The sequence below is a fragment of the Miniopterus natalensis genome, chromosome 15 (genome assembly GCF_054644295.1).
Source record: "Miniopterus natalensis isolate mMinNat1 chromosome 15, mMinNat1.hap1, whole genome shotgun sequence".
In the NCBI taxonomy this organism is placed as follows: domain Eukaryota; kingdom Metazoa; phylum Chordata; class Mammalia; order Chiroptera; family Miniopteridae; genus Miniopterus; species Miniopterus natalensis.
In genome coordinates, this window is record NC_142095.1 from 11,165,770 (window position 1) to 11,229,294 (window position 63,525).

At 39.6% G+C, this 63,525-nt stretch overlaps 2 protein-coding genes and 1 pseudogene across 2 annotated transcripts; 2 read left to right on the plus strand and 1 right to left on the minus strand.

Moving 5' to 3' along the window:
- The first annotated feature begins 6,258 nt into the window (after nucleotides 1-6,258).
- DYNC1LI1 (dynein cytoplasmic 1 light intermediate chain 1) lies at nucleotides 6,259-34,642 on the plus strand. The gene is made up of 13 exons (XM_016198829.2): nucleotides 6,259-6,419; nucleotides 6,623-6,696; nucleotides 19,206-19,322; nucleotides 20,042-20,272; nucleotides 22,256-22,425; nucleotides 24,690-24,783; nucleotides 27,286-27,421; nucleotides 28,030-28,141; nucleotides 29,619-29,678; nucleotides 29,806-29,850; nucleotides 30,760-30,880; nucleotides 31,583-31,738; nucleotides 33,711-34,642. The coding sequence occupies exons 1-13, from the start codon at nucleotides 6,274-6,276 to the stop codon at nucleotides 33,821-33,823; spliced, it is 1,575 nt and encodes a 524-aa protein (XP_016054315.2). The 5' UTR covers nucleotides 6,259-6,273; the 3' UTR covers nucleotides 33,824-34,642.
- Nucleotides 34,643-40,392: 5,750 nt separating this feature from the next.
- LOC148091412 (large ribosomal subunit protein P1-like) lies at nucleotides 40,393-40,945 on the minus strand (annotated as a pseudogene).
- A 292-nt stretch (nucleotides 40,946-41,237) lies between these two features.
- On the plus strand, nucleotides 41,238-60,678 carry CMTM6 (CKLF like MARVEL transmembrane domain containing 6). The gene is made up of 4 exons (XM_087824895.1): nucleotides 41,238-41,403; nucleotides 51,408-51,584; nucleotides 55,164-55,262; nucleotides 58,026-60,678. The coding sequence occupies exons 1-4, from the start codon at nucleotides 41,266-41,268 to the stop codon at nucleotides 58,164-58,166; spliced, it is 555 nt and encodes a 184-aa protein (XP_087681021.1). The 5' UTR covers nucleotides 41,238-41,265; the 3' UTR covers nucleotides 58,167-60,678.
- Nucleotides 60,679-63,525: the final 2,847 nt, after the last annotated feature.

Sequence of the window (63,525 nt, forward strand, 5' to 3'; positions counted from 1 at the left end):
AAATGCATTTCTAATTATTATCTTATCCAGGATTTTAAAAAATATTTGAGGGGTGTTATTTTTCAACAATGTATATTTAAGCAAATCGTTTTTTCTTTGTAAAATTTAACCTTAAAGTATGCTTGCCCACAAACACACACATATGCATACATAGGCATTGATTTTTTTAAGAAGGAGGGGGATGGATTTCATTTTAGACCTACAAATAGATATTTTCTTTCTAGTGTTTTCTATGTAGGGAAAACACTCCTTGCTTTTTTCCTTTCCTTTTGCTTTTGGCTTTTCAGCTCGCATTTATATCAACCGTGACTGCCAGCATTTGGCACAGTGGGTGAAGCAAGTCTTATCTGCAGATCTGCTGGAGGCAGCCTGTGGGAGCTGGGACAATAGGAAGCAGCTCCAGGGGTGGCTGTCTCGTCCCAGTTCTCAAACAAAGAGGGAAGCATCCCCAACAGAAAGAGGAAGTCGTCTGTATCCCTCATCTGGGCCCTACAGAAGGTTCCCCTCCCAAACCAGTTTTCTGCAGAGCTCCTGTGCCTGCCAAATGATCACTTTCCTGAGAGAAAGAAATACCTAACTGTGGCCTTCAGGAAGCTGATGAGTAAGCAGAGATTGACGGTCGGTAGTCGACAGAGAGAGGAGAGATGTGTAACACCCAGCAGATAGAAAGCTGGAGAGAAGAGGAGCTGTCTTGCTTCTGGCTAGCATTCCATTCCCCACTTCCAGGCCCTGAGGCTCAGCTAAATCAGAAACAAAACTGAAAAAGACTTCGAGGGTACACCGCTGGGCACCCCAACAGGATCTAAGCACTTCCCTATAACAGCAGGGTACTATTACTGATGAATCTAAGGAAGCCCAGAGCCTCCAATTAAAAACCTGTATTCACATAACCTGTTAGGTAGCAAGAGAACGTGTAATATATTTTAGAAGGATTTATATTAAGAATGGTTAAAATATTGTAAATGAGTTTTCAGGTGTTGGAGTGAAAAATTTTTTTGTACCCACTTCTTTTAACACACACACACAAGCACACACACACACAAGCACATGCATCATCATCATCATCATTATCACAATGAAATTTTAGAACCCTGGTGACAAGATGGAAATCTGTTCATTCATTCATACCTGCAACAAAACATTACTGAATGTCTGCTATGTTCCAGGCACCAAAGTGCTTGGGGTATTTTGGTGAAGCCCTCACAGAGCTTAAGTTCTAATAAATAAGTAAATTCTATACCATGTTAGAAGGCAATAATAAGTAAATTTTATACAATGTTAGAAGGCAATAAATGTTACGGAAAACAAAAAGGCAAGCAAGAAAGATATGAAGTATCTGGAATTCCAGGGATGAAGGTTTGAGTTGCAATGTTAAGTGGGGTGGTCAGGGTAGCTGAGAACTGAGCAAAAACATTGCAAAAGGAGCCAGAGTTAGCCAAGTGGCCATCTGGGGAAAGGTATTGGCTTGGACAGCTCCTGATTTTTTCAAGGCACAGGGAATAGCTAAAGCAAAGGGAAACACAATACTGTATGTTTAAGGAACAACAGTGGGATCAATGTGGCTGGATGGGAGAAATCGAGGGAGCCCAAGCTGATTTGGCTCTGTGGTTAGAGCACTGGCCTGTGAACTGAAGGATCCTGGGATCGAACCCGGCCAAACGCATGTACCTAGGTTGTAGGCTCATGTTTCTCTCTCTCTCTCTCCCTTCCACTCTCTCTGAAAAAAGCAATGGAAAAAATATCCTCAGGTGAGGATTTTAAAAAAGAAAATGAAAGAAAGAAATAGAGGAGAGATGGATCAGAAAAAGTTCAGAGAGTCAATGGGTCCAGATCCTTAGAGCCTTATGGGTCATTGTAAATACTTTAGCTTTTATTCTGATTAAAATGAGGAACCACTGTAGGTTTGGGGTAGAGTTACATGATCTGGCTTATATTTTTTAAAGATTCCCCTAGCTGCCATGTTGAAGAGCCTTTTACAGTAGTAATATAGGCAGGAGATGATATAGCTCAGACCAAGGTGGTATCAGTGGATAAATGATAAGAAGTTGGATTGTGGTTATATTTTGAAGGTAGAGCCTACAGAAGTCCAAATGAATTCTATGTGGGGTGTGAGGGAAATAGAAAATTCAAGAAAGACTCATGCAACAAAGAGTTGCTACCTGGTAGGAAAGGCAGTGGGTAGAAGAGCTTCTGTGGGGAAAGGTCAAAAGCATGTTGAGTTTGAGATGTGCTATTAGACATCCAAGTGGAGATGTGGAATAAGCAGTTGGATGTATTAATCTGGAGTTCCCAGATGGAGCTCTGGGCTGGAGAGATAATTTTGGGAATTTTAGCACACAGATGAAATTTGAAGTAGTAAGACTAGATGACATCACCAAGAGAAGAGGAACAAAGGCTGAGCCCTGGAGTCCTATAACTTTAATTGGTCATGAAAAGGAAGAGATGGTGAAGGAGACTGAGAAGGAGCAGCTGGTGAGGCACCAAAAAAACTCCAAGAGAACACAGTGATCTGAAAGCCATATAAAGAATATCCAGAAGGGGTGACAAACTGTACCTTGTGCCACTGATAGGTTAAGAAAGACAAGGATGGAGAATTTAACATTGGATTTAGCAACAAGGCTGTCACTGATGACAAGAATAAGGGCAGTTTCTGTGGTGTCACAGGGGTAAAAGTCTAATTGAAGTAGGTTATAAGAGCAGGGGAAAGAGGAATTGAAGACAGACAATAAAAACAACTATTTTACAGAGATTTGCTTTTGGAGGGAGGAAAGAAATGTAGTAGTAGCTGGAGAAGGGTTAAGAGAATTTTTTTTTCTTAAAGATGGGATAATTAATAGCATGTTTGTATGCTAATGGAAATGGTCCATTGGAGATCAAGAAATGATTAGAGAAAGGGGAAAAGAATTGTTGTAGCAATGTCCTTGAGTTGAGGAGAGGAGATGGAATCTAGTGCAAAAGTGGAGAGATTGCTTTCAGTGTAAGAGAGTATGGGTTATTCTTCTACGATAATTGGCAGGATAGTTGGTATGAAAGTACAGATAGTGGAATGGGGATAAATGTGGTAAGTGAAAACCTATGGGAGTTCCAAAGGCCTCCAAGGAGAACAAAAAACCACACACACACACACACACACACACACACACAAAGGATTAGGAATCAGAATGGCTTTGGATTTTTTCAATGGCAACACTAGAATCTAGTAGACAAGGAGTGAAGGCCTTTAAAACACTATGGGAAGGTAATCTGCAACCTAAGAATTCTATACCCAGCCACACTACCACTAAGTAAGTATATATTAAACACATTTTCAAATGCACAAGGTGTGCTGGATATATTCTGTTTGCCCCTCCAGATTCACTCTCCACCTTTATCTATCATTTGTGCTCAAGGAGGTAGAACTACATGGACTCTTTTACTTGAGTTCTCTTGCCCTCTGGCTTCTAGTTGGGTGTGGTCAATGTAAGATACTGGCAGGATACCAGGGGGCAGAAAGAGAGAGATCAGTGCTGTGTTCCTTTATTGAAAGTCACAGATCTTATTGGGCAATCCTTTCTTATAGCTGCAGCTCTCTGGATTACATTAAACCCTTCTTCCTCTTTCCCCTTCAGGCCTAAATCTTCTAGTTGCTGTTAGCTCCATTTCTTACTAGTGTTCACACTTTTGTAAATAGTTCCTTTATTAAGCTTTCATCTAGCACCCCCTTAAGAATGCCATTTTTTCTTGGCTGGCCTTGGCTGGATACACAAGTCTCCATACACTTTTTCTCATAAAACTATTGGAGGAAGTTCTCCACTAAAATAAGAAGAAAGAAGGTGACACAGGAATGAGGCAAAGGAAATCCCCAGAACAAAAGGGAAAGGAGATCCCAGGATGACACCTGTGTATTCGATACACAGAACCACCAATTCAAGTAAGTGTAGGCTAGAAATTTCTTAACGATGTCTTTAAGATGAAATTGTCAGAATATTGAATGAGGAGTTTTATACAACTGGGATAAAAATTTGAGACTGAGTTAGAGTTAAGGACATAGACATCTAAGCAAATGAAAAGCAAGATGGTTGTTAATTTTAGTTGTAATGAAAAGTTGGGCAAGGAAGAAAAGCAATCATAATATAGGAAATAACTCAATTGTAAGCAGCATTTAGGTAACAAAAATTCCAAGGGACTGCTGAATTCTTGCCTTTTATAGACTCCCTTACAAAACATAGGTCCTCTGTTTTTGCTATGTAGAGATTGCCATAGAAGGTATTTACCATAAAAGCATCTAAAGTTGCCAGGACATTTATTCTAACATGATTTGACCTAGGCCATATGACACAGTGGAAAGTTAAAAATCTCAGTTTATCCACCTGTGTGACCTGGGGTAAGTCACCTAATTTCCGATACCCTACAAAGTATGAGGATTGTAAATAACAGCACATAGAGTTCTTGGGACATAGTAAGCACTCATAAATGACCACTCTTGTCTGCTATCTTAATGGAATAATGCTGGATAGGGATATTATAAAACCACAAGGGATACAACTTTGGCCTCAATATAAGTGGGTAGTTGGGCATCTAGAAGTCATGGGGCATTAGCAGCTTGACACCATTATATAATTAATACTTCCCAGACTAAGTAAATATGATGCAGAACTGGCAACTCTCAATATAAACAAAATTGAGGGGAAAATGCTTTGAGGGAAAAAGATGACTCAGGGAATAAAGTACAGAGAGTCAATCGACTCTGAGGGGCCAAGTACAGTATACAATTCTCCTTTACAGCGGTGACTTAAAAGTCCCAGATTCCCCTGGGAGTCTCCATCCTGCTTGTCACCATAGAAAGCCTGGGATCCCAAGACAGGGTTCTGGTTCCTTTCCTAATCATACAAACAAAAAAATGAAGAGTTTTAGCTGCAGGAGTTCATTAAGGCCTTTCAATTCCAGGGGTTGGTCAGATGTTAACGGTTTGAAAAGTAAAGGAAAACATCAGTCATTGGTAATAAACATGTTATGGAGCACTTAAAATTTGTCAGTCATTGTTCTAAGTCATTTTACATGAATCATTCCATTTAATCTTCATAACAATTCTAGGTCCTTTTATCCCCATTGTACAGCTAAAGAAACTGAGGCTCATGAGGTTAAGGCAATTGTCTATGGTTACATAACCAGTAACTGATTGAGCTAAGTCTGAATCTAGGTCTGCCAGCTTCCAAAGCCTTTTAAGCTAACTGCAGTGTTAATGTATATCAAGTAGTCTTTAGCTGTGGATTTTCTTATTAGTCTAACAGCACTGATGAAGTCATATATCATCAAGCGGTCTTCAAGTATGAGTTGACAGTAATAATGTACAAAGGCCAGATTATTTTAAACTGCTCTTATAAGTTGTACTAGGATAGAGCCTTAAAACCGACCACTCTTTCTGGATATGGGGCTCAGACATTCAACATTCAAAGGGGATTATTTTAGAGCTATTTTAGGCTACCCCTTTTCCATTTGTGTATTCCCAGTGCCAACTGCACCTGCCATTGTGTTGAATAAACGTCTGTTGACTGGATGAATGAACGACTCACCTCGTGGGGCTTTTAGAACCTCATCGGGAGCATCTCATACAAAAATCCTATCAACACAACCCCGTCAACACTTTTCTGTCACGCAGCTGTTTAGGAGCTGGGGGAACCTGCTCCTGATGGGGGACAAAGGTTTGAGGAACACGTCGCCACCTGAGAACGCAATGAAAGCCCAGAAATCGGGGACCACACTAACTCTGCCGACCGCGGCTGCACACCGGCCTCTTTGGCGGCGGAGCGGCCCGTTTCCACCTCGGCACCCCCGAAGCCCGAGCGCAGGCGGGGGACCGCCGCTCAGCCTGAAGGGTGGGACGGCAGCGACAGCGCAGGAATGCCACACCGGCTGCGGGGTTCGTGGGCCCGACTGAGGAAGGGGAGGGAGCACTGTTCACCTGACACACCCCAATTCAGGGCGGCGACCGGGCGTTGGGAAGCGGTTCAACACGCTGAGCTCAGCGTTGCCGGGGCTGCGGCAGACGGGCCCTCCCGGCGGTACGCGCACGCGCACGCGCATCCCTCGGCGCCCGCCAGCCTCCAGCGCACGCGCAGTCGGCGCTTGCACCCACCCTCAGTCCCCGCGGGGCCCGGAGCTCCGCCCCCACAGACCACGCCCCGCTCCCGTGAGCCGAACGCTCCATATCCGGGTTCCCGCCGCCGCCGCCGCAGCCGCCGCAGCCGCCTGGCTCATTCAGCTTTGCCGGGAGTGGTTTGATTCCCGACCAAAATGGCGGCTGTGGGGCGAGTCAGCTCCTTCGGCTCTTCTCCGCCGGGATTAGCCTCGACTTACACGGGCGGCTCCTTGGCCAACGAGCTAACATCGGGCAACGGCGGCGCCGCAGCGGGCGACGACGAGGACGGGCAGAACCTTTGGTAACGACCCCACCCCTCCCTGGGTCCCCGCTAGCGCTCCCGGTCCCTCGGACACCTCGGGATCCGCGCCCGCCGGAGCTCGGCGCCGGGCCCAGGCCACTGCGTTCTGGGCAGCGCCCTCGCAGGCGCGCCGAGGCCGTGTCCATCCCTCCCGCGCTGCGGCCGCGGCCCCCGGCCTCAGCGTGCGCCTTGCTCCCCGTTAGGTCCTGCATCCTCAGCGAGGTCTCCACCCGCTCGCGATCCAAGCTCCCCGCGGGGAAGAACGTACTGCTGCTGGGTAAGTGTCCCCCGCCTCGCTCCGCCCGGCTCCCACCCCGGCCAGGGTCCGGTGGCTCTGCCCGCTCGGCTTTGTGCGGACTGCGGACCCTGGCCCCGCCCCGCCGCGCGACCTGCCGCTGACAGCTGGGGGAGAAGGAGAACCCGGACCCCTGCCCGGGGACCGGCTGGGACCCGCCCTTTCCAGAGCCCTCCCTCCCCCTTGGGTGTGGGGAGGCCCTGACAACCGTCCCCGGCAAGGACAGAATGCGATAGCCCATCTGAGGGATTCTAGTGGCGTGGGGCTTACCTAGAAAATAAGGACGTTTTTTCTTTCATAACCAAAATCGGTAGCAGGAGGCTCTTTCTCAAGAGCTCCTGTGCAAATGGCATGCCATTAATATTTAATAGCTGACTCTTTGTATAATTGACGGAGAAGCTAGACATGAGCCCTGGTGATCGTGGTAAATGTTCTCGTTCGATTCGGCCTTTTGGCGTACAATGGTCTCGTGTTGCAGCTGCCTTTTTAACTGCCACTTATAATTCTGAAATTTACAAAGGGCAGTAGAACACCTTCATAGTTCAGTCCCTTGGGCCAAATGGATGTATTGAGGAGAATGGTCTACTGTCTCCATTCTCCTGGTCGTTCTGTATACCCACTGTTCTCGGGAAGTTATGTATTTTGTTTCTTTACTGAATCTGGGGGCGGGGTAGAGGACGGCGAGGGGCAACGATTCACAGGTTCGTATTTTTGCAGGCTTGGCTCCTGAGTCATTTACATGAGATATTTCTTCCCTTTTTAAATGGGAGATATCGCCGTTTAGCTTATAAGATGATGGTTACACTTAAAAACTTTGGTATTGATGTCTCAAGACTATTCTTGCTATGTACATCTAAAAATAAGAAGCAAGTCGAATATATTTTACAGGGTCTGCTTTTAATAGCTGTGTATAGATAGAAACAAATTTACTTATTTTCATGAACTGCTGCCAAGCTAGAATGCAATTCTTGATCTTCTTTAAAGTTACATGGAACTAGTTGAAAAATTAGTTTTTACCTTACCAGCTGGGTAATCTTAAGCAAGTTTCTTCTATAAAACTCAGTTTCTTCATCTTGAAAATGGATATTATAAAAATAAGAATGCCTACCTCCTAGCGTCAAGTGATAACAGCACCGTGACTTTTTATGGTGGACTTGTCTTAACTGGATTAGAAAATATCTTATCAGCTTTCTTTTTAAAAATTGAATTAGTGCCTGCATAGATTAGGATCCAAAAGCAAAAATAAAATCCAGAAAATGTTTGAAATTTACTAATTTAAACAAATTACTATTGATTAGTAAATTAGACTGGATTTAAGACAATGTGACTTCATTGCAGTGAATTACATTTTAATTATTTTAAGTTAAGACTTCTTTTCAAATATTGCCATTGTAAAGATAAGAATCCTGAATTTTGTTTTCATTTTATAAGTTCCAGTTATTCCTGTGCATTAGATATTATTTAGATGGTTCTGTTTGTAGTGAAACAAAAGTGACAGTTTTGTTCATTTCTTGATGTTCTAATTTGCCCTAAAGTTGCACCATGTTTTTTGTTTTTTTGGATTTTTTTACCATGCTTTTTAAAAAAACCTGCTTTTGACAGTGGGTCAATGCATGTGACTGAGTGTACTTAGAGGCCCCAGTCTCTTCCATTCCTCCATACTTAGAATAGATTAAATTTCCTTTTTTTATGAGCTTAACAGTTCATAAAGCTTCATTTAGTATCAAGTTATACGAGCTTGAAATTAAAATTTTTATTTGAGTACTATTGGGATTTTCATCAAAGTTCTTTTCAGTTTTGGAAGAAGCTAATAACAGATTTTTATACTAATTATATAATAGGATTAATTTCCTAAAATACCTGTAAAGATTTCTTAAAGACATTTTACCATCACATATTATGGCAGCATTCAGTCTATGCTGGTGAGGGAATAAATATATAAATAGGGATTGTGGTTTTCTTTGTTAGGAGTTTGAAGCTGCTAGGCAGGAGGATGGTGGGCGCTAATATGCCTTTCGTGAATTATGGTGATCTCTGGAGTCCCATTTTTCAAAAACCAAATCTGAGACTATAACAAGGTTTTATGTTTCCAGAAACAGCCTAGAATAGGAATGATGATCAAAGCTTAATGCAGCCCAGACACAACTGCAGTTTCACCTTAGCTTGCTGCTTACCCTACACTCCGATTGCCTGTAGAAGAAGAGGCAGGACTAGTAACGTGGGAGCCATTCGCAAAGCGTTTTCATGTAAATCATAGTTCACCTCCTCATCCTCCTTGCCCCACCCAGGTCTGGGAGGTAGGTGGTAGCACCAGTTTTTGGACGAGGTAGTGAGCTTTAGAGACCTTTCAAGTGAGTTTTCCAAGGTCACATAGCTATAAAGATCCTGTGTTCTGTGACTTTGGCATGGCTTTCCAGTTCAATGGAAGTTCCTACACGGGAGAGTGCTGTGTGCTCTTCCTACTGCACAACTTTTTAAAAGGCTATCTTTGAGTGAAATTGAAATCCAAATATTTGTGGAATTCTTGAATGTAGCTTATTAAGGGACACCACTCTTTCCGTGGCACTTGTTTTTAAGCACTTAACTACCTAGGCTTAACCCCCAAAACTATGACATTAGTGTTTAACCATTGAGAACGAGCTTCAGTAAACTTTGTTTTTCATATTAAAGGCAAAACTTCTTCTGCATGTTGTGTGTGTGTGCATGCATGTATTTTAAGTAGGATTTGACTCGTAAATTGTCCTTTTAGGAATTATTTTTTTATCTTTATATTTAATCAATTTCTACTACAGTGATTGTAATTATATTTTAATAGCTGCTTTTAAGGGCACTTTCTTCATATCTTGGTTACTTTCTCATGTTTTGATAAGAAAACTCCTTAAGGAAAATAATAATGACAATAATAAGAAGAATGACCAATATTTGTAGAACACTTACATGTACTAGCAACGTAAGATTGCTTACATACTCTGATTATTCCCTTAAACATCAGGAAGTGGACACAGAGCTGTTGAGTAAATTGCTGTAGGGTTACATGGCCAGAAAGAGGCAACGCAAGAATTCTAAATTGTGCGGCCTGGACCCAGAGTCAGTATTCTTAACCTATACACTGGACTGTCTCCCTAGAGGAAAATAGAGCTTTCTTTGTAGGAAACATAAGAAGGTGTTTAGCAGTTATTAAGGAATTTAATCTGATTCTTCAGATGTATCAGTTTCATTGTAAGAAATCTCATTGATTTAGATTAATTGAATTCTTTGTCTACTAAGATACTTATGGAGACTTGGGCTCCAGTACAGTGCCTGGCTTATAGATAGGACATCAGTATAACTTTCTGATTTGAGGTCAACATGAATTAATGCAAACTAGTTGGTCCTTTGGTAAATCATGTAAGTGTTGTCTTTCTCATCTGTAAATTAAGATATTTGGATTTAGTGATCTCTGAAGTCTTGTCTGATCTGCCAGTCTGTAATTTTTTTTAAATTCTAAAGCTTTTGAGGTATTAAATATTTTTAAAGAAATGTTTTGAAGATATAACTAGGTTTAAGTTAATCAAATATTTCCTTGGAGATGTGGGCTCTTCCTCCACCCGGGGGAGAAATCTAGAGCCTCTTTTTTTTCCCCTGAAGGCACTGGTCCAGGATAGTGTGTGGCCAGAAAAATCCCACATAATGCTGCGCATCATCAGGAAGTATGTTTGAAACAGTCTTTTCTTATTCAGGAATAAAAGTAGCTTCTAAAATGGCTTGAAGTATTGCAAGTAGGAAACCTCAAGATATACACAGTGGAACTAGACATCTGTTCAGAGAAGGAGCTTGGTGAGAAATGGATGGTTTTCTCTGTGAGGGCTCACTCTAAAGATAATGAGATTGTTCAGTCTGAAACTGTTAATCTTGTGAGAAGCTGGGATTAAAGGCCATCACCGTAGAGTGGTAATTCAGCTGTGTGAATTCCACACGAGAGAATGTCAGCAAAAGCGCTTTGAAAATGCAAAACCTAGAAGAGCCTTGAGTTAGGAAAGAGAAAGGACCCAAGTTCAGCATGGGACTCTGTTATTAAGTGACCATGAACTAACCTTTTGGGCATTATTTTATTTGTAAAACCAGGGCAGTGGCTGTTAGAAAGACCTCACGGTTACCTCTTTATTCATTTATTCATCAGACATTTATCAGAACGTGCTGTGCATAAAATACTTCGCTGAGTCATACGGGGAAAACAGGGCTAAGACTCTGTCCCTGCCTCCAGGACCTTATAAACTGGGGGGAAAGGACTCGAAAGTGGTAAAAGTCAAATATGTCAGTATGATGTAATTGATAATAGGTCACATAAGATTTTGTTGAGAAGGTGGTATCTGAATATAATTTTGCCAAATAGAGTGGGGAGGAGAGAACACGGGGCCTGTGGTCAAGGGAACATGATGCAGTACTTAAAACCTGGTAAGAAGGACCAGGGCAGCTCAGGTTTGGTGGGGCCCTTACCTGAAGCTACCACACCTGGGAGTCAGCCCCTTCCTACCATTTGAACCTGGGGACTTGTGGGCAAATAACAACCTCCTGACATGCTCACTGAGATCTTTCATACTTCATGGGATTAAAAGAACTAAAAGAAATTATGTCTAAAACATCTTTATTTCAAAACTGAGACTCCTTATTTTAAATTATAAAAGTATTACATATTTTTTGCTAGAGAGAGAAAAAATTGACAAAGAAATGAAGATAATGTATGATCCCACCACCTAGAGATAATCACTGTTCATTTTTTCTATGTGTATATTTGTGTGTGTGTTTTTTAAACAAAATAGGCTCATACCTTATACACTGTTTTGAAATCAGAGGCGTTTTGTTTTTTTTAAAGTTCCTTTATTGTTGAAAATGTTACAGATGTCCCCTTTTCACCCCCATTGAACCCCTCCACTCCTCATCCACCTCACCCCTAGGCCTTCCCCAGGCCAATGTCTGTGTACATGGGTTATGCTTATAACGTTTAAGTTCTTTGCTTTATCTCTCAGAGGGTTTTTTTAATGGCAGTAGATAATGGATTTCTCCCTTTCAGTGACTGAATACCATCTATGGCTATACCATAATAATAATTGATTAGTAGATTATTATTGTTATACTTTACTTTCTACTTGTCCAGTATTATCTTAGGGATAAATTCCTATGAGTTGAGTTGCTAGATCAAAAGTATATATCTTTTAAGCCTTTCTGTACATTACCAAACAGTCTTCTAGGAACGTTGTACCACTTACCTTCCCACTATCAGTATGTGAGAGTACTTGTTTGTCTAGCACAATCACCAATACTGAGGATTATTCATTTTAATCTTTGCCTATCTGGTAGGTAGGTTAAAAATTGCCATCTTAATTTAAAGGCAATTTAATGTAGAATATATACCATATTTGTTGATTAAAAATTATTGCTTTAGTGCGACTTTGACCTTCTGGAGCATAGGGACTGTTGTTAACCATTGGGATTAGCATTTATTGGCCTTTGTAAATGTTTATTGAATTACACTCAATGGTTTTCAGTTCCTGTCTAGTCAGTCTGTTAGGGTGAGGGAAATGATAAAGGACAAGTTCTTATTTTTTAATGTAGTGTGGATTGCTGATTGATGATATTCAAAGGTAGGATCTTGGTCAGCCAGTGGGATGGTAACATGCATTATGCCTGTTACTTGGGTGTTCTGGTAGGTGTTTTATTATGTAGCATGTTCAGTGTTTTACAGAAGAGAATTTTGAGCCCCAGGTTACACAGCTGCTCTAGGATTCAAAATTGGGTTTGTCTAACTTTGCAATATATAGGTACTCCTTAACATATCGGAGGGATGTAATCTTGAACAACCATGCATAAATGTTCTTCTACAACCACTGGGTGCAGATGCTGCAACTGGTTAACAGTGGCCTCTCCCAGCCTTGCCAGCTGAGGCAAGGGAGGGGACCAAAGCCCCCACATTGCCTGAGTCATCCAGATAACCTATGGGAGGCCATGCAGAAGGTTTGAGCTCAAAAGGTCTGAGCTCAAAAGTTGTTCCAGTGAAGACCCCTCACAGCTCTTGTCATCAAGGCTTTCAGATAAAATCGGATGATTTATTTTACGTCATGAATGGCCAAATCAAAAATGTCAACTTTACAATGTTGATACCTCACTTGGATAAGGAAGGAATATGGCAGGCCAGAATTCTCTCTGTTCTGATTATCATGATGCTGTGAGTCACAGTGTTTCTAGCAGAGGTGTGGAAATGTGTATCAAAGCTCTCGGCATCAGGCACACAAACCTGTGCAAAGCAAGGAGAGTCCAATACTTGAGCCTTCAGGGCAACGGGAAAGGAAACTGGGAGAACTGGGAGGCAGAGTACTGCTTTATTGTCCCTTTTGTCATTCCTCTTCATCTTGAGCTGGCCAGGACTGGAGGCTGCTCCAGGAACAATGGAGCATCTATAGTGTTTAGAAGCGTTGCTGGATTCAGATCACAACCTTTCTTTAGCAGGTTGCTTAATCTTTCAGACTTATGTTTACTTTTTAGGATTATCGTGAGGATTATGTGAGATGGTTGTAAAACACTTCAAACAGTGGCATACGTTGAAGTGTTCAAGATAGCTATTATTCATGTATTGTGTACTCAAGTGTTTTGCTTTGACTGCTCATTTTCACATGGTTAATGTTTTTATGTGTTTTAGAACACCACTGAATTCTTACAAAGGAATTTTATTTCTAGTGTATCACTGATCAAGAAATAATGAATGATAAGTCATAGAACTTTAAATCCATCACCATAGATATTGGTTTTACCACCTCTATTTAGAAGGCAGGGAACAAATGGGAATACCTGACTTGCCCAGGTTCACTCAAATAATGGTGACAATGTTGCATTTAGAAATTATATCTTCTAAATCTTCTCATTTTTTATCTGTTAATCAAATTATCATTGTAAAGTTTATGGACATTACATCCTGTTGTTGAATTAGAGATCTGCTGGGTAGATAAAACAGTATTATGAGCACACCTTTTCTCCTACACTGTTTTGGTGACTTTGTTTAAGGTGATTTTCTTTTGGAATCAATTTGGTTTTCAAATTTGAGCTGAGAAGAAGTGAGAATTGATGGCTGTTACTGCTTTATGGTACAGCTGAAGTTCTTGGATCTTATACTTGGCTCACAGAGAGTGACTAATTTGGACTGGGTTCAGACAAATAATTTGGAATATAGGTTTATTTACTGTGGAAAATTTCACTGTAATCTGATTAACAAATCTTTCCTCCTTTGGTCCATCCACTGGGACAGGCTTTGGCCTGTAGACTGTTTTTGTGTGGCCAGCAAGCTAAGTATGGGGTTTGTTTATTCACATTTTTTAAGAGTCGGAAACCCCCCCACAAAGATAAATATGTAACAGAGGCCTTATGTAACCTTCAAAGCCTAAAATATTGGCGACCTAGTCCTTTACAGAAAAAGTTTCTCAACACCTGGATGAGGACATGAAAATGGTTTTGTTAGGAAAAAATTTAACTTAATGAAATGTTTTGATTTGTTTTAAAGATATGCCCTTATTACGAAAATTTAATATAAAAGTGCAAATTTAGATAAGATATTTGGAGAATAATTTTAGCACCATTACTATAAGGTTCTTCACTTTGTAGAAGGACTTTCATATTAGGTTGTTTAAGCAGGAACTCTCTACTTGTGGAAGTGTATGTTTACAGATCATTAACTATTTGGCTGGCACATGTAAAGCTGGTATGTCTGTTTCACTGCCAGCTGAAGGCCAAGGAACTAAAGATAAAGCTTTCTTACAGTTTATAGACAATCAAAGATGAATCCTTTCATCATTGTTTGAAGCCGCACAGGCTCCATTGCCCTACTTGCCACTCTTTTTTAAAATTTTTTAATTTTTTAAATATGTCGTTATTGATTTCAGAGAGAGGAAGGGAGAGAGAGAGAGGGAAACATCAGTGATGAGAGAGTCATTGATCAGCTGCCTCCTGCATGCCCTTCACTGGGGATCGAGCCCGCAACCCAGGCATGTGCCCTGACCAGGAATCGAACTGCGATCTCCTGGATCATAGGTTAATGCTCGACTGCTGAGCCAGGTGGGTCAGGCCCCACTTGCCACTTTAAAGGTATATTAATTGCATACAATGAAGTATGTATGTAATATATTTTTTTTATTTTATTCCTCAAACTGTTAGTCACTGTGTGTTGTTTTCTAAATATAATTTGGAATTTAGTGACTTTTGTTTTTTGAATTGTTTGGCCATTAAAGATGATTTAGTTCCAGGTACTCTTTGGGCACTGGAGCTGCAGCAGGAAACAAAACACAAAATGCCTGTTCTGGAGCTTTTGGGGGTAGGGAGTGACTAAGTAAAATATATATTATGTTTGTAAGTTCAATGGAAAAAAATAAAACAGGAAGGAATAGGAATGTTGGCAGTTGTGATTTTAAGTTAGGTGGTTAGGGGCAGCCTGCCTGAGGAAGTGATAGTTGGGAGAAGGTGGGAAGAAAGTTAAGCGACATGGATTTCTCAAGAGAGCATCTTCAAGGTAGAGGGAAAAGTGAATATAAAGGCCTTGAGGTTGGAGCCTTATATTAATAATCACATAAATGAGTGTGCTGGGGAAAGGTAGAAGATAATGATATGCTTTTGAGCATGTTGAAATTTGAGGTATTTATGGGACATCGAAGTAGTTATGACCAGTCCCCCGTTCAGGAGAGGCTGAGGCTGGAAGGAAAACTGGGTCAGCAAGTGTAGGTGGTATTGCAGTCATGCATGGAGATTCTCCTGGAGCTCCACATACAGTGAGAAGAGTAGAGGACTGAAGAAGGAACCCCGGGGAACACAGACGTGGGGTGAGAATGGAAGAGCAATGTACAGGGAAGGCTTAAGACCAACCTCATCTGAGGTAAGTGGTAGAATAGGAGAGGGCAGTGTTATTGAAGCTGTAACAGGGAGTCTTCTACCCATTATCTTCATGATAATGTCTATAACCATCTCAGCCTGGCATAACATGCCCTTCATGATCTGACATCCCCTGTTTGTTCTCACCTTCTGGCTTTTCCCCCCCTTACATTCTAAATGTCATGCATGCAAATTATTTGTCCCTTCTAGGACACTTCTTTACCTCCAGCATCTGTCAGTGCTTCCTGTGCTTCCTAGAATGACTAACTCTCCATGGCTTATTAACACTACAAGATTTGGCAAAATGTTACCTTCTCTTCAAAGCCCTTTCTCAGTTCCAAGCAAAACCAGAGTTTTCCCTTAGGGCTGGCTTCCTAGTTTGTCCCTTATCTCTAGTGTAGTCCTAATGATAGTATCTTGGCTTTGTCTCCTGTTTGTTTTCCCTCTCCAATTTATGAGCTCCTAGAGGACAGTAACTTTGACCTGTGGATACTTGTATTCCTACTGCTTTGCTTAGTGTAGTAAATGTCTAATGCACTGGTTCTCAGAGTGGTCCCAGGCCAGCAGCATCAGTAACACTGGGAAGTTGTTAGAAATGCAGATTCTCAGGCCCCACCCCAGCTTTACTGAATCAGAAACTCAGGAGGTGAGGCCCAGCAATGTGTGCTTTAACAGGCTCCCCAGGTGAGTCTGATACATTTTTGAGAACCATAACCTCTGGTCTCATGAGTATCTTGTATTCAGTCCTTAGAAAAAGGAAACATCTATGCTCTAGTGATAGTTGCAGAACTTAAAATATAGAGCATATGTGGCTAAGATTGACAATACTTTTGATGTCATGAATTTGGGCCCAGAATTGTTCTGAGCCTATTAAACCTTTAAAAATTAGAATTAGATAAACTCAAAGGAAGATGCAACTTAGTTAAAGAATCACTCATAATATGACCATCAGAGATAACCAAATTGTCAATGATTATTTCTACCTGATATTGTTGTGGTTTTATTCTTTTGCTTATACCTAAGATTATCTATGAGTTTATAAATTTTTATTCAGAAACCTTTATTTTGAGTTTTTTGAAATATTAAAAATAAGTTGAAATACACTGGTCTAGTTTTTGTTTTTGCCCCAGAAGTATATACTTATTCCCTTTCTTTTTTATTGAAGTACATTAGTTTCAGATGTACAGCATGGTGATGCGACATTTATATACCTTATTATCAGGATGATGCGTATAGTAACCCTTTGCCACTGTATAAAGTTATTACAATAGTATTGACTATTTTCCATACACTGTACATTATATCCCAGGTCTTATTTATTTTATAACTGGAAATTTGTATCTCTTAATCCCCTTCATCTTTTTTTGTCCATCCCTGACTCCCTCCTTCATCTGAAATTTTTTACTCTTTTTAAGGCATCTTTTTACTATCTAACAACCAAAATGAGAATTAAAGAAATAAGGTAAATCTTGTGTCATATTAAATGAAGTTTTATTTAATTACTGCCTAGTTTTATGGATCTGTATATACTTTAGGAAATTCTTGTTGAACACTGTATTGTTGATGTAAGCTTCTATCATAAGTCTGGGCACTAAGCTTTTGCTTATAATACATAACATGTTTTTTGGAATAATCATTTTTCAGTTAGAGGACTTTTAACTTCAAGGACTCCTTTTAGGAAAGCATCCTGCCATAAGAGAAATCTTTTTTAAAAATATGTTTTTAAAGTTAATAAACTATTTTTTAGAGCAGGTGTAGGTTCACAGCAAAATTGAGTGGGAAGTACAGAGTTTCTGAATATCCCCTGTCCCCACATTTGCAAAATCTCCCCCACTATCAACATCCCACAGGGTGCCACATTTATTACAATTATTGCAATCGATGAACCAACATTGACATGTTATCACCTAAAGTCCATAGTTTACAGGAGGGTTCATTCTTGGTGTTGTACATTATATGGGTTTTCACAAATGTGTAATGACATGTATCTAACATTATAGTATCATACAGAATAGTTTCACTGCCATAAAAATCCTCTACTCTGCCTATTCAGACACTCTTTAAAAGGTTTTTATGATCTCCCTACATGGTGATTTAAATTATTTTTATGTCTAATGCTCATGCCTATTGAGGTGACTAGATATAAATTCTTTAAATTCTTTTTGTTTATAGTTCTTGAACAATTACAAAAGCAAAACATTATAAATTCAATGCCATCAAAACTATAGAACTCATAAAATTCAGGTTAGCACTCAGTATAACAAATGATGTTTTACTGAAATTAAATGCCATTTGGGTTTAATAGTAGACATAAGTACTTGTGTATTTTACATTTCACTGGTTAACTTTATTATTTCCATTTTAAGCATGATGGATTGTCATGGGAATCGTTGTCATTATCATACATATCACTGTTTTCAGCCCAAGCTGTTATTTTGATGGGCCATTTTAATAGGACACTGTAAAAGTAGTACTGAAAGATAAGTACTCATTTAATGACAAATTCTTTATTGCCTATTTAAGGCTACATTTATTGCTATGAAGCGTTGGAAAATGGTTCATAGAAAGAACCAGTCCGGCCAGTACGACTGACTCTGGAGCTGACTGCTCTGTGACCCTTGTTTTGAGTCTGGCATGCTTGTTCTGTCTTCATCACTTGGCCTTAGCTTGGCACCAGTAGGGTTATAAATAGCAGTGCAGAGGTGGTACTGCAGTCTTGTGGCAGCATTTAGATATAAAGATGGTCATGCACAAGATCTAAGACATATATAATTTTTTTAAAGCTTAACTGAAAATGAAAACAGTTTTTAAATTCTGAGAGAACTCATGAATCTCCAGGAATAAGCCCTTAGATCCAAGAAACTACTATTAACATAATATTGCTAATAACTAAATAAATTTATGAAACAGTAACATGTAGTATTTAAATAAAGTCACAATATGAAAAAAAATCCTCACCAAAACATTGACTAGCTAGCCTTCTTTTAAACTTGTGCCAAGTGTAAATCACAGGATTGTTTTGCTATTAATAGTTTTAAAATCTGTTTTGTTTTTTGTCTGTTCTATATTCCCTCTACCTTTGTTCTTACCCAACTTACTACACCCAACTGCCACCCCTTCCCTTGATGCACATTTCTTATAGCTACATGGTTTTGGTGAGGTCACAGTTCCCTGCCCTGGTCGGTTTTGATATACCATCTCTCCTCCACGAGTGACCCGCGTGTAGGCACATGACCCACACTGCACCAGTTAAGAGTGTTAGCCTGAGATTCTTCAGACTGAAAGCTGAAAGAGCTACAAGTCTTTTGTTCCTTGTAGATTAAACTGTGATGACATAAGGGTTGAACTTCCTGAAAAATATCCACAGAGGAAGCCATCTGTAATAGGATAGAACAGGAGACTTGACAAGAGGAACAGAGACCCAGGAGAGAAAATCCTGGAGGTGAAGTCTGCTTCTTCAACTCTGTAGTTTCCTGGTTATTTTCCATCTAACTACCCTTCTGGTTGAAGCTAGTTCCCGTTAGGTTTTTCACTTGGCACTAGAAAGCATCCGTGTGTGTGTGAGTGTCTGTGTTATAATTTAAAAGATTTGTTCTTTTTTCCAGGTGAAGATGGAGCTGGGAAAACAAGCTTAATAAGAAAAATTCAGGGAATAGAGGAGTACAAGAAAGGGAGAGGATTGGAGTATTTGTACTTAAATGTTCACGATGAAGACAGGGATGGTGAGTGTCATCTGTTTGTAACCTGTTTCCTGAAGTCTTTCCAGGGTGCCCTCTGCTCATAGTAGTCTTTGAGTATGCCATTCTTTACTAAGAGTCCTACTATGTCATGTCAACAGTAAATAGTTATGCTTAGGCATGTATTTATTGGTTTGGGGTTGGGATTCATATAGTGATACTTTTAAACATCTTAAGGTATTCTGGTATATAGACTTCAGCTTTCTTGCTGTCATTGAAGAATTTCAATTTTTCAGTTCATTTTCCCTCAGATAGTGAAATAATAGTATCCTATGATTGTTTGCTGACTCCCCTTATCTTCTTGTCATTTTTTGACATAAAAATGTCATCTCCCCAGCTTTTCTTATCTGATCAGCCTTTTTTTTTTTCCTGTAGATCACTTGCCTTCTCATTTTTATATATAATATCTTGAATATGCATAGCTCTTTCTGCTGATGGTAAGAATAGCAATATGTTATTCAGTCTGTGGTTTGGGATTGAGAAGTATGAAGTAGAGGATGCTGGTGTTCCGTGTTGGCAGTTAAATCATTTTCCTGAATATTTGATAGGCCTTTACTAGATTGGTAGATGTGACCTAAGTAGTTGAGCCTTGTCAAAAGAGACATTACCTGTGGAGATGCCCTAAAATACTTAGTAGTATTGTTAGTTGAATGATGAAGTAACTTAATCCTGTTGCCTTGGTAACTTTCCTTTGTCTGTTGTAGATCAAACAAGATGTAATATATGGATCTTAGATGGAGATCTGTATCACAAGGGCCTCCTTAAGTTTTCACTGGATGCCATTTCTCTGAAGGACACTCTAGTTCTGCTGGTGGTTGACATGTCAAAGCCTTGGACTGCTTTGGATTCTTTACAGAAATGGGCAAGTGTTGTTAGAGAACATATTGACAAATTGAAAATTCCTCCTGAAGAAATGAAAGAAATGGAACAAAAGTGTGAGTAGTCTAGAAATATTAATACAGATTTCGAATACAAATTTCCTAACTGGCAATCATAATTATTAGGAATTTTTGACTTTGAAATAAGGTTTAATGAAGGAAACATAATGTGAGAACTGTTTTTGACATTCAGTTTAAATGCTGTGCTAGGTTTTAATATAGTTTTAAGTTGGAAGCATATACATAATGGCAGACTTTTTCGCAGAGGTGCCTTTGCTCCTTTGCCAAAAGGCCATATGTGTTCATTTTGAAAAGTTGTTTTCAAGATAAAAAAAATGTGAGTCTTTCTTCAGCTGCTCATTTTCAGTAGTTTTATTTCTTGATAAGCAGAACAATCTTATCAACCTTGTCAAAATGAAATATGTCCAAAAAGATGTTAACAAGCTAAATATAGGGTGTCCCAAAAAATGTATACACACAATGTCTGTAGATTCTATTACATTTTGAAAATGAAATGTATTTTAATAAACACAGCCTTTATAGTTATTCATACTGTGTATACATTTTTTGGGACACCCTGTATAAAGATGTTAAGCTGGTTTTATGACTCACAAAGTACATAACATATTTTGTACATGCCCACGTAAATTGGAAGTTTTCATGGAAGGTATGAAAATGATATGGGTCATTTCTAACAGGTTGTAATCCAGTTGTCGTGGTTCTGAATTTCACCGAGAGTGCTTCATTTGTCCATGTTGCACTTTGCTTAAGAAAATATACAGTTGGAATGCTGCTTTTCTTTGTTATTGTTAGTTGATAATAGCTTTTGGGGGAGAATTGACAGCTTACTGGAATTTATATACAAGGAAACAGTAAAAACTTAAGAGAATATATGTCCTAAGTCATTGAAAAAGATGTCTAACTGCTCCTAATCTGTACCTTTTTTCCCCTGTTGGCCATTGCCTGTCCCCCCTCCCCCCCAAATTTATGCTATAGTAGCAGTACCAGGACTAGCAGCATCAGTAGCAGTACAGCTGGGGACTAGTCAGAAATACACGTTCTCAGGCCCCACCCCAGACGACTAAATCAGAAACTCGAGTGCATTCTAAAACTTGAGAACCACTGTTAGATTTCAGCCCCTGATTTGAAGGGTAGTAGCTACCAGAGCTGCTAAAGGTATATGCATGTCCTTCTGTACTTGGAGGAACTGCACTCAAGTGTTCAGGATTTCCTCTCCCTTGACCCCATGTAAGTTTTAGACACTTTCCTCCTTTATGTCTCTGTATAACATTCCCTCATGTACTGTTTTAACCCTATGCTGTGAATAATTTGTTTCCAGATTTGTTTTGCTTTTAAACATGAAAAGCAATCTTCATGGCAATCCCTGGTTGTTTCCTTGAGAATTCCTCAAAGAGTAATTACTGAGTCAAAGTATATTGTTAGGCTCTTGATACATTCACCTTAACTTGTTTTAAGTGAAGGTTTTGACAGCCTTGCAAATGAGTTCTGAAAATTTGTCAGCATTGGTAATATCTCTTAATTCTCACGAGGGTTATAGACTGAATATGGCCCAGGATCGCACCTATGTGAAGGGAGACCTGCTAAAGGGCTTAGAGAAGGAAGCTAATATGTAGGAAGTCATCTAGGACTGTCTTTTAAATTGTAGAATCCCCATACCTCCCCCCACACACATATTTTTCTTTTACCTTTTTCAGTGCCCTTTGTGAATTAGAGAAGGCGGGAGACAAAGCTAGATTGTGACTTGCCTGAAGTAATTTGCACAAACTGAACCAGGCCTACGTTGAACCCCACTCTTTGGAGGCATTCAGTGTTGTACTTGCCTCCTGATAATTAACATGGGTCCAGGGTTTCTGTACTGTCCTTGAAATAGATTTCATAAACCCTCTTTGTTTCTTCTTTTACACAATACCAAGTGTAAACACTAGTAAAATATGAATTTAGATTATGGCAGAAAAAGCTACCTGCTGAAAAGAAGCAATTTCTAAACTGTGTATTAAATTAATTTACTTTGATTTTCAGTGATTAGAGACTTTCAAGAATATGTAGAGCCAGGAGAAGATTTCCCAGCTTCTCCTCAGAGAAGAAATACCGTGTCGCAGGAAGACAAAGACGACAGTGTGGTTTTACCCCTGGGTGCGGATACACTTACACATAACTTGGGCATTCCAGTACTAGTAGTTTGCACAAAGGTTAGTTTGCTTCCTAGAGATCCTGTTACTGATGTTAACCAAGGATGAACAAGTGTTTTGTTTCCCAGACCCCTTTTGAAGTTGACATTCTTTTTCTAGATAATTTTTCTTAACAAATAGAAATAATAGTTTAAAATAATTGAATGATATTCACGTGTTGGTTTTAGGATCTTAATCCTAGTTTATTTGAAAGAAAATGTTATTTCAGATATTCTGTTTGTGATTGAGTATCATTTTCCAAATTCTAGTTAGACTTCATGATACAGTCAGTTTAGTAGAAATAATTACAGGTAAGATGATAAGTTAATTATTAATTTTTATAAGTTTTTCACATTAAGTTTTGGTATACTAATATCCTAATACAAGGAGAAGATTATGTACTTAGAATAAAATAGACCTTTAAACACCTACTTTTAGCATCTAAAATAAACTTTTAAGCACTCATTATATAAAAGTTGATATGCAGTTATCAGGGGCTTTTTACTTATTTACTAAAGAGTTTCTGATAGGATTGCTAAAATCAAAATTCTGTCCATTTAGTCTGTCACTTTATACACTTTAGAATAAATTCAAATTTCCTTTAAAAATAATTTATATTTCAAGTTTATCTTCTCCCCATTTGGTCCTAAGTAGTATGTCTTTATTGTTTGTAAGTTATGGAATAGTTAAGAAAATGACAAAACAAATAAACCCTTTTCAGATCTAAAATTATTAATATTTTTGGTAACAAAATTTGCACATATAATTGAAGGAGGGTATGGAATTTATTCATCTTTGGGATAAAAATGGTAAAAATTTTAAATTTAGCTTAAGTTTTACTTTAAACATTACAAAATTTACCAGTAACAATTGGGGAAGGGTAGCATTTAAGTCAAGTCTTATCTGCTTTTCAAGTGATGATTCTGGTTTAGTTAATTGTTACTTACACCTTTTCTTTTAAACTGTCTTTAAACTGTCACACTAGAATCCTTTTGTGTGTGATTTGTTTTGTTTGGCAAAGAGCTTTTTATTGGCAGATATTTTCCTATTTTCCATTACAACTTGCCTCATAAATTTCCAAATGAAAAATATTAAGCTTAAAGGGATCTGAATCATTAAATAATGAGTCATAGATTCATAAAAAATTTCAAGCCAGAAGAGATCATCTACTGTACTTCACAGAATCTAAAGCACCATCAGTTGTTTTTCAGTTTAAGAGCTTTTAAAATGTGTAGGGGGTGGGAGAATGTGTATGTCAGGGTGGATGAAGAATGGCAGTTCAACTCAGCTTAAAGACTGGACATCAAGGTTCAGAGAACGAAGCTTCTTGCCTTAGGTCCAGACCCTCTTATTTCAGTTAAAGATTTCTGTACTAAACTAGCATACTTCACCAAACATGTCACAAATCAACAGTACAGTAATTATAAGTGTCTTTAATCATTTGATATAATTACTCTCCATGTCCTATGAAATGGACAAACATGCGACATCACTGTTGTACAACGAGACTCTGTTCTATGATGTATATATGCAGAACAAAACTTAAATATCAGATTTGACCCCAAACTAATATTAGGTATAATGAACATTATTGAGGATTTATTTTTATATTTTATACCTTTAATTCAGAAAGGTTCTAAGGTGATGAAGTTATTTGGATATGATGTTTGAACATGCCTTTTTTTCCTGTAACATTTTTGTATAGCAAGTAGAATTTAGAATTTGTTTTATTGATTGTACAGGTGCCATTTTAAAAATAGCTTGTAATTAATTCCCCTTTTTTTGATATTGGTGAAATTGTAGTGAGAGTGAAAAAGCACCAGGAAAGAAATGAAGGTCAACAGAGTTATCAGATAAACAGGAACAAAGAGGAAATAGTGCGAGGTGCAGCCTCCCTGGATACAGTGTTTTATAGAACTAGAATAGATTTTAGATCCTAAAACCCTTGTTCTAGGATGTAGTAGTTGAATTAGCAAGTACTATAAGCTTGTCCTGTCCTTACTCCTTTCTGTGCTAAAACTTACTCTTTAGCGTTCTCACCACATTCAATATAACTTAGAATTCAATGCTTTAAAAAAAAAATTGTTTATTAGTCTTAAGATTCCAGCTAAATGTCTCTAGACAAATAGGAGTAATTGATATTCTAGGTCCTATTGTTCAGCCACCATATTAAAGTGGTAGCTTTGTGATAGTCCCGCACCCAGAATGGAACTGTTTGAAGCATTATATTTAATTTTGATTATTTTAAGTTAACATATTGTTTTTAAATTATTTTAATTCTACAGTGTGATGCCATTAGTGTGTTGGAGAAAGAGCATGACTACAAAGATGAACATTTTGATTTTATTCAGTCACATATCCGGAAGTTTTGTTTACAGTGTATCCTTTTAATACATTAATTGCTACAATGTCCCTTACCTGTTTTTTGTTGGTGTGTTTTTATTTTTTTAAAGAAAGGAATCAAACTGATGGACTTTAGAAATTCTATAAGCTTTGTTCCTTCTGCCTCTGGTTGGAAATTTCATATAGCTCTCAAATCATTTATATCTGGGTATTTTGAAATATAAAAGCAAGTTTTGAAATATATAAATTTGACTTGCTGTGTTTAAAGTACTATGCTGAAGAAAAATAATTATTAATCTTATTTAGAAAATTCTAATGAGTTAGCATTGTAAACATTCTGATTAGAAAGCCGAATTCATGCCACCAATATGTTTATGTCCTAAAATGCTGAGGTGAAATTGTTATCAAACCAGTATGTATTATCTTTTTTTAAAAGTCCAATTCCAAGTTACACGTAGAATAATTCAGTATTATTAGTATAATTAATAATCCTTTAGCTGGCCATTACGTGATTGACATTCTGTTATAGAGTCTGAATAAATGAAACCAGACTACCCCCCCAAAAAGTGGCATTCATTTATTGGGTGGGCGGTGGGGAAGATCAACATTTAGGTTTGTGTGTTCTCATTTTTAATGTTTAGTATGTTATCTCCACAAATAGTGTAAAGCAGTGGTTTCAAAATCTGGCCGTGCCCATCTAAGGCTTACTGAACGGGCGCGCCTAGGTTAGCTGGAGAATCTGTGCTTCTGAAAACTTTCTGGGTGACTTTGATAATCACCAGGTTGGAAAAGCTGTCCTGAGGAATCTTGTGCAGTGTGGGTGGCGAGGGTTAGGTGAGCCGGTGACTAAGGTACATCTGAAGGCAGGATAAGGGGCTGGGAGCGGGTGCCTCGGGGGATTGCCTGGAAGCCACCGCAACCTGAGTGCTCCGGGGCCTGCGGGCTTTCGGCTCTGGAAAGGGAGGACATGGTATTAGGAGTAGGCAGGAATCATAAGTAACATATGAGTGTCCGCAGCGTTAGTAGATTTTCGTTTTCATTAATGGCCATTTAAATCAGGGACCACTTAATAGGAAGCCGAGCGGAACAAGGGGGTAAGATCACTGGCGCTGGCCGCTCCCCTCCCTCCTTCCTTCAGCACTTTGTTCTCTGCACGGCCCCTTGTCCTCTCAAGTCACACAGTGGCCGAGTCAGGTTGAATTAAAGGGCGTTTGTCTACTTAAGGGCCTTCAGAAAGAAAAAAAGTGGAAGTGGTTGAAGTAGGTATATAAAGCCTTTTTCATCCTTGAAGATTACAAAATTGGAGAACAGTCTCTTTAACGTGTATTTAATGCTCCACTTGAAAATGTACATAGAGAAATGTAATCAGGAAGGAAGCTGTCCACTGAAATAATTACAGCCTTTTAGTAGAGCTAGTTGACTTTAAAAGAATACAGAATGTCACAAGTCACTTCAAGATAGTGAGGGGTGTGTGTGTGTATCAGTGAGTGAGGGTAACAGTGCAAAGTAATCTTTATTTTTTAAATTTTAATTGCAATGCAAATTTTTCAGCTGTAGAAATGTTTCAAATGATCATCCATTGGCTCTCAAGAGAAAGATCATTAATGAAAAATTTACACAATTAAGCTTTTATTTAAGATTATGATATTTGTTTCTACCAAGATTTATGATAAGTAGTATTTAGCAATACCGCTTTTAGGTTCATGTCCTAGAAAGTATGAATATCCCAGATCAGAAGTCATCCCATTCCCAGCATTTCTTTATGGCCTAAGTTACCATCTCTCTCAGGACACTATGGCCAGTGCTAGAAAGTGGTCCTTAGCAGTGGTCACAGAATTTCTCATAGCCTGTCTGATCGCATTATCTGTCAGTAGTCACATTGACCCTTTTCCCACAGGCCTCTTTTGATCTATCACGTTGGTTAGATAAAAGTTAGGATCAACTTTAATCTATCATCATGTGAGGTTGTCTTATCTCAAGTTTTGGTCATGAAATCTACTTTGGATCATTTCCGAAAGCTTCCTGGTAATACCTATTGGTTCATCTTCTCTCTTTTATGGGTCTCTTGGGCTTTGTCCCCAAAGTCCTCATTCCTGGACCTAGTAAAAACCATAAGAGATACTAGTGCAAACCATTTTTGTTGAAAAGGCAAGCAAAACAGTTGTTGATAAATAATACCCCTCCATGAAATTTAGAAAGCTTAAAAACAAAAAGAAATTGCCTCTTCATGTGCTTTAAATAGAGATGGTAGTGGTGTCAGCATTATTAAATTTACCTTTTCTTTCTTGATTTAATGAGACTTCTGGTGTTATTTTATTGTAGTTTATTATACAATGTTTTATCTGCATTTTAACCTGTATGTATTTTATACTTTTGAAATTTTCACTTACCATATAATATACCTTTAGAGATGATTTTTGAACTAATAAATCATGTAGCAGTGAATGTTAGGCTGAGAATGAGAACTTTATGGTACCTGATGGTACCTTTATGGTACCTGATGGAATTTGCCCAGAAATTTCTTTAACATCCGTTCAGATGGTGCAGCTCTTATTTACACTTCAGTAAAAGAAAACAAAAATATAGATTTAGTATATAAATACATCGTTCAGAAACTATATGGATTTCCGTATAAGATTCCTGCTGTTGTGGTGGAAAAAGATGCAGTATTTATGTAAGTATACACTTAAATATATTATTTTATCATGTATTGTTGCTATAATTTGATGGGGAGTCATCACTTTCATTTTTGAGGTAAGACCAGTAGACCTTTCCATAATAAGTAGGTGAGAATCTGTTCCTAGACTGTTTTATTTATAACCTGCCCTGACCTATTTATCATTGTCTTTTAGATTTATCTTTTAGAAAAGGGCCTGAGCCCTTTTCGAAAGGCCATTTTATTATAGCAATCCGTTGGGTGTATATACAAGTATATCTACTTACTCTTTAATTGGTTATGATTCCATAAAGCACCCAATGTATAATTTAGACATGCTTTTAAAAAGTTATCTGAATAAAATTAGGAGGTAGGAATAATTACCACCAATCACTACTGCCCCCCCAAAAAACTATAATGGCATTTTTAAATAAGGAAGATTGATAATCATTTTAAGTAGAAATTAGTAAACTATGACTTGAGCACTATAATTTAAAAAGCTGATTAGTTTTCCATAACTGGTCAAATTTATTTTCATAAAAATGTTCTCTTTAATGTGATGGTGGCTTGAATGAAAGAGTGACTGTGTAAATGCTTGAAAATTTCTAATGTGTGTTTCTTTCCAGTCCAGCAGGGTGGGATAATGATAAGAAAATAGGAATATTACATGAAAATTTTCAAACATTAAAAGCAGAAGATAATTTTGAAGACATTATAACTAAACCACCCGTTCGAAAGGTAACCGTTTTAGTATATAGTCTCAATACTTCGGCTTTTAAACTGAGGGGGGTCCATAATTTTAAGATTGTCAGGTAGAAAGGTAAAAGGGTTCTCTCAGAGGGGTTTCCAAGTGTAATTTGAGTGCGGGTAATGTGTCATTCAAAATAAAGATCTGTTTTATCACAATATAAATCAGCTGTTCAGTTACTGAGTCATGCCTTAGCCTTTGGCATACTTATATTAGAAAATATTAGTTCAGAGTCCATATTCTAAAGGAAATCATAGATTAGTATGAGTATGTGGATCTTGAACAGTTTGAATAGGTAGAAGCTGTGGACTTGCTAACCTAGAGTTTAGCCAAAAGCCAAGAAAACATTGGGGGAATAATTCCATTAGCTTCTAACCATTGAGGCAGATCTTGGACCTTCTCCACAGTCATGGATTACCTCTGCTACCCAGGAGCTTCCAGTTTCTTATATTGAGATTTAGCCTTCACTGTTACATGTCACTTACTTCTGTTCAATTGGGTTCTAGAAAACATGCTTTCTTCATATATCTTAATTTCATGTTAAGCAGTTTATGGTGTTCTCTAGTTAGGTATTACAGATGTTTCTGAAAAGTTGTATAAAGTGAGTGTTTGTGTATAGTACTTCTCACTGACTTTTAATTTGGATGTTTCGAGAAAAAGTAATTTTGCTCTAACATACAATAAGAGTCTTACTTAAGAATCCAAACATTTACATTCAGCAGCTGTCTTCTGTTTGTGGGTAATCAGAAATTAGAAAAGTAATGTCAAATGAAAAATCAGTTGGCATGGTATTTGGTTTGGATTTTTATTAAAAGAAATGCACACATCAAAAAGCAATGGTTTTCCCCCGTTTCTCTTTTACCAACAAATTATGCTTTGTTTTAGTTGTCTTTATTGAGCTATTGTTCAGGCACTAGGTGCTAAGTAGGGGGGTGTGATGTAACATAACATAAATCCATACAGGGGCCATCTCTCAAGTGGTCAGAAGCGTTAAGGAAGCGAAGCGGAGGGGAGAAAGGGAGGCCTGGGCCGCTGTTGTTGGCGTGGTTCGGGAGGTCTGTGCTGAGGGGAGAATGGTGAAGGCTGAGGGAACTGGAAGTGCACGTGCCCTGAGGCAGGAATGTGCAGGGGTGCAGAGATGAAAGGCAGAGTTACGGTCTTGTGGGGCCTCACTGGGACTGCAGTTAGGACTTTGGATTTCCTTCTTAGAGGGATGGAAAGTGCTGAGAGGGGGAGTTTGAGCAGAGGAGTGATGTAATCTGACCTAACCTTTTAAAAGGATCACTCTGGCTACTGGGTGGAAAATAGACCAAGTGTGTGTGAAAAGCAACTTGCTCCTGGTTTCCCTGAGATAAGAATGGAATGGCTCTTCTCTCTGCTGAATAATTAGGAAAATGAGTTGCAAACGCCCCTGCTTCTACTGTTTCTAGACTTGCTCATTTATGCACTGCTCATTGTTCATTCCAGTTTGTGCATGAGAAGGAAATTATGGCAGAAGACGACCAAGTGTTTCTTATGAAGCTACAGGTACGAAATTACTTAAGAAGCAGACTTAGTATGGTTAATGGGTAAACTCTTATTGTACATAGTTACTTTAAAAATACAGCAATACATGTTATGAATATCTAACCTAGAATTCTTTTGTGTTTTTCAGACCCTTTTAGCAAAGCAACCACCAACTGCAGCTGGCAGGCCTGTGGTCAGTATTACAGATTTTGACAAAATTATTAAAATGCAGTGCAGCCCTAGCCGGTTTATCTTAGTGGTTAGAGTGTTCGCCCATGGACTGAAGGGTCCCTGGTTTGATTCCTGCCAAGGACACATACCCTCGGTTGCAGGCTCGATCCCCGCGCAGGTTGGGGCACATGCAGGAGGCAACCAATTGATGTGTCTCTCGCACATCAATGTTTCTCTCTCTCTCTCTTCCCTTCCACTCTCTGAAAAGCAATGGGAAAAAGATCCTCCGGTGAGGATTAAAAAAAAATGCAGTGCATACTGCTTTAGCTCTTTATTTCTTAACCAGATACATGTCTCATGTGGGTGCACTTTGATATAAACTTGAACTAAGAATTCTTCTGGAATTTGTGAGATTTTTAAAGATAAACTTTACTCCCTTTTAGATGACTTAAATGGTAAAGATCTATTTTGCAATATTTGCCGTGCCTCGGTTACTGTGCTGAACCTTTATGTGTGTTATTTTATAAATCCTCACAACAGGATATATTGTGGCAGGAACTATTATTAGCCCATCTTGCAGTAGGGGAAATGGAAGCTTTGAAGGACATTGGCATACCTGAGATCACACAGCTGGTAGGATGTCAGGCCACATAGAGACCCAGATCTGACTCTCAAACTTGTATTCATAGCCACCCTTCATTATTCAACACGTTCTTTTTCTGCTGAAGGGAAAATTAGTATTCTAAAATGTGATGGTCCTCTGGTATTTTCTAATAATGAGAACATGATTGCTAAACATTTTTGTCAGTGGTTTGCAGTGTGAAAGAACAGATGAGGTACAGTTGCAAAGTAATTTCTTTTTATAATAAGAAATGTTGTAAAGTTGAAAGTTTTCAGTTTCTATAATCGTGGCTTTCCTCTTCTTACATAGGATGCCTCACCAAGAGTCCCAGGAGGCTCCCCTCGAACACCAAACAGATCAGTGTCGTCCAATGTTGCTAGCGTGTCACCCATCCCTGCTGGCTCAAAAAAAATTGATCCAAACATGAAAGGTACATTTCTCTCTTTCTTGGAGAAAACAACACAATACAGTTTACAATAGAAAGAAATCTGCCTAGAATCCCCTTTTACCATAGCAATTTTTATTTTTGTGCAATAGCTTCTAATCTTTGTCTCTGTAGATGTAATCTCATCGTTAATCAGACTGAGAACCATTTTACAGTATAGTCTTAATATGTCATTTCTATGATGTAAGCTTTACGAAAGCTTTGTGTTTATTTAGTCATTCTCCTGTGGTAGGTTATTGAAGGAATTTATGTTTTTATAATAATAGGTTACCTGCTGTTAACAGGAAGAAAAAAACTATATGCATAATCATGTAGGAGGATTAGGTAACTTTTTGTAATGCTTGAGGCAGATATTTTTCAAGTTATATTTTTGAAGAACCCCTTTGAAAGCAGAGATACATTAGCAACTAGCATCTGTTTGTTTAAAATGTCTTTGGCCTTTAAAAAAATAATGTTCTAATTTCTAAATAATTATCTTACACTTAATTTTAAAGGTTATTTATATTTTATTTTGTATATGAATAGATTAGAGAAGTACCCAACCTCTAAAGATCAAACTAGACTTGAATTCGGGACATACAGCTCTTAAATTTCAAGCCTATTGTTCATTTTCTGTGTGCGATTATTAAAATAATTTGTAGAAAAACCTGATGTTTTGATTGAAAGTTTTTGTTTTTTGTTCTATAGCTGGAGCTACAAGTGAAGGTGTCCTGGCAAATTTCTTCAATAGTTTGCTGAGTAAAAAGACTGGTTCTCCAGGAGGCCCCAGTGTTGGTGGTGGCAGCCCTGGAGCTGGGGCTGGAGGTGGAAGTAGTGGCTTACCACCATCTGCCAAAAAGTCAGGTATAGTTACCTGGAGCTTTTTAAAAAAAATAGCTTTATTGAAATATAATTTACATACTGTGAAGTTCATTCATTTAAAGTGTACAGTTCAAGTGTGAGTATAGTTACAGAATTCTGCAAACCATCACCATAATCTAATTTTAGAATATTTTCATCTCTCCAAAAAGAAACCTCCAACCTATTAGCAGTTACTCCTTCCCTCCCCAGAAACCTCCAGCCCTAGGAAACACTAATCTGCTTCCTGTCTCTGTGGACTTGCTTATCTGGAGATTTCATATAAATGGAATCATACTCTCTATGGCTTCTTTAACATAATGTTTTCAAGATTCATCCATGTTTCAATATTCCAATATATATACATTTTTTACTGCTGAATGAAATTCCATTGTGTGGGTATGCCACATTTTCGTTACCCATTCATCAGCGGATGGACATTTACATTGTTTCCACTTCCTGGCTGTTGGGAATGTGCTGCTCTGAACTACATTCCCAGCAGCAGGGTCCTGGGGTCCCAGCTGCTCCACATCCTCCTCAGCATCTGTCACTGCCCATCTTTTTGGTTAGAGCGACCCCAGTGTCTGAAGATCCCCGTGTCCATCAAGGCCTCTCATTGTGATTTTGATTTGCGTTTCCCTGAGGGCTAATGCTGTTGAAAATCTTTTCGTGTGTTTATTGACCATTTGTATATCTTCTTCAGAGAAATGTCCGTTCAGATCCTCTGCCCATTTTTAAATTAGGTTATTTGACTTCTTACTGTTGAGTTTTAGTATTCTTTGAATATCTGTTTACTAGACCCTTACCAGATAAAGGACGTGCAAATGTTTTCCCCCATTGTTTTGGTTGTCCTTTTACTTTCTTGATGGTGCCCTTTGTAGCACACAAGTTTTGAATTTTGAACAAGTTTCGTTTATTTTTCTCTTGTTGCTCTTTAAACAGACTTTTTAACCCATTTTCCTTTTTTAATCCCACCTCCTTGCCACCCTTGTTGCAAATACCTGCAGCTACCATGTTTTTGAACCTTTTACAGGTTTCTGGGTATAAATTGAATTACTTTTTGGCTTTTCTTATGGACGGTGTAGAAGATTAAGTTTCTCAGTACTGCTAATTTATTTACTACTAATCCATCTTCTTTCCGGATTCCAAAATTTTGTTATTTTCTGTTTTACTGTTCTTATTGTCCTGCGTCTTTTCTGAAAATATCTTTATGAGATTAAATGATAGGTGCTCGTTCTATTTCCATTCAGACCCCACAATTTAAAATGAGGGAGTTTATTTTTAAATTAGGATGTTTATGTCACTTAGGGGTAACCTAAAAATAAAAGGCCAAATGAGAGGCAACAGCATTTATTTGAGATTCAAAAAAATAGCTATTTAGGAAGCACTGATTCAGGCAGAAACCTGAATAGCTTTAGGAGACAAAGGTCGGGGTATCAGGGCTATTTGTAAGAAAGGGAAGGAGAACAAAGCAACAGCATTTATTTGAGATCCAAAAAAATAGCTGTTGAGGAAGCACTGATGAAGTGAGAAACCTAAATAGTTTTAGGAGACAGAGGTTGGGGGTGTCAGGGCTATTTGTGAGAAAGGGAAGGGGAATAAATAGTAGAAGAAGGCATTTCTATAGGTGCAGATAAGCTAACATAGTGACGCTAATTCTAAAGAGTGTTTTTAATTGTCCATCCTGTAGTCATAGTAATCTGCTTTCTTGTCTTTGCAAACAGTTGTTTGGGATTTAATGCTGCTTTAGGTCCAGTCCAAGGTTATTTTCTCCTGTTTCAACATTCCAAATGTCGGAGGCATCCTCTGGGATGACAGCTCCAACTCCATTCTAAAGTCGCTTCGTTTGTATTATTTTTTTACATTAGTGTGCTAGAGAAAATTAATGAAAGCATTGGCAGTTTTTTTAATGAAGAGACATTGGTATAAAAGATACTTCAACTTATACCTAAATCTTGTTTCTTTTCCTTCAATGTAGGCCAGAAGCCTGTCCTATCAGATGTTCACGCGGAACTGGACAGAATTACACGAAAACCAGTTACAGTTTCTCCTACAACACCCACATCTCCTACGGAAGGAGAAGCTTCCTGAAGATACCAAATAAAGCCATTTATTCAGTTTTCTGGGATAATGTAAACTTGCCTCTGCCTTTTCCTTCAAGAGTGGAATTAGGGAGCTGGAGTGCTTTATCAGATGGACTAAACTTACGTCTTTTTTTTTTTTTTGTGGTTGCCCATTTTTATTAAAGGGAGCTATACAGAAGGAAAATTATTGTTCACTGTGTAGGATTGCTATTTGCATTGCCACTTTGCATAAGAAAATAATTTTGGATTTTGAAAACCTCAAAATTTATAGATCTGAAATACAACCATGTGATCGTATGCTAAAGGCTACTTAAAACATAGGAAGGTTTAGGGAAGGGCAGAAAAGAACATGCTTTGGGCATTTGACTGACTTGGAAGTCTAAGCTTATTTTAGTTAAGACTATTAAAATCAGTTTTTAAAATTATGTGTTAGTTTTACTGGGAAAGAGAAGATAATTATCGTATTTTCCACACAAACATAAATATACCACTACACATGGAATCCACTGAGAAAGCAATCAGATAGCATTTGATACACAAGTCATTGTCTAAATCCATGATCCTGTAACTTTTATCAATACACGATTTCAAAATACTTGCTGAGATTTGTTTTTTTAGCTGAGGAGAAAAGAAAGCACACTGCCTAATGTGTAAAAGAAAAATGCAGAGGTTATTGTGTAAAGCGGTAACAGTCTTTGGATTTGTCTATATATATATGTCATATATGTGTATGTCATATATATATATATGGCTCTGCCTTAATATACCCCTTTTTTTGTTTGTGACTTTCAATTGTAATCAGTTAATAAAGTATTTATTCTCTGCATTCAGGTTCAAATAACTTGTTGCATTCTCTTATATTTAAGGTTTTTTTAAAATCAGATAATATGAATAAGATTTGTTAGTATTTTGAAGTGTTTGACTTAATAGGATTATTAAGCGTTCTGATCTTTCTTCTTGTTTCTAAGAGACTGAGTACATGAGATTCACTATCCTGTAAGTTTCCTTAAGTTGGGAGTTTACCTTGATCAACACATCTTCCCCACGTCTCAAACTGTGGAGTCCTATGTCAGCATACACAGTAGATAAAAATACAGCCTTTTATCATCTTACGGGCAGAAGCTGTTTTTAAAAGCTTGGCAAATGCACTGACGCTTAGCTATCTCTCTAACAGGTGAGAACACCTGTTAGGAGTTGCACCTTTTCAAATACTTAGTTTTTAGTGCTTGTTTTAGAACAAGAACAATTTCATCTTATTGAAATTCAACTAAAGAACACTTGTACCTTTGACCTATTGAGTCTTTTCAGATAATTGGAAAATGTGGTTACTATACTTTAAGTTGGTCTTTGTTACTACTTTAAAGTACATATTCTAAAGAATTTTTTTCAACAAAATGTTTGGAGACATTATGTCTACATAATACTTTCATTAGAACCTTAAAATCTTTAGTTTTAGAATAGTATTTGGCTCCTAATAGTTGAGTATAAATGCTAAAAATATATGAGAGGGTAATAATTTGTTTCAATGTGGGAACAAACAGGGTGTTCATGGGCATGGAAAAATTAATTTGTAAAAACATTATGTTTGATAAACATGAGATGAAAAATGCCATTGATAAAATCTTTAGTCCAGAAAACGCTCTACAATTATAGTGTGTAAAGACCAATTTTTCTAAACAAGTACTTGATGAAGTAAGTGAAACTACTGAAGAAAAGAAAATTGTAGACTGTGCATGGTGTGCTACTTGGCTATGGCTGCTGTGTGTGCATGTTTAGACCAACCCATTTCTGCGTGACATGAGAGATATGTTAGGAAATCCTTGAAAGTGATTGAGTTGTTACCTGAAATGACTGTAATTATTCACTTTACATGGGATTCAGTTTTAACTGATCTAAAACCCTGTGTTTACCATCTTTAAACCTAAAACCTGTTTTTGTCCCAATTTTGCAAGCTATTTTTTTTGGTTTGTTTTTAAGCACTTTTTATTGACACTCAGTACCAGGTAAGGCTTTGTGGTAGGATTGCTTGGGGTTGGCAGGGTTCCCTGTCACCCAGACACCAAACTGGGCCCCACCCTCCCCCAGGAAATCAGACGATCCCACCTGTCTTCATCGCATCTCTTACGCAAGTAATCAAACTGTTCTGGACTAAAAGGACAACCAATGGATTATAGAAACAAGGAGGCTAAGTGATCCATAGTCTTACTCCCCCCTCTTACCCCCCCAAATACAATTCAGGACTGAACTTGCACCAGACGCAGAAACCCTGGAACAAAAGGCATCATGAACATTCCTTTGCCATTGAGCCCTCTGCTGGTGTAAATGAAATGTGGAGGTTGGCGATTTTGTTTGCTTATCCTCAAGACTAGTTCAGTCGGGAGGGCGAGGGGCGTTTCCATCATACCTAGAAAATCTCTGACCCGAACTTCTCTTTGTTTCTCTGGCACCCTTGTCTACTTCGAGTTGTTTGGAAACGTTGCCGAGGAAAACGTGAGACTTTCTTTCCTTCCATCACACATCCTGTGCTCTCCTTCAGCACCTGAGGTTATCAATGAGATTGAGGATGTGGGGGTGCTCTCTAAACTGTACAGTGTTACACAGATGTGAGTGTTTATAGCCACCAGGGAAGGGATTTTAATTTACATACAGGTAATTTAAATGCTAGTATGTAAATACTAGTCCCATGAGTAAATTATTCAGGCAAGCATGCTGTTGATATAAAAAACATCCAAACCTGTAGAAAATACTTGAGTTTATTTGAGCCACAGAGGCGGGCAGCAAGATCTCAACTGCCCTGGAGAGTAACAGTTTTGCAGCTGCTCTATGCAGTTGAAATTAAGGAAGGGATGCACAGAAGATTACGTGAAAGTGGGAGGAAATAAGGTAGAGATTGAATTTAAGGTGATCGGATATAAGACGATGTGCTCTTCCGAGGGTGAAATCAAAGGGGTGTTAACCTAGATGCACCAAAACAATGGACAGGGCTTGGGTAAGGCAAAGATAAACCTTTTATTAAAAAGCCCTATGCCTGGGGCATGACTCCCCACCATGACCTGCCCAGTTAGGAATTTATGATCAGATCACTCTGTGAGGTTACTTGCCATAGAACCTCGTTTTTTGGGTCCACAATACTCAGCTACCTCCTCTAAATATATTAGTGTAATTAGACCACTTCTGAAAAGCCCGTTGCCTTGTGTACTTCTTTCCAGCTCTCTGAACACTGTTCCTCTGGCCCCTCTTCACCTTCGCTCCCACTCCCACAAAGTTCTAGCCTCAATCTTCTTTCTGTAAGTTCAGCCCTTTCACACTTGCATGGCTCTGTCAGTTCTGTATCTCCCACATGCTGTATCTCCTCCAACGCTCCAGGTCCATATTTGAAATTATCTAAATTACCTACCAAGGACTCCACTTGGAGCCCTCTGGAGCTGCAGCCCCAGTTCCGATCTGAGCTCTCAGTCTTGCCTTTATTAGACAAAGGATTCAAAAGCTGGAAATAAGGCGAAAGGATCACAGTGCGATTTCGATGCCCGATGTCATAAGAGAGCAGTGGTTCTCAAAGCGCAGCCCTGGGCCTGCAGTACCAGCAGCACTTGGGAACTTGCTAGAAATGCAGCTTCTCAGGTTCTCCAGAGATCTACTGAATCAGAAACTCTGGGGGTGAGGTCCAGAAATATACGGTCGCACAAGCCCTCCATGTGATTCTGATGATCAAACCAGTCTCGAAATCTCACTAGTTTTACCCCCCTCCACAGCTTTGCTTGGAGCCACCCCCGCTGTTTCCATGATTAATGCCCCAGTTGAAGCCCTATTCCCGCTTTCCTGAATTTTTACAACAGCCCCAACCTGGCTCTTCGAAATCAATCCAGTTTACCCGAGGCTGCTGGAAAAATATCCCCAAGGAAGAACACAGGTCGTTTCACTTCCCTACCGGAACCCTCGCTGTTCAACAAAGGAAATCCCCAGATCCTTAGCCTGATTTGTCAGGCCTTCCACAACTTGACCCCAAGCTTATCTTTCCTATTTGTCCTTAATAATAACTTCCATAATCTGTGCCAATATGCACTCTGGTTACCTTCCTTCTTATTGCCCCTCTAGAGGCCTGTAACACCCCTTCCTGTGTCCACAAGTCCAAACCTAAGTAATTGTTAACCCCCAGCTTGAAGCTCCCCCCACCCATGCTGATCCTTTAATTCTAAGTTATTCCTCTCAGCTGTGCATTCCCAATAATTTAATTTCTCTCTTTTATGGCGCATACCACTTTCTATTCTGGGACATGGTCCTTTATGGACGCTTCTGTGGTCTTCTTGTAGGACAGCCTCTAAGACCCAACTTTGTATCCACACTGTTACCTATCTGTGCCTATATTGATAAGAGCTAGTGACATTTTTGAGCAGGAGCCGCTGAAAAATGTAAATCTCAACTGAAAAAGTAGTGCCAAATTAGTTTTTGAATGTATAAAATCTCACCATAGTATATTTTCCTAAACTATCTTTTTGTGACTATTTTCTTTCCCTCATTTAAAAATATTAACTATTTAACATTAAAGGAGGAAAATGAATATTTTTCAAATTTAAATGACTCTTCCTTCTATTTGGTGTATCTTCATAAATAAGATTTCTCATTTCAGTGCGGCAAGCCCCAGCATTTCACTGTTCAGTGTTATTTATTCATTAATGAAGATGACAGTTTTCTGTGTGGATACATTCATCAAAAGGGCTCCCTAAAATCTTTATTTGGTCTTTTAATTTATTAAGAAAACATAAGTGACAAATACTTTTTTTTTTTTTTTTAACTGGGAGCCCAAACAATCAAGGCAAAGGAAGTATGGCACATCTGCTGTATCCTACCCAATGGCCTTCATTCCCATCACATTATAATACAATGTTCCTCCATATGAATGGCTTTCTCATCAGTAACACCTGGAGAGCTTGTTACAAAAAGTATGTTCCCGAGCCCTACCCAAATTCAGACCCTTTGGAGCTGGATTCTAAGAATCTCTGTTTTTTAGTCGAACTCACAGTTGATTCTTATGCGCCCTGAAGTTTGTGACTCACAGGTTAAAATCTTTTTTTTTTTTTTTAAATATCTTTATTGATTTCAGAGAGAGGAAGGGAGAGGGAGAGAGAGATAGAAACACCAATGATGAGAGAGTCATTGATGGGCTGCCTCCTGCACGCCCCCTACTGGGGATCGAGCCCCCAACCAGGGAATGTGCCCTGACCGGGAATCGAACCCTGGTCGCCTGGAGCCTAGGTCGACGCTCAACTGCTGAGCCACGCCAGCCGGGCTCACTGGCTGAATTCTTATCCTGTTCTAAAGTCAAACAAAAGCAGACACCCTATAGAACTGCCCAAGTGCACCTTAAACAAGCCAAGAGGGTTGAGAGACCTTTGTTCACCTTCTCTCCTTTCTCAAAGTGTCCCTTTTCTTTATAATTTTCCCTCAGCGTTTTAGTTTGAAATTGTTCAAACACATGGAAAAGTTGAAACAATTGTACAGTGGACACTTATAAACTACACCATGAACAGGTTACTACAGTCTATCCTTTTATCCGTCTCTCTATTGGATGAATCTGAAAGTAAATTTCAGATACCAGTAGCGTCTCATTTGGGATGGTGGTGACTTGAAGAACAACAGGACAGTGAGTCCTTGTAGCCCTGGTGAAAACACAGTGGCCTCATTCTATTGGACAGAATCGGTGGCTGCTTGGCCTCGGCAGCACATTTAGAATGCGTTTAATCAAAGACAGAAGGATAGTTTTGGCTGGCTATAGGCAGCTCCCACAAAGTAATATCTTACTTGTCTCTATTCATTTGAGTGAGAGCTTTTGTTTGGTTTCTGGAAGAAGAAAGGGGGGTTTGGGAGAGAAGATAAACGTGGAAGCAGGTGCCAGCAGTTACCCCTCCCCTCTTCCATGGATTTTGAGTCTCTAATGGAGAGATGGGTTAGAAGCCGAGGTTTGCTAGCTTAGCAGTTAGCAGCAAGATTTCAAGTCAGACGCCTAGGCCTGCATTCCCGCTGCCCCTGGCTGTCTGACCTGGGATGTGATCTTCAGCCTCTGGGCCTGTTTTCTCATCTGAAAAATGGAAGTAATCACAGTGCCTGCGTTATATTGTTGTGGAGAAAATATGTGTGCCTGACATGTAATGCAATCAATTTCAGGTGCTAAAATATAACTACCTTCCTTGATGAGTTTCCATAATTTCATACACAATTAATATACACGATTGTAGCAGCTGACCAAGAAAGAGACAAGTAAACGAAATGATGTTGATAAGTAAACCTAAGCGAAGTTAAAGAGGTGCCGAAGGTAGCAAGCCTCAAAGTCCTTCCAGACAACCCACTCCACTTAAAATGAAACCCAATTTCTTCCCTTGCCCTGTGAGGCCCATACATTATCGGGCCTCTGCCCACATCTCCAATTTCATCTCCTCTTCTCCCTTGGGCAGCCCCAGTCACACCAGTCTTTGGTTTCAGAATGAGCCAAGCTCCTTTGGTTCTCAGGACCTGTGCACCTCCTGTTCCTTTCTGTGAAAGTCTCTCCCCACATCTTTTTTATTTTTTCTCTCCCGATACTTAAAGACCAAAGCCCATGCTGTCGTCAGACCCCTCAGGTTCTTCTATCTTTGCCCCCACTTTGGGGCAGCAGGGGTGGAGGGGCAGGACCCCCCGCGGGTGCAGCACCAGCTGCTGGGGCAGGCCCACCAGCCCCCACAGTGCAGAGGCGGCTCCCAATGCTGACCTTGGCCGGAGCCTTTGCACACAAACCTGGCCAGAAGGGCTCAACACTGACCCCAGCTGCTTTAATGATCTTACCCTCGGTCACCGTCACCTCGTGGTCGTGCAGGGTCAGGGCCGAGTAGACCCACGCGAGCACCGAGACGGAGGCTGTGGTGCGGGCGAGCCGCGGGCGAGCGCTGTCCCGAGCGGTGCCAGCGGCCGGATGAACCCCAACGCGGCCTTAGCTTCCTCGGGAGGACCAAGCACCTTACCAGCAGCTGGGGAAAAGGGGGCGATCCTTTTTTAATTTTTATTTTGTTATTGATTTTAGAGAGAGAGAGAGAGAGGGAGAGAAACACTGACTTGCTGTTCCGCTTATTTATGCATTCATTGGTTGCTTCTTATACATGCCCTGGCCCGGATCGAACCTACAACCTTGGCCAAGGGGGGATGCTCGAATCAACTGAGCGACCAGGGATTCCCCAGAGCTCTTCGCGGCGCCCCAGGGGGTGGGTGAGGCCTGCGGGCGCCAGGAGGCGTGGCCAGGACAGGGCGTGGCCAGGACAGGGCGTGGCCAGGACAGGGGCGGGGCCGGGCGGGGCGGGGCGGAGTTGGCCGGATGTCCAGGAGGAGGCTCCGGAAGTGACGGCTCAGCCCGGGGACTTCTGCAGTCGGTGAAGTCCGCCCTGCCAGGCTCCTTGGCGGTCGCCGTGTTCCCGGGCCGAGGCGATGGAGAACGGAGCCGTGTACAGACCCACCACGGAGGAGGATCCGGTCCCCGGCAGGGGCGCCAGGAGCGGCCTCGCCGCCTGGTTCATCCCGGGCCGGCTCAGGTTTCCTCGGCTGCTGTGCAAAGTCTCGCAGCTGGTAAGCCCCTGGCCGCGGCGGGCGGGCGGGCGGGCGGGCGGGCGGGGGGGGCGTCTGGTTCCCGGCCGTCGGCCTGCGGGCCTGCGAGGCCGCCCAGCCTCCTCTCCTCAACGTGGTCGTTCAGGAAGCGGCCGTTTCCACACCCCGGGTTCCTTCCCTCTCCGCTCGGGGAGGGGACGTTACCCTCGGGCCCCCGCCCCTCCCGCTGGGCGGCCCCGCATCCTCGGGCCTCTCTCCGGGTGGGTCCCCGATGGCGACTGAGGGCCACCGAGCAAGGTCGGCGGATCCGGGAAATGCGGCCGGGCGGACCCGAGCGGGACGCTAGGCTGCAGCCCCCGCCGTCCCTTCTCCCCGCGTTGTTGTTGCTCTGCGTTATCTCCCGAGGAGCCTGAATTTAGACGACCGAGAGCGTTTTATCTTTCCCTGGCTCTTGCGGTTTTCCTGGTGCGAGCCCGTGGGGCCGGCTAACTGGGGTGGACGAAGTCTTCCCATACCACGCACTTGGCGTTATGTGTGTGTTCAACAGACTGTCTCCCAAAAGTTTTATCTTGATTGGAAAATAGCTCTTTCTGAGTGGACAACACGAGTGTACGAAGTACAAAGTCAAAAGGACAGGTTTTTGATGTTTTGAGTGCAGGTAGCAGAACTAGGGCACGGCATTTTCAGTTTCATTGAATTTTAGTTTGCTGCAGGCAGTGAAGGTGCCGTGAACGTGTTAGTGAAAATATCAAAACATCTTTGCGATTTAAGTTTTAATTCCGTTTACACACGGATTGCTCCAGTAATAAGCAGCATTTTCTGCAAGATGGAAAATCAGACTGTTAAGAATGTTTAGAGGTTGGTTTGTTTTTTTAAACCACCCCAAGTAAAAGGAGCCAATTAGTTTCTTTTGGGAAGAATTTAAATTCTTAGAACTCAGGTAACCGGAGCTTATGTTCTTAGAACTCAGATGACCTACTTTTATTGAATAGAAAAATGGCAGTTAGGAAACTGCCATTACTTTTAAGCCACCAAAACCACATCTGGGAATAACTGGGAAGTCACTTGGAGGCAAGTAACAATATGGGCAATGGACCCCAAGAGGGCCTGGCTCTGTCTGTGTCTCCAGCCTCCTTTTAGGTAGCCCCACACTGCCAACCTCCAGGCTCTTGCCAAGCAGCAGGGGCTCCCTGTTTCTTTGCATCACCTATTCATTCCTTCTACCCAGAAGCGCTTCCTTCTGCTCTTCCTCTTGTCAGCTCTCACATGATTTGGATTTCAGCTGTTTCTCTGCAGTAGAGTTAAAATGTTTCTACTTGAGTAGAACTCTTTAGAACAAAATGAATTGATACTAATCTGAAGCATTCTTATTGCTTAAAAGACATCATCAATATTCGCCTGTTGCCCATTAAATTTATTTTCAGTTGCCTTTATATTTTTCTTCCTAATCAGAAATAGCAAAGCGAAAGTAAAACTTTTTATGACCTTGTTTTTATGATTTAATAAACTCTAGCTGTGTATCTTCAGAACAGAATGCAACTAGAAATTTTGGTGGTAGAATTTGCTTGGACTTAAAGAAGCCGGGAAGGTGAATTTGCCGTGCGAGTTTGGTAGACTCTTCCGGCTTGTTTTCCATCATCCATAAGGAGAAAGAGGGAAAGGATAGAAACCATCTCTTTTGAAATCTCTTTATTTGTTTATGGGGAATATTGTAAGAATATTGTAATATTATAAGAATGCTTTCTTTAATATAGATTTTTAAAAATATTTCTTAATTATTGCCTTTCATTTTGATGGTTGTTTTTTTGTTCCTGTTTTGTTTGTTTTAATAATATTTTATCTCTTCCCAACAGTATATTATAGGAGTTACCCAGAAAGTTCCAAGTAAATGAAAACTGTCGTCCAGCCTGGGGCAACAGGCAAAGTCTTGTTTGCCTTAACTCAAATTCTGCCTTTAGGTTGTTTTACTTTAGATGATTTATTTATTTTATTTTTTTTAATTTTAATTTTTTAAAAAATATATCTTTATTGATTTCAGAGAGAGGAAAGGAGAGGGAGAGAGAGAGAGAGAGAAACATCAATGATAAGAGTCATTGATCGGCTGCCTAGGCCGCAACCAGGGCATGTGCCCTGACCAGGAATCGAACCCCGATCGCCTGGATCCTAGGTCGATGCTCAACTGCTGAGCCACGCCTGACCAGGCAGATGATTTATTTTTAAAAATTAAATAGAATTTCAGAGCTCCAACAACGTAACACTATCATGGAAAAACTCATAATCAGAAGAGGAGGTACTTTAACAAGGGACCTACAAGCCCTATGACATTTTATTTAAAATGTAGTGCATTTCTGTGTTTGGGTATGCGATTCTAAATCCATACATCTTACCAGATTCTTAAAGACCTCAAAGAGAAAGGAACTTTAGTCTAAAACTTCAAAGCCAGAGACTGTTTACTTAGGAAATTCTTAGAGTCCTAGGAGGTTGAAATGGATTTCCTCTGAGATCCTTTCCACTCTTGAAGATTTTTACAGATCTTTGAGGCTCTGTGGGTCGTGCTGGTACAGAACTGAACACCAAAGGGGTAGAGAATGGAGCCTACAAACACAGGAGGGAAGGGTAGAGATAGAAGAGTGTAACTAAGCACTTGAGTTATATGCTTGTAACTCTTGAGTTGGAGATGTAGAGCTGTGTCTTCTGTTCAGGTATGACCTTAATTTTGTCAAAGGCTCATTCAAAACATAAGCAGCCTCTAACTACCACCTACCCTTCCAGAGCCGAAGAAGACATAAAGGTTCAGGTAGGAATTCAATGTAAGGAGTCACTACAGTCCTAAACTTACACATTCAGTTTATCATTTTATTCTATCCTTAGATTGATCCTTATGCCCATGCATTTTATTTTGTGAAGTTTTTTTTGTTACTTTTGAGAGAGTTTGTGTTTAAGGGGTGAATTGGCCTTTGGCAACCTAATTCCTGGCTAGTAAGCTGGTGTAGTGATCTAAATATGTGTAATATTCTCTCTGCAACAGCTGACATTGTGTTTATTGTGCCAGTTGGATGTCCCGAGGGCTGCACAGTACTGTGATTATATTGACCAAGCAAGCAGTTTGATTTGGAATTCATCAGTGATTTAAATTTTTTAAATGATAAATAATGTTCCTCTGTAAGTGCCAAGAAACAAATCACTTAGAAGCAACTTATATTGGTGCTCTTTTCATTATTTAAATGTGAAGATTGATATGTACTAAATTAAAAATGCTCTATTTTTACTTGAGGAAGATCCATAATGTCAGCAAATTTTATCTTTGAACCTTTGTGAGAGTAAATGTTTGCCCAAGGCAAGGGAAGCCTAGCCTAACTTCAGGAAGACAGATTTGTTTACTTGGAACTTACATATGACTACAAGTTCATTAATGCACAAATTAACATAATTTTGTAGATGGAGTTTTATAATTAATGGCAAACATTAAAAAGTTCTTTTTTATAAGAAATTTTTTCCATAACAGACTGTTAAAGACAAATGATGGAGAATTAGTATTTAATACAATGACTTAGTTTTAAGGAAGACTTGAAGTTTCAGAAAAGGTAGTGAAATTGAAATGGAGAGAGGCCCAGGGTAGTAATTATCTGAATGTGTAAATCACTAGAACTGTGAGTAAGACCAGCTTTTATTAGTCACTGAGACTTCCCCAATGTGTTGACTGTGGCAAATTAGTTTTAATGTGTGATTTATCAGCAAAAGGGGAAATACACAAAATTGTAGTTTTAACCTTAAAAACCCAGTTTTACAGGGGAGACCTACACAAGCATACATAGTCATAAAATGAACTTAATAGTGTTTTATGGGGGTCACAAATACATAGTGGGAGTCAGGAGACCTGGGTTCTTGTCTGTGCCTGGCTAATTTGGGACTTAGCCTGTCAGAGATTAATTCCATCACTTGTAAATATGAGGGTGGGAGACTATCTGCTCTCCGAAGGCCCTCCCAACTCCAAAAGTTGGGTAATTCCTTTAGTTGTATCTGGGTAAAATTTTGTCATTAGAAGGAGCCGCATTGGTGTTCTGTCGTTAGGGGGTTAGCTTCATATTTAGTAAGTAACACTTTGTATGGTGTCTTCGTGCTATCGAGGGCAAAACTGTTCACCAGATAATAGTAATTGAACCTTCTAACTTACGGGTTGCCTTCACCATTATTTCCTTATCCAATTCAGTGACTTTATCTCTTTTCTCTCCTTAATCACCTTTGTATTTAGTGTTGGCGACCTCCCATCTGAAATTTTTTCTTTCCTTAACTATCACATTTTTTCTTTTTTTAATTAAAAAAAAAGTCTGCTTATAAAAAAAATCAACTAAGAATATGATTAAAATAAGCTACACTATACCCCTCACACTCCCCAGCATCGATGTTTAACAGTTTGGAGGATATTTATTTGCTTCTCAAAGGAGTTTTCCTGGGCAGTGCAGAACATCCCATGACTTGCTTGTCTGGTGTCCCTTGCTTTCCCTGGGACTCTGGAACTGTGATATTCCTTCAGGCCCCACCCAGTCGTTGTTCCTTTTGTCTGCTATCCAGCTAAGCCCAGCAGGCAGTCCCTGCTGTCTTCATCTGGAAGTCCATCCTCCCTGGCAGGATCTTTACATAACCACACCCAGCACCTTAACCTTTTTTCTCATCACTCCCCATCCAGTTAGGTCAGTTGCCTTATTTTCCCTTTGGGGCTTACCATGCAAATTCTTGCCTTTGGGAGTGTGTTCTGGTTTGTTCATGCCCCTTCTGGAATGCCCTCTGCCTGTCCGGATCCTGTGAGTCTCTTGGCTCTGGTCTGCGTCTTGCCTTTCCACCCATCTTTCTCCAGCTACTCAGCCCAGGTGGGTCTGAAGTTTTCCTGAGATTTCCTGAACTTACAAAATATATTGTGTTCTTATTGTCTTTTGTACATTGGTCTTATTGCTCTGTCATTACATATGTTCCTTTGCATATTATAGTGCTGCATACTTAATACTCAAATACACTATTTTTTTATTGAGGTATAATTGAAATGTAACATTAGTTTCAGGTGTGCAACATAATGATTCATTATTTGTACATATTGTGAAATGATCACTTTATTTTGTACTACAAACTGTATAGTGCTATGGGAGATATAAAGGAAGCTTATTTAATAGCATCAGGGAGAAAATTTTATGCTGAATATAGCTTGTAGTGCTAATTTCTTGGCCTTTAACTGGGAATCAGAACTAGTAAATGCCCAAACTTGACATTGTACTCCTTCAGTCTCTTAGGATGCCCATGCAGAACCCGCCTTTTAATACGGCTCTGAGGCTTAAGGTTAGTAAGAATGATTCCTGTTAATAAGTTGGGAACAGGACTTGTAATGACATTGATTGCTCCTGGCCAAGCAGGATCCTGCCCTTTTCTTACTGAGACTAGATAAGCAGCCTGTATTTATACTACAGATAAGATTGTTTTGGTCATATAGCCTACACAGATGAGTGTTCCTAATAATCTAATTATTGTGATAAGAATGCTTCAGCTGTTCTCAAGCCCCAATTAGAGTTTTAGGCTGATATCTTCTCATAGTTAATTGACTTTTATACAACTGAGGTATATTTTGGCAAACTTCTCATAGAGAAACTCCTAAAACTCCTAAGATAGAGGCAACATAAAGGCAAGAATAAAGCAAATAGAGTAGTAGACAGTATTTTATTATACTCTAGTTCTATAAAGACTCCGCCTGTACCTATAATTACAGGAGACTAAGGAAGTACCTTTACTCAGTGACCTTCTGGCGGTTGTCTTGGTGTGCCCTTTATATCCTGTGGTTTAGTGATTGGGAATGCCTCACCTAACATCTTTCTGAAGGAAGTTGTTTGGGATATGCTGGATGGTTTTATGCTTCACTAACAGGAAATCTGTAGGATCTGTTTTTGTCCTTATATAGATTCTTTGCAGTTGTGGGGATATATGAATTTTGTATTGCTCAGTAGAAGGGGGAAAATCCCTTAGAGGCTTAGATACCAATTTAGATTTGACTTTTTTTTTTTTTAAATATGTTTTTATTGATTTCAGAGAGAGGAAGGGAGAGGGAGAGAGAGAAACGTCAATGATGAGAGTCATTGATCAGCTGCCTTCTGCACACCCCCTACTGGTGATGGAGCCTGCAACCTAGGCATGTGCCCTGACCAGGAATCGAACCAGTGACCTCTTGGTTCATAGGTTGATGCTCATCCACTGAGTCACACTGGCTGGGCATAGATTGGACTTTTTAAAAAAACTTTTTAATTTGAAGTAGTTATAGATTCACAGGAACTTGTTTAAAAAATGTACAGGGAGTTCCTGTATGCCCGCACCTGTGTGCATGTGTCTGTTACTCCTATGCAGTTTCATCACATGTGTAGCTTCCTATAGTCACTACCACAAGCAAGATGCAGAACTGTTCTATCACCACAGGGTTCCCTCATGCTTCCACATAAGCCACACCACTCCTCTGTCCATCTCTATAATCTTTGGGGTGTTTTTTGTTTTTTTGTTTTGAGGAATGCTATATAAAAAGAATCATACAGTCTATAACCTTTGGAGATTGGATTCTTTTCACTTTGCATAATTCTCTTGAGATTCATCTAGGTTGTTGGTATGTCAAGCTTGTTCCTTTTTATTGCTAAGTAGTGTTCCTTGGTATGGATGTACCTACCACAGTTTGCTTAACCATTAAAGGACATCTGGATTGTTTCCAGTTTGGGGCTATTATGAATAAAATCGTTATAAGCATTCATAACGATTTTATGTTTGTATCCATTTTTGCACAAACATAAGTTTTCATTTCTCTTGGTTGGGTGCAGAATGCAGAAATACAGTTGCTGGGTTTATGGGATTTGCATACTTAGTTTTTTAAGAAACTACTAAACTGCTTTTCAGAATGGCTATATCATTGACCTCTTTTGTATGGAAATACCTTGTAGGAAAATTTTTTTATTATGTACTATGAAATACATCTATTGCTTTTGGTAGCAATCTTGTTGCCCATAATATATCTGGTTGCTTCTACCAGCCTGACTTGGATGAGATAGTATTTCCTGATGGGCATCTACTTAGCTCATAGTTATTCTGATGGATTTAACTCTCAGGAGGAAACTCCCTCAGCTTCCACAAAATCCACACAAACTGCCCAAGTGAAACTCCCTTCACTTTCTTCCCTCTTATTTCTAGATAGGAGTTAGCCCCAAACCTGAGCTCTGAATCTTACCTTTAGAGAGCCTCCTTTCTTTCTGTCTTAGACACACCTGTCTTACTGGTTTCTGCCTGAGCAGTTGGACACGCCGACTCTCTCCCATCTTGAGATTCCCTTCCCTTTGACCTTGTCCCTTACTACCCTCTCTGGCCACTCTTTTGAAACCACACTTCTTGCCTCTGCTGTCTCTATTCCACTGCCTTGTCTTCCCCTTACTTCCCAGCATGCAGTGCTGTAATCTAAGCTTCCTTATGTCACTACCCTGAAATTGTGTTGCTGATGTCATCAGCAGCCTTCTTGCAGCTCAGTCTAATGCGTTTCAGTTTTGTTTTTAATCTGACTTCTAAGGAGCATTCAGCACTCTGGTTTCCTTTCTCTTTATAGAAATACTTTTTTCTTGGTCTACTATCCCTTGCTACTATCTACTGCTCCTAATTGTCTTTTGCTGGTCTCTCCTCCCCTCTCTCTCCTCCCCTGCATATCCCTTAAATCTTGGGGTTCTTCAGAGTTCTCCTTGTTCTGGGTAATCTCACTGGCTGACTCCCACATCTTTTTTTTTTTTTTTTTTAAGAAAGAGAAAGAGAAACATCGGTTTGTTGTTCCACTCATTTATGCATTCATTGGTTTATTCTTGTTTGTGCCCTGACTGGGGATAGAACCCTCAGCTTTGGTGTATCAGGATGACACTTTAACCAACTGAGCTAACCGGCCAGGACTGACTCACACATCTTGTCTCCACCTCAGACCTCTTCCCTGAGCTCCAGACCTATATATCCACTTACCTCCTAGACATCTCTGCTTAACTCTATCGCAGACCCCTCATGCACAGCATGATTAAAACTGAATTTATTCTCTTCCCAACACCCTAGCCCCTTAAAAAGAAAAAGAAAACAAAACTCTTCTTTCTGCAGTGAAGCAGCAGTATGTTAACACCACAAACACAACAGTGGGAACACTTCCACTTAATTGAATTGCCGAATCAACCAGAGTTAACCATTCTTCATTCAGTGCAAGACTCTTTCTAACCCATGCCTGTCTATCACAGACAGCCATGGCCAGCGAACACCTCTGGAGCACTTGTCACTCTCTTCTCTTCAAAAAAAATTATTATTATTTTAAAAATTTCTTTTTAGAGAGAGAGGAAGGGAGAGAGAAAAACATCAATTGGCTGCTTCAGGCATGTGCCCTGACTGGGAATCGAACCAATGACTTTCCGATGCACCGGCTGATGCCCAACCCACTGAACCACGCCAGCTGGGGCGCACTCTTTTACTCTTAACCTCTGCCAGCAGTTGACTTATGTTATCCCCATACTGGTTTATACTAACAATTTTTATGGTCAGACATTTAGTTAAATATTACGCAGGCTAAAATGGAGTGTGAAAAGGAGTTGTTTCTAGCATACTTTGGAAAGACGGAAAAATAAGTTACTAAAATATTTGCTATGCAGTTAAGTAAGAGCAAGGCAACTGAAAGACTAGTAAAACTAGTTCAGCTCTAGAAGGATTCTGTACCCTGATTATCAATGTCCAAGTTCTTGCTCCACTTAAAATAATATCAGTCTGGAAGTGGTAGTCATAAATGATGCAGGGATTAATGTAGGAAACGTGATGTGGAATTCCAATTTTGTAGACTCATACTCAGAGACAAGGCCCACTTCAAATGATTGGTGAATAAATATGCTGTTTTGTACTAAGTTAAAATGTTTCAGTACATGTGCATTATCTTGTTTCCTTCTCTGTTGGTATTTATCCTGTCTGGTGAGGGCTCTACTGCATTTTTTAGTGATTAGCCACTCTTGTCCGTTACTACTGCTAGCTATCCTGCTCGCTCTCTTTTCCCCAAAGTCATACATCAGCTTCCCGACTAGATGTCTGCCCCAAGCTTTGTCCTTCCTCCAGTCCCATCCCCATATTGTAGCTAGTGAGAACTACTAAGCGCATGAACCTGATCACGTTACCCTTTGCTTTAAAAACCCTTAAAATTCAGAGTCCTTAAACTAGTTAAAGAGGACATTTCGATCTGGCTTCTGCTAACCTCTGCCTCATTTAATCATTCTTGTGCTGCTGTCTCCTTCCTTCAAACTGGACACGTCAGCCATGGTGACTCAACTTGCTTTCACATTCAGTTGCGGGTGGTGGGATATGTGTGTGTGTGTTGGGGTAGGCGGGTGCCATGCTGTCTTCCCTCTTAAGTCTTCGTATGTACTGCTGCTCTGCCTGGAGCTTCTCTGTCTTTAACTCCTCAGATTGACTCTACTGCCCGTTCAGGTCTCAGCTTTTCTTCAGGAAGCCTTTCCTGACCTCCCAAGTTCAGTGGTTCTTCTGTGTGTTTTTTATTTTTTAAAAATCCTCACTGGACGACATGCTTAGAGAGAGGAAGGGGGAGAGAAAAAAACATTGATGTGAGAAACATCGATTGGTTGCCTTCCATAGGTGCCCCAACTGGGGCTCAAACCCACAACCCAGCTATGTGCCCTGACTAGGAATCGAACCAGCAACCTTTTGGCGCTCAGGATATGACGCTCAACCAACTGAGCCACTCCAGGGCTTCTGTGTGCTTTTATAACAACACCCTGTATTTCCCCTATTCTGTAGCACATGGTAGTTGATTAATTATTTGTGTACCTGTCTTCCCTTCAAAGTAACCAGACTGTAAGTTCTGTGTAGATCCGCCATTCAGTAAGCTTGTTTGCCATGGTCTCCACTTTATAAATATTTGAGTGAACAGATGGTGTTTTTGAGTACTGTAGGTTTCTCTGAAAACACTGAAGTAAAATGTTGTGTTTCTTTCTTAGTTGCTGTCTCTGGTGGCATTTATCTGTGAAGAAATTGTATCACAGTGCACTTTGTGTGGAGGACTTTACTTTTTCGAGTTTGTAAGCAGCAGTGCCTTTCTCCTTTGTCTCCTTATCCTGATAGTGTACTGCACTCCAGTGTATGACAGAGTTGAACCTGTAAAAGTCAAGACCTCGGTAAGCATGAAAAAATGTAATCCTTCTACTAAGAACATAGCTATTTTGGAATCTTGTATAGTTTTATTTTTCAAAATAGTAACGCTTTCAAAACTCAGTAACATGAGAAAAGTGGTTGCAGTTCTGCCCCTAAGCAACTTCGTCTTCCCTGCCAAATTGGATGATAGACGGGGAAAGTGAAATTAGAATGAAAGTGACAAACAATACCCGTAGTTTACAATGAGTGGTGGTTTAATCTAATTCACATTAGATATTTTTAAAAACTAAGAGTTTGTCACTTTCGATTTCTCGCATTTCAGAGTGTCACCCATTGGTTCTACAGTTATTCGTTGTGTACCTATTATATGGCAGGCATTATGCTAAACACTAGACATGGAGGAATGAACTGATGTGCTATGTACCTGGAGCTTATAAATAAAACAGCATGTAATTCTACCTATTTTGTTTTGATTTTATTATGGGGAAAATTTTTCTATAAGCAAATTAAGAAGCATTTATTAGAGATGCATAACTTTCTAAAAACTTATTCTGCTGACCCTGTGTTTTTATTTAGTGTAGTATGAGGATTTGTGAGATGACAGGCGAGCTTTTCTCATAGGTACTGCATTGAAGAAAGAAAGAACTGAGCAGTTTACTTCTTCAGTAGCAGGTGAATTACCAGTAGTGGTCTGTGAAGAATTAATCGTACATGTCAGGATTGACGTAGAGAATTCACATCTCTGAGAGAAACGACTAAAAATTAGGATAAATTTTTAACTATTAAAAACAAAAGATAATAGGATAAATACAAAGCAGTAAGATTATGTTTTAGTTTAAATTAATGAGAAGCAACCATTGGGTTATATATTGATTTTTACACCTAAGATACTTCCTTTTTTCTATATACCATTTTATACCTCTTAAATTTTGTATCGTAGGAATCTGTTACCTTCTTTTAAAAGAATTTAGATTTAAAATTTTTTTTAAAGTCGATACCAAACAGTTAAAAAAATAACTTTGGAAAACAGTCTGAATCAAATCCAGCAAGTCTTTGATGAGTTCCTGCACACAGTTCTTGGTATGGCCAGTGTATGATTGTTTTGTCATCTTATCTGATAGTAGCTGCTGTCAGTGAGTACTGTGTGCCAGGTACTTTATATGCTGTGGTTTTGAGTCCTCACACCTCAATGCTCCATTTACTTGATTTTTTTGAGAGAGAGAGGAAGGGGAAAGAGAGGGAGGGAACATCGATTTGCTGTTCCACTTACTTATGCACTCATTGGTTGCTTCCTGTATGTGCCCTGACCAGGAATCAGACCCGGGCGTATCGGGATGGTGCTCTAACCAACTGAGCTACCTGGCCAGAGAGGCCCTAGCAACTCTAGATGTATCATGGCAAATATCACCACAGGAATCTCTGTATAAGAGTGATAATAACACCCATGCATTTTATGAAATACATAGAAAAAGAGATGAGGAGAATACCTTGGAATTTTTGTTACAATAAGTATAATCCTTGAGAAGTCTTCCTTTTTACAGATTAGATGTGATAAGATTTGGACAGGGGAAAAGCTCACTAATATCTGAGCTGATATCTCACTAATATCTGAGCTGATTGATTTGTTGTTTGTATAAATCTATATTTTAAACATTAAAAATTAAAAACATTTTTTATTTCTTAACAAAACAGTATCATTATCCTAATAAGAATATTTTTAGAAATGTTAGTTTTTACTTTAGTGCCATATTAGTAGTGTTTAAGAACATTAATCTTTTTGACAAGAAATAATAGTGTAATATTTTCCATTTAGTGTAATGGTCTAACAACAGAAAACAAAATGTAAAACATTTATTACATCAAGCTTGATTTAAAAAATTATTTTTGAGTAAATAGTGATTTAAAAATACTGGGGAATAAAATAAGTAATTCGGTTATTTTATAAATATTAACAGCTTTTGTATATATTTTACTATATTTTGTAAGTATTTTACTATATTTCTTTTGGGTCTTTTGTTTCTATTAAGAGGTAATTTTAAAAATTTTAAATAGTTGTAATCATTGAGTGTATATATTCTGCTTTTTACCTAACTATGGAAAGATTTCATGTTAGTTTCAATGGTTTTAAAATCACTTTTACTGTGTACATATTAATGTATTTAAATTTTAAGTATACTTTCATATAAGGGAGGTTTTCTGTTTTAGAGAAAATGTTTTGAGTGTGTAGTGGTGGTGTCTAGGGTAGAAGGATAATCTTTTATAAGAAAGAATCTTTTCTGTTCCGTGCTATTGTGGGTCAGATTCTATCAAGAATAACAATAGCCAACATTTATGGGACATTTACTGTGTGCCTGGCACTGATCTAAGCACTTTCAGTGGATTAACACTAATTTTTAGACTCATCTAATGAAAAAGATACTGTTACTACCTCCATTTGCAGATGAAGAGACAAAGGCACACAGACGTTCAGTAACTAATTCAAAGCCATATAGCTGGGAAGTAGTGTAATTGGGATTTGAACTCAGATAGTCTGGCTCTAGAACCCATGCTTATTGAATAGTAAATTATTCCATCTCAAAACGACTGTCTTGTTTAAATACCTCCTTGAATGTAATCCAAATATTAGTGAGTAGAGTTTTATATATGCATGTAGCAGATTTGAAATAACATTCAAGTACTGCAGGAAAGCATCTCTTTTAGAAGCAAAGAGAAAACTTCTTAATTTTTTTACAAATGTTAAATGAACGATTGACAATAGTGTAGGAATTCTCTGTGGGATAGTTTTATCGATACTAGGTTTAGTGAAGATTGCATTTCAGAAAACTCAGAGCATCAGATGTAAAACACTTTGGAGTGGCTATCATTTACGTTTCTCCTCTGAATCAAGTATGTATGTCCAGCAGTTTTCAGTTGGCATATGAGAGAGAGCCTTATGAGGTGATGCCTGAGAGGGCACTTGGAAACCCATGAAGAACCCCATTGTTGTAAGCCACATTGTGATGAGATGTGGAAGCTTTTATGGTAGTAGGTAACCTGTCATACAAGCTCATTTGTATTACCTACCCACTTGGAACAATTGAAAATAACATGTTATCACAGAAAGTTTAAGTGGCTAAAAAACATACCGTTGACATGATTTTATTTAGTTAATTATGGGTGGTTCTTTTGATTCTCTCTTTTCCAAAGTGCTTTCAAAGCACCAAAGTCCTCTCAGAGAGGCCGTTCTAGCACAGAATATGCTGAAAGGAAAGAAAAATACTTTTTTTTTTTTTTTTGTGGAAGTAAGCTAGATTTAATAAATCCTTTGGCTTTGATCATTTTAATGTGTCCTAGAGAAATACACACACACACACACACACACACACACACGATCTTTTGGGGAACTGTTTCATGACAAGCTTATTTTGTAACGTAGTCTCTGACTATACCCTTTCCAAAGAGTGGATGGTATTTCTTTACAGGGTGTTTATGGAATGCCAGACTTATTGAAAACTGAAGGGAAAAAATATAAGTCACTAAAGCTTTTTAACAGTAAAAAACTAAGATATTTGTTTCCATCAACCTAACATACTGTATTCCTTATGTTTTATATGTACGTATAGGACTTTTATATTACTTTGGTGATAGCATGTGTGTTTACTTTGGCATCCATCATTTTCGTTTCCACGCATGACCACACCGCAGCTGAAATGGCTGCAATTGTAAGTACCTTGTATTTTTATCTTTGCTTATGTTCGTTACATTAGAAATATGGAGTCTGGAAAGTGCTTGGCAAGTTACCCAATATGGGAGAGTAGTTTGTCTTTTAACTTATTTTTTATTGTAATTGTGAGTAGCTTTAAATGTGATAGCTGAAAACTCTAGAACCTGCCTTTAGCATTTGAGTTTTGTTAACAGAAACCCACTTACTCCACATATGAACATGTTGCTAATGGAAGTGGTAGAATTGACTTTATTGCCTTACTCTCTGCTTTTTGGCTCAGCAAAAACTCATCTACTTGCCATGTGCTGTTTAGGTGTAGACACTACATGGAGAAATGATCCAAAAGCTGAGCCTAGTTAAGGAAATGATAAGTAAATGCTTTTATCTGAAATCCCTTGGAGGGGAGGGGCAGGTTTTTTTAAGAATTCGGAATATTTTGGATTTTAGAAAGTTTACGCTGAACATAAACTTCTTTACACAGTACCTTCGGAGGGCCTGGGTGCTATCCTGTAACCCAGCATAGTAGTATTTCTGAAGCATATGAATATTCACAGTAAAAGGGACAGGTAAAGACTTTAAATAGCAAGTCATGAAAACATTGAGCTTTTTAAAAATCACCCCAGGATATTTTTTCCATTGCTTTTTAGAGAGTGGGAAGGAGTGAGGGGAGGGGGGGAGAGAGAGAGAGAGAGAGAGAGATGGAAGAGTCATCAATATGAGAGAGTGACACCTCAACTGGTTGCCTCCCACATGTGCCCCGATAACCCAGGTATGTGCCCTTGATCAGGAATTGAACCTGAGACCCATTGGTGCCAACGCTCTGACCATTGAGGCACATGGGACAGGGCAAATGTTCAACTTTTTTGGGATTTCAGAATTGCAAGTCAAGGATCATAGACTGAATTAGTACCAGTATTCTGAATGTGAGCAGCTAACAACTGGATAACAAATCCTCTTATAAGTCAGCTGGTTTCCAATTAATACTTTGTTCATGACAAAAACTGAAGTAGTAATTGAGTGGTCAGCTAATAGATCATTAAAATTACTTTTTCTAGTAGTACAACTTAAAAGGAATTGCATGGCTATAACATACCTATTCACAGTTTCTTAGCACTTATGTATGTAAAAATAAAACATAGTAATAAAATTAATGCTGAACTGTGACTCACTCTGGCAATATGTAATATTTATCCATGGAGACATGAACCAGTTAAAGAGAAAACCGAAAGTTTTAGCAGAGCCTTATGGTTAACTCCAGTGTATGTACATATTTTTGTTGCAGAGGAAGATAGGTCAAGAAAATATTTTCAAGAATAGAAATATGTTACTATAAAATTTGGTGGAGGAAGTGAAGTGGAAATGGAGGAAATGTTGAGTTTCGGAGGGAAAAGCATGGCATAAAATTCCTCAGCTAAAAAAAAAATTTCTCAGCTATTAAAAAAGAGCTTATTTATGTGTTTTAATTAGATGATTGTTAGATTGTTACAGTATTTAGATTTCATTGGATATATTTAAGAGCAACTGGCAGTTTAAAAACATTTTTAATGTGCTGAAAATTACCTTTTGCAGCTATTTAGATTATGAAAAATTTTGTAGAATTAAATAAGTGGGGGAATCCATTAAAAATTTTTTTGTGAAGTATGTGAGCAAAAGAGCTGGACAGTCATCTATCTGGATGATATGCATGGAGGGCCCTGCATGGACTGGAGCTTTCTGGGGGTGACCAGAGATGGTGTCCCAGACAAGGTGACATCTGGTCTACCTTTAGTGCTGCTCCGTTAGCCAGTTCAGTAAGAGGGTAGGTGCCATTAGGGGAGAAGAGCCTTGGGTGTTGGGTGGGTTGGGGTGGATAATTAATTTTAGGTTGGATGTGTTGGGGACACCGAGGTGAATGAATGAGTTTGGAGCTGTTTGCTTTACAGTGAGATGAGGCAGAATGCATATTCTTCAGGGTGGAGAGGTTGAACATGAAGGGTAAAGAGACTGAAGCCGATGACAACAGAATGTTAAAAACCACGGAGACGGGTGGGGTGCCAGAGTTGGAAGGGACTTTAGCCATTACCTGCATCAATTTTCTCTCTCTGTAGAGCACTTTGGCTCCCACTTCCTTCATGGTTTTGCCAGTGGAGAGCTGTATTTGAACCAGGTCTTCTGTCTCTTGACAGAATTCTCGGAATGTGGATCAGATGTTCGAAGAGTACCTAATGAGGAAGTGATTTAAGGAAGGGGAAGTGGCGTCATGGTGCTGTGTCATTAGAGTGTGACAAATAACTGGAAAAAATTTTTTTTAGATAATTTAACCCGAAGGTATCTTCAAAATAGAATTTCTGTTTTTGATATTAATGACTTTTTCCATTTTCGCCTAGGCTTAGCTGCCTACTATCATATGTCCCTTATCTCATCTGTGGGTCAATCTAACCTTTGCTAATAATCCCATATTTGTATCATTTTAAATGATTTTTGTTCTTCATCTGTTAACCTTAGTTTCATAGATTGGCACCCCACATATGAACGTGCACTTTTAAAACAGGGCATTTGTTATTTGTGAGACTTTGACCAATAGCCATTATTCTGGAGTGGTTTTTTTTTTTTGGTAACTTCTTTCCATTTTTGGTGACCTTAAACATTTTTTTTACCACTGAATTTAAGATAAAATTGATGAGTCATCTTGCTTGTATGAAACACCCTCAAAGCCAAGTAGGAAACGTGAGATTATATTATAAAATTCCTCATATAACCATTTCCCCTTTTTTCTCCTCAGGTGTTTGGATTTCTAGCAAGTTCTATGTTCTTGTTTGACTTCTGCTATATGTGGTATGAAAAACGACAGGAATCCCAGCTGAGAAAACCACCTGAGGCTACCACTAGGCAGGAGGCCCTCACCGAACCACTGAATGCTTAAAGACTCTAGGGAGCAGGTGTTGTGAAATGTGGCGACTGCGTGGTACCTGAGCCCGGGCAGAAGCACTTGTACTATCTGTAGAATTGCGAAACCACTTCTTTTGAAGAGCAAGGGAAGGGCCGGAAGGCAGTTTTATCAATATTGGACAGTGTGTCGGTCACCAAAGTCAGGCGAGAGGGTTTTTTGTTTTTTTATAACATTTGAAATTTGTGTCAATGATGTTTCATTTTTGGAGGGGGGAGTTGTTTCTTTAAATCACAGCTCAACTGATGATAAATTATTTGTCTTTGTTACTAGGCTTAGCTTTCAGATTATTCTTTATAGCTATACGAACTGCATGATTAAGTTCATCCATTTAGACATTGTTTCATTTTTAAGTTAATTTGCTTAGCTCTGAGTTGTTTTTCGATGATTAGATAAAATTTAATGTATATTAAAATTTTTAAATTCAAAATGTAAAATGTTGGTCTAGGTTTCTTCCTTAAAATATAATACCCAGGTTTTACTGTATCTCCCACAGCCTTAAAATTCTATTGTAACATTTTAAGATGATTGTTATTAACTCTTTTATAGCCTAATAGGAAATGTATGGGGCATGTTGGTGTTTTATATGTATAAAAGCAACATACTGCACTTTGGTTATTGTTAATATTAAGTAAAAAGAAAAAGATTTGTATGTAACACATAGAAATTGGAAGAAGCTCATCTCACACCTAAGGACCAGAGATGATAAAGGTGTACTTTTCGTGCAATACAGTGAAGTAAGAGCAGGCCGCAGCCACTTACCGAGTGTCGGGAGAGGCGCTTCCATCTGGGAGTGAGAAAATAGTTCATCCTGTTGGCACGTGGTTGTTTCTGCCGAAATTGACACAGCTCTGCCGCTCCTCTTTCGTGTTTTCTTTGGAGCTAGTCTTCTTTTTAAAACCCCAGCCTTTGATTTTTATCCATGTGAGATGCTTGCTTTTGTGTTCTTACCAGAATGGTCCACACGCTGCTTCATCATCTGGCAGAGGCGGACCTCTCGCTCTTTCTTGTTGGCAGTTGTCTTCCAGTGGCCCAGGATCTTGGGCCCTTTTAATTGCACAGAGTGTTAGCAGGATCCTTAGGGTTTTTGTTCCCACAGAGGCATTGCTCTAATTTCTCTCTGGAGGAGACCTTAAGAAAGTGAATATCTAGAGAATCCTGTCCAGGTTAGTATTGTTGATGGTTGTAAGGGAGTAGTCAGACCATTCTCAAGAGACGTGTCATAACCAGTTCGGATAATTTGGAAGAATTGTCTGTTGTTGGCAGGCCGTGGCCCCCAGACTAGACCTTTCTTGTCCTCCTAGATTTTTGACTCAAGACATTGGTGTTAAGGAGATAAGCCCATGCGTCAGGTCCTTCAGGACTTCGGTGGTCTCCCAAGTTAAGTGTGCTAGGTTTTCTATCTGAAGAAGTGGAATCATGTTCCCAGCGAGGCAGTTTAATGACACCACCCTTTTTTAACTCGTCTGCCTTTTGTGCATTGTAGATGGGTTCTCAAAAATGGGTTCTTACGGCCAGAAACAGCTTCTGCTCTGTCTTAGTGACTCAGGACCTTACCTGTTTGTATCAGAGTTTGGATGTTCGTATTAGTGGTGATGTCACCGTTACCTGCTCGGGAGATGATGAAACCAATCATGGCCGCTGCTGTTGCTGGGCGGGTGATCTAAGAGAGGAGAAGTAGCTTGGATCTTGGGTTCAAGAGTAAAGATTGGTTCAGAAATTACCAGCTTATGGTCAGTAAGTTCTGGAATTTCACATCAAACTACTGTACCACTGCCATTGTAAATATCACCTAGACCCAGTTGGGGTTCACAGCCAGCCATCTGGACTACCTCAGGGTCCCACCCATGCATTGGGTTTAGTGGAGTTTGATGGCCATGTCCTCAGCTGGCCTCACACATGTAGCTGGTTGAATTTAAGCTCTGGTTGTTCTGAGGTTTCACTTCCATTTATTTCCTTGGCGTAGGGCCACTTAATCTTTGCCTTTGCAGAAAAATAATATATTTACTGGTATTTTTGTCATTAGAACTTCTCTTCACATTGATTTTTATGGGACCTATGACTGATTAGCCTCCCTCTTCTACTATAGAAGAAATTAGGAGTAAAAAGACCATTGTGGTAAATAAAAAGTTCAAGGAGAACTTGTGACCAAAACCACTATTATGTTCAGAAAAGGGCAGACTCAGTAAACTCAAATTTAAAATAATTTTTATTAACATCTATGATAAATTTAATTTGTTATCTTTTATACAAATAAACTGTTTAGAATGGTTTTTAAAACTTACAAGGGAAATGCACTTAAAATATAAAAGTTTTATAATTGCTGTACTTAATTATATTCAGTTTGGGGACTGGAAAATATATTTTTACATTGTTTATAGCCAATCATTTTTGTATTTATCAATTGAAATCCTGTGGGTCTTTTTTATCTCTCTCCATGTCAAATTTTGTAGCCTTCTTTTTAAATAAATCCACCTTACTGTCCATACTTTTGTAGTTGTTTAATTATTACAGGAGCATGGTACTTAAAAGAAAGCTTTCCCCAGAGTTCTAGGAGCTGGCTCCACGACCATGGTGAGCACCCATATAGAAGACTGGACTATGGCCTACCCAGGTGGGGGGCACAAGGAGAAACACACCCCCTTCCTACCCATGGGCTTTGCCTCTTGTTGGAAAGTTGGAATATGCATTCAATGAATGCATATTCATTGAATATGCCGGTGTGGCTCAGCGGTTGAGCATCGACCTAGGATCCAGGAGATCGAGGTTCAATTCCTGGTCAGGGCACATGCCTGGGTTGTGGGCTCGATCCCCGGCGGGGGAGCGGCGGGGGGGGGGGGGGCGGCGGAGTGCAGGAAGCAGCCGATCAGTGATCACTGATGCCTTTATCTCCCTCTCCCTTCCTCTCTCTGAAATCAATAAAAATATATTTTAAAACCACAACAAAACTAAGAAGAGTCTTAAGGAACTAACTGGGAGAAGAGTTGTAAAGGAATGTTATAGACTAAACGCCTTAAAGTAACTACCAAAGAAGGAAATCTGGAGTCTTCAGCATGTTTCTCGACGTGGCCAACAATGCTCAAGACCAAACGGGCACATTCTCTCTCAGACTGTCTGATGACAGGGAGAGCGCGAGCGGGACCAGGTGGCTCTGGTAGAGCTACAACTATCTGTGTAGTCTGCAAACTTGCCGCCTCCAGCCCGGATGACAATAGCGAGGTCTTTAAGTCACCAAGAGCTCACTGGGACTTGCTCATTCAGAGTTGCCTTGGGTTTCATTCAAGAGCAATCAAGTGGGTCGTAGACAGTAAGGAAATGGATGTCACAAGAAACCTGGGCAGGACAGTTCCGAGACTGGGGAATTCAGTGGCTCAGTGGTGGCAGCAGGAACCCAGGGTCTCTCCTGCCACGGTTTTCTGCCCATTCATCTGCTGTGAGTTTCGGTCCCCAGGACGGGCCCTTCATGGTGCAGCAAGACTGTCGCAGCATCTCCAGGCACCACCCACTGGCAGCAGTGTCGCAGGCCACAAGAGGAGATCGTGTGCTGCTCTGTGTCTCTCCGAGGCGTGCCTTTTCCGTACAGGCCCCTCGGTGGACTTCACCTGCTTGCTGACGACAGGACATGAAATGCCCGTTTCTGAATCACTTATTGACACACAGAATGGGATTACTGTAATTGGCTTAAAATAATCAAGATTCCTCCCCACAGGCCCTGAGTGCCCTTTGAAGAAGACAGCCCTCGGACACCTGAACGAAATTGGTTCTGTTAGCAAGAGAAAGGGCTGCTGGGTTGGGGATCGAGAGTGTCACAAGCATCTTAAGGATTGTGCCCCAGTTAGGAGAAATAAAATTCCCAGTTTAAGACACTTTGTGGGCCTGACTACCGCAAAGCAATTTAGCATAGAAAAACCGACAGTTCTGTTTTTTGACAGAACTACAATTCTACAAGCAATGCGAATCATGGAAAACTGGTTGAATAAAAGGTAGGGAGTATTGTTTTTCCCTTGCTACCTTTGCACTTGGCTACCTTTATTTTTTTATTGTAAAATAGGTCAGGCACTGGAAGTACCTCAGAGGATAACTTCTGTTGTAAACACCACCCAGCTTTGGCAGATCATAACATTTGGCCACATTTGCTTTAAGGGTCGTTGGTTAAAAAAGAAAATGAAGTTATATTTTAAAGTTTTGCCACCTCTAACCTTATTCTCTTTCCTTTTCCAAAGGTAAATGCTACCTTGAATTTCGTGGGCATCTTTCCTGTCTATTTTTATTGTCTTTCTTATCCATATACGGGTGTATCTGTAAACAAATTACATGGTGTTTGTGCTATATGTATTCTTTTATAGCTTGCTCTTTTAAATGTATGTGGTATATAGAGTGTCTCAAAAAAGTGTACACACATACTTTGAATAATTATAAAGGCAGTATTTATTAAAATACGTTTCATTTGCAAAATTGAGCTGTCACCTGTTAAAGTGTGTATGCATTTTTGGGGGGGACACCCTGTATGTAACTCTTAATTCATTCCTTTTAAGTGCTGTTTGGTATCCCATTGCATGACTAGGCCACAGCTTACCTCTCATTCCCCTGTAACAGAAAAAAAAATCTAATGTGGTTTTCTTTTTGACCATTTCCTCCAAGGTTACAGTGAACAGACATACTGGAGCGTCTCGTGCTCCTGCGCAAGAGCTCCGTTGTTGAGCGTGTAGTCAGAAAGAAAATCAATAGGTCAGAGGGTATGTGCAGCTGCAACACGGCTAAGTATGCCCAAATGGGTCTCCGAAGTGGCAGAACCAGTTGGTGTCTCAGCAGCAGTGCAGGAGGGGGCCTGCTTCCCGCACTTTCCTCGCACTTTCCTCGTACTTTGTGTTACTTCAACTTACCATTTTGGCCAGAGTGGGCGCCCGCCCACCTGTGAGTTGCTCGTGTCTACCCCTTGCCATTTGTTCATACTGGGGTTTTCTTCATTGAGAGCTCTCGACACACTGTGGACATCATCTTTTGTTAGTGACATGCCTTTGAAATACCTTCTTGCAGTGATTTGTATTTTAACTTTGCTTCACTGGTTACCTCAAGGTCAGAGGACTTGTCCTCTACTTTTTAAAATGTTTAAAGATTTGCATTTTCTATCTGGTACTTGATCCTACCTTAATTTGTATGGGTAAGGACCTCATGCCATCTGATTTATTGCTTCAGCAAGTGACTCCTTGCTCCTCTGCGAGACAATGTTGCCTGTCATTTACCACGCTGATGTACACGCATGGGTCTGGTGCTGGCTTTCTTGGGCTATTTTGCTATACTTTTGCTGATACCACAGTCTTGATAAAATCTCAAT

Excerpts from the sequence above, each read along its gene's own strand:
- CMTM6 (XM_087824895.1), top strand. The coding sequence starts at position 41,266 with ATGGAGAACGGAGCCGTGTACAGACCCACCACGGAGGAGGATCCGGTC. Across the intron at positions 51,585-55,163 it reads CTGTAAAAGTCAAGACCTCG|GACTTTTATATTACTTTGGT; the intron begins GTAAGCATGAAA and ends ATGTACGTATAG. Across the intron at positions 55,263-58,025 it reads CAGCTGAAATGGCTGCAATT|GTGTTTGGATTTCTAGCAAG; the intron begins GTAAGTACCTTG and ends TTTTCTCCTCAG.
- DYNC1LI1 (XM_016198829.2), top strand. The coding sequence starts at position 6,274 with ATGGCGGCTGTGGGGCGAGTCAGCTCCTTCGGCTCTTCTCCGCCGGGA. Across the intron at positions 28,142-29,618 it reads CTAAACCACCCGTTCGAAAG|TTTGTGCATGAGAAGGAAAT; the intron begins GTAACCGTTTTA and ends TGTTCATTCCAG. Across the intron at positions 30,881-31,582 it reads AATTGATCCAAACATGAAAG|CTGGAGCTACAAGTGAAGGT; the intron begins GTACATTTCTCT and ends TTTGTTCTATAG.